Raw genomic sequence first — 72089 nt, forward strand, 5'->3', positions numbered from 1 at the left:
TTTGTCAAGAACAGCTTTTGTCAAATTTAATTCCATTCCATGATAGGATAACGATACAGAGGCAGCAGAGAAGAAGCAGTAGTGTCATACACCCTGACTTTAATGGGTTTTTTGATACTTTCTCAGGTGTCATTCTCATAGATACACCAGGGAGCTGTGGTCTTGATGAAACTCCTGCTGGATACAGTCTTGCTGTATAAGTCTACCCAAAGAGTAGCTGGGAATGACTGGTTGCCAGGATGGAAGGATGAAACAGGTGGAGTTCACTAAGGTTTCGCTTGGGCCTCAGTCCAGGCCTGTTCAGTGTATGAAGTAATAGGTGATATAACATGGGCCAAGTCTATTAAATTTACAGAATGTGAAGCTGAAAGTGCGTTGTGAAACGTTAAGTATCACTGAACTGGCAACAGCACTCCGGAGAGAACTGTAGATCGCTCCAGTTAACCACCACAGTCTTTGAGTGCTTACTTAAATTGCATTGGTCTCCAAAAATGGTCTGTCCTACCTTCATGTTCTCTGGCAAAGAAGCAAAAAACAGAGCTGGAATGATCTGTATTCATGTCCATAGTGGATGGACCAGGAAACAATAATCTTGAACTGCAGATAGATCTTGAGAAAACCCTCAGGGATTAGGGACATTAAAGGTCTGGAGCAGACTGCCTAGAGCTTGCATCTTTGTCACTGGTTAGAGATGGCTGAACGTGGCAGGATGGAGGTCCCAGCTGATCCCTCCTGTCCTGGCCCTACAGAGGCAAGGATGCTACAGGCCCTGCTCCAGTTGCAGCTAGCGCACGCACACACCCACCCTGGTCACATAGCTCCACTGCAGTCAGAGAGCATTGCTGGTGCCAGTACCCATGCAGACAGCAACAACACTCACACAGATGTGAGGAGTGCAGATGGCCCTATCCTGCTCCTCCCCTCCTGCCAGGAAAGGGCTGAAACTCTCAGAAATGCACTATATACATAAAAAATATGCATTTCTTCAGCAGCTAGCCTTAGATGCTTAGTCTGTGTGGCTGCTGGCCTTCAGACCTTGGTGTCCTCCTGTTGCTGGCCAATGGACCTATGCACCCTTGAGGACCCACTCCAGCTGCTGGCACTCAGATCTTTTGCCCTACTCACTGTGTAGTTTGCTAGTATTCTCACATGCACAGAACAGAGAGTACACCCACATGAAAAACACTTAGGAAATAGGATTTAGTGAGTGAATGACAGACTGCAGTGACCACATGCAGTCTCAGTCAAAGAAGTGTACTGACCAGCAGCCCGTTTGCACTTCACTGATCCTGCTTAGCCCCTTCTCCTTCTATTGTCCCATACTTTCCCCACCTTGACCCACCCTTATGACTCTTTCCCCATCCCCCACCCTCACCCCCAAACATCCCATACCTCTCACATTTCCTCTACCCCCTTAAATCATTCTATAAGTTTTGTACAATTCCAAAATGTCACTCTCCTGGCATCCCACAATAATCCCCATCCTCCAGAGGAAATGACCCCATTTAGTCTGCATGTGAAGAATGGCATGATAATTGTCAATCTCTGTTCAGGAGGACTGGACTTTATCCTGGAGTCTGCTAAGGGTCTGTTTACAAGCAACATTATCAGACAACTTTACCAGGGAAGCTGATACAATTATATTTTACCTCTAAATGGTGTTTGTCATTTCAAACTTTATAAACAATACAATACATTACTAAAAGCCTAGTAATTTTTTGGGAGTTTATCTTTTTGTGTTTGTTTGTTTGTTTATTAGCTTTTTCCCAGAACAAAAAGAATTCTCTAAACTGAATGTAGAGATGATTGAGAGATCTGCATCACTAACTCCCTGATTCCCACATGCTGTATGGATAAATGGTAGACTTAGGATAAAAGGTTGAATGACTCCTGTCATCTTTGCAGAGGTTTTTGTCCTCTGCATCCAGATTCAAACAAAAATGGGAGCAGAATAAAAATTTACAGCAAGAGTCTGCAACTTTAATACTTCAACATTTTTTTAGTCCTTAAAAAGTCAGTGAATCTCTGCACTGAATTGAAACCTCAGAACCGATTTGGTTGAGTAAGAGGCAAGAAAAGCTAACCTAAGTTTCAGGCATTTACCCTAAGCCATAGCCATTCACAAGTTAAAGGAAAAACAATTATTTCAGTATTTTTTTCACATGGTTTGGAGCTTTACCTACACTGTTCAACCAGTGTCACACTCTTATTATTTTAGTGACTAGACATTTTGAAGAAATCCACAATAATCCATAAAATCTTTACAGGAAGAGAAATGGGCTTATGAAACTTTTTCAGCTGTAAGGTTTTCAACACTTCCTTTTAACAGACTATTCAAACAGGTTTTTTTTTTTCAAGAATTTTACAAAATATTCCCAGTACCTTTAAAAATAAAAGGCGTGATATTCTAACTACACTGTTAATGGTAAGTGCATTTAGAGTATGATGCCTGACATCACAATAGTTACAAAATAGCTTGAAGAGAAGACAAAGAGTAAGGGAGATCTAGAACACATGCTTCCCTAACTTTCTAGTCTTTCTAAACTAAAATTGCTGAGGAATATAGCAGCTTATTTAGATTGCTGCAGTATTTCAGTGAAAATAATGAATACTGCCTTAACAGAGAAAAAACCTCAGCTATACATTTCACTGGCATAGGAATTCCAAAATGTTTGGAAGTTTACAAGACTAGCAGGGAAAGCTAATGTTATGCTACAACTCATGGTTATTTTCAGAAGGAAAACTATACTTTGTGCTTTTGGTTTTAATTATTGCAATAACTAATAGAGATAAAGTTCAGATTTATCTGAAGGGAAGATTATTCCACTCTTCCTCTATAATAACTTAAAATGAAGTTTCAAAACCCCTTTCTCGCAAGCATCATGAAGCCACTATCCTCTGAGATAAAGTATCAGATTAGATGGACCTTGGGCACAGACAGTTTAGTAATTTCCAGATTTTGCAGATCTAAAAAAAATGCAGTCAAAATGTGTTGCGTATGGAATACTATCATTTGTGAGGCTCTCAGATATCTTTCTCTCAAAAAGTAGAAGATAAAAAAAATAAATTGCTGATACTTACCAAGCTAAAAAGAATATGCAAGCTTTATAAAGGAAGAAAAATGAAGCAAGGAAGACACATTTTAAAAGCTCCTTAATTTTTTTCCAAAAAAAGTTGGGCTTGAGTGCAGATAACAGTGTGTCTGCTTCCAAAGTTATGAATTGCTGCATTACTTGAATCCTTTCAGCAGTGTTTTATTCAGTTTAAGAAAGACATTGTTTTTGATTATATTAGGTGAATAAATTAGAAGGATATTGTTTTAATTTATCTATTTCTTGTACTCTAAGTATAAGAGGTAAGGAACTAAATAGGCAATGTTCTAATGACTTTCCCATAAATAAGAGAAGCCACTCATTCTACGATTCTGCCTTCACTATCTCATTATGTCAGGTCCTTCTGTGTTTGCTAGGGGTAAATTCTTTTCTGTCTTGTCTCTAACAAAGATGGGGGGAGTGAGGAGAGCTGATACTAAAGTATCTTCACCAATCTTATATCAGCAGACCATATCTCTTTGAGAATAACAGAGATAGACCATTAGGTTTATTACTTTTTTTTTCATCTTGGTAATTGCCATGATGTATTAGACGGTAAATTCTATGCTAGGCATTGAAAATGGAGAAAATGAGGAATATTGAGAAATATTCTGGCTTCTAGTTCTGAAGGATTTTTTTCCCCAGAATACTAATAGGATCCACTGAGAGATGACCCATTAATTTTTTTTCGCTGCTTCATGGATTTTGATTTATTCTTTAATTTGAATGAAAACATGTTTCTACTTTACTCTTTCAAAGTTCATAAAATCAGTATTTTTCCTTTTGAATATCATTCACCTCTGCTCAGTCATGTAAAGTACCTTGCAGGACCAGCAGTTATTCAACCAATCATGGTGACCTTGGCAAAGTTAAATTGTTCATATATTCCATGTGGGTGAATGTGTCTTTGAGAGCTGTCACACATATCCCCTCTGTCCACAGTTTTCTTTCTGTCCGTTATGACTTGCAAAAGATAACAGCTCCTAAAATCTGGTTTTCAAGCTATAAATCCATATATTGACATATACACACATACCAAAACCTACACACATACACCATTTTCTGAAGGGATCTTTCCTTGCTGGCATCCTACTTCAGAGAAACTAACAGTTTATTTCCTTTTTCCATTATATTTTCTAAGGATGTGTGATTACACACATTCCAAGTCCTACAACCAGAATATATTTGTTTATCTTGGATGTGAAGAATTTCAGGAAAGACATATTTTGGTGAAAAGACAGTGGAGAATGCCTGAATTAACGCTGCTATGGCCATATTCCACTCAGCAGTATTTTTGGGAGATGGACAGAATTCAGCCAGCTAGTCTGGTTGCTAGCGCAGCTGTGACAAACTCCACAAAGCTTGGTGGGATTAGGTCTTAAAAAGATCAGAGTTCAGCTGAAAGCTTCAACTGGAAGCTTTTTGCTCATTGTTTAAAAGTGGCCTTTAAAAAATAATTTCAAACCTGTCGGTTTAGTGCAGGTAATACTGCAACAGACACTGGACTTCATTTTCCTGCACCTCTGGAAATCCCAACCAACACTAGTGCTTAAATACCCTCTTTTAATCCCCACAGAAATAATTTCTATACTTCTAAGTTACCACCTGCTGCAACCAGTAATGATTTTCCGGTGAAACCTGGCAGGCTTTCAGAGGCTCCCTCAGCTCATGTCACCTTGCAGACACTGCTGTTTCAGAGCTCTTACAGACCCAGGCAGCGATAGCTCAGCCTGCCCAGCTTGGACGTGCTCAGACCACTTCTTACATTGATATGATCTCTAACTAGAATAGTTTTTTGGCAAAAGCAGCCACAGCAATTACCTGGTCAAAAGCCAAGCTGAGGCCCTACTAAGGAAAGTTAGGTACTTTAGAGAATAATATAATGTGCTGGTGAGGACACAGGTTGCCCCCCATCTACCTCAGCTCCATCTGGAACTTTTATGAACCTACTGGCGGTTCAATTTCTGATTCTTAAAGAAATATAAAAACCACCCTCCACGTGAATATCTTTTTATTTTTCACAGAGGAGAGTAGAAAATTGAAGTATAGTCTCATCTCCTGATCTGGTGGTTCAAGATCTCCTCTTTGATAATAAATACACAACACATGATTTTCACCTCTCTTCAAACAGTATCTCAGGGACCAACTACCATACACCCAACGCCTTGAATAAACGAGATTCCTTTGTCATTTCCTTTTGCAGTCTGAGCTCTACTGGGAAAGCAGCTGAAAGAGCTTCTTGCTTTCTTGCTCCCACCCCTCCTCCACATCTATCAACAGAGTCATATGGCTCCTGGTAGAAACCCAAAAGGAAATAAAGTCATATTTTTTGTCAGAGCCAAAACATTGTTTTAGAATAACAGCTGTCAAAACCTGGCCAAAAAGCTTCATTTTAACTGCGTATAAGGTTTCACTCTTCAGTGTGTACAGTGATTTGTGAAAGGGTCAGTGGCATTGTCTAAGACTATAAGGAAGCACTGCTGAAAGCATTTAAAAGATTGGGGGGCGGAGGGGGGGGAAATCCTTGTCAATCAGCTTTTCAATCATTCAACGATTTTTTTTTATTATTCTTTCAGTAGTAAAATGTGCTCAGCACAAAAGTCTTTGGGTGTACATGCAATTAAGGTCGGGGGAAGACTAGGGGAACATGCTGCGCATCAGGCCTGAACTGGAAAGAAAAAAGATTTCAAGCCATGAATTTTGCTAAGGTACACTTCAGGATTGTTTTTGTTAACAGACAAAAAGGGAATTGTCTCCTCCTCCTCCCCCTCCACAGGCACCCTATGCTATTCTCTTCTACTTTGTTAAAAAACATTACCAATCCACAGCATATTAAAAGAATCATTGTTAGGTTGTGTACTTTTAATTCTCTTTCCAGACCGATTTTCCTAGCCATCACATGTGGCTGGCATTTTTCTCCGTGATGTGGTCTATATACCTCCTTCCAAAGCTCCTCGCCAAAAGGCCAGCCTTCTTCGGGAAGCGACCACAGCTGCCTGGCCCTCGCTGCAGAGACGTGCACTGGAGCATGGCTGGCACAGCTGTGCTGAGTTTATTCACAGTCAGACTAGAGAAAAGGGCCTTTCTGGCTGCAAGAGGAGTGGGAAGTGTCTCTCAATGGACATAGGTTAACATCCAGAGGAAGATGGGACTACCTTCATATTTTGTTGGCTTGCCCGGAGTCTGATTTTTTGTTTACTTTTTGAAGATTGAAAGTGACTGGAAGAAGCCAGGGAATACTTGCACCCCAGATTTGACAAGACCAAGTTTAGAACCACTGTTTTCACAGTCTACACCTACTAGGTCTTAAGACTCGTAAGAATGTTTTCTGTTGACCAGCTTTGCTTGGATTGCATATCACACACCATCTAAGAATTCCCCACTGCCCAAAGAGAAGAGCAACCCTTTACAGTATCACAGTACCATAGGAAGAAGGAAGAAACTTGGGAAGTACTTGTGGTTCATCTATACCACTGCGACTTTTCTGCAAAGTTATGCCAGCAAAATCCTACAAAAAGTTTCTTTTTTACATGAGTGTTAAGACATTTTCCTAAGTATTCATTCATATTGTGGAATAAACTGCATTTCCAGTGCAAATTTGCTCTTAAAAAAAGAGTTTAGCAGTGACACTTGGTTCACAAATGCAAGAAAAAGATTTATACTGACAATATATTATAATGCAGACCTGCCTGTGGTTATTTTCCTTCAAATGGGGCCAGCTACAAGTTAATGTGGTATCTGCTAGTGCTGTAAACTCAGATCTCTGAATCTGAAAGTCAAGTTGAACTCCTGTTTTCTAATGCTTAATCATCCACTTACAGTTGAAAGAAAAAAAATAAAACCACAACCAAAACCCCTTCATCTTTCAACAGTAAAGTAAATGCAGTTGTCTTAAGTGGACATCCTCAGCACATAATTGCTCAAAATTTTGTAAACAAGCCAATCGTTGCCATACAAGATGGAAAAGACTACAGCTCTGTTATACTCTTTCTGCTGTGCTAAAAGGTTCTAACAAAGCAGTAAATTTGTTTCTGTCAGCTAATAATCCTAACCAGATACAATTCTAAATACACAGTTTCATTATAGAGAATGGATAAAGCTCTTAAATTAGAAGATGCCACTTCTACAGCCAATTTTTAAAGGCAGTGTGATGTCTTTATTTTTTTGGAAGAAGCGATTGGCTACAATGACTGATAAAAAATACATTTTTTATATTTTTCAATTTTTTTAGCTGTCAAGAAGGTAAAGTTTTCTCAGGCTGCTTCATGCAACAAAATGAAATATACTTAGGAAGTTATCACAGAAGATAGCTACTCAGAAAAACATTACCCTGGTAAAATATAAGGAAAAAAATTCTCAAGTTTTCTGCCCAAGTCTTCCATTAAAAATTACCTGTACTTTTTTCAAGAAAACAATATTTCAGAAACAATGAAATTTTACAGATGTATAAATATCTGGTGAAAAGAAGTATTTAAAAACTTTAGCCTAATTAAAAAAAAAAAATCACAGGTCACTTGTAATTAAATAACAGCTGTATTTGGCATTTGGTGGATGAATTCTTTTTCAACACATCTAACTCCAATTAAGAGTACGAGGCCTTAGTCCTTGTACATTTCATTCAAACTACCTTTTTTTTTTTTGCTTCATTTTGTTTTCACTTAAATGGACTTTGCTAAAACAACCATATTGAAAAAGCACGATAAACTTTTTGTCATAGCAAATAATTTCAACAGCCTGCTTGTAAATCGGCTCAGTGAACTGAATCCAAGTCAAGTTAAATTCAAAGCAAAAAAAAACCCAGTATGATAAAAGTTCACCAGTAACTTTATTGCCCAAAGGCTGGTTGTACAGTTGAAGTACACAGGCTGTTATTACAAATGCTCCTCTGAAAATTCAGGTGTGACTTCAACAGCTATAGCCAAACCCCTGTGAGGTAGACAAGACAGATTAGGAATCCAGCATATCAGATCAGGACAAGGATTAGATTTCTGTCTCTATTGTGGTCACTGATTCACTGGGTGACACCATCGGTGTCAAAGCCCAGAAACAGGAAGAGTGTTGTGAGAAGAAGACAGTGTTGTTGACTCTTACTACCTATATGGAGTGAAACACTCCTTACCTGTCCAATTACATGTTACTTTTCAGACTACTCCTCATCTAGTTTTCTACCTTCTTTGTTGTGTCAATGACATATTTCAAGAAAAGTGTCAAAAAAAAAAAAAAGGGAGAGGAGATTCCATCAGCATAACTTTAATTTGTGACAGAGGGTAGAAGTAGACAGCTAAGGTGATGGGGAAAATACCTTCTTGAGATTGCTTTTTTGCTGGATAAAATCTACATGGAACTACACTTCTGAGCTCTGACCCATGGTGTGAAGCATTTTAGTAGCAATGCTGCCTTAAGGGCTCTACTCCTCAGTTTCATTTCTGTCCCACAGTGCAATAACTATTAAGAATAAATTCAAGGAAAAAACCTTTTTTTAGCCCATATCATCTAACTGACTTTATGTCTATGCTACGGAGGAGGAAGCGAAGATGATGATGATGATAGAAATCAGTAAGTGCAGCAGAAGGGAAAAGGAATGGGTGGGCAGCTCTTACTCAGACACTTCACTTTCTACCATGGAGTAAAAACCTCTAAGGTTGCGTTTAACAGGAATGGCACATCTACCTGAAGTCAGGTAAAAGACTATGTTTTAAAAATACCTTAGCTAAATTGAATTTACTTCTATCTCTGAAATGGCAGTGTACATCTAACAGAAGCACAGCTTAAAATCTTTACAATAACATTACTTGAATATGTTGTAGACTCAATAAACAGCAAAAAAAGGTTTTCTTTCTCAACGTTAAGTGCTTCAATACAACAAATGTTTTAAACATCAGTTTAAAATCAGTAGTTCATCAGACACAACCTTGTGTAGCTTTCAGTGGTCTTTATTGCCAATTCTTTGGATTAAAGTCTACAAGGTAGACTGAGATACTGGGAAATACTTCTAGTATTCTACCTCTGTGGTAACACAGTTCAGTTGTTCATCTTCTGTGAACCAAAGGCAAATAAAAAAGTGTTTCTCTGTGGCAGCCCCTATGTTTGAGAGGCTTGAAACAATTAAACTGTGATCTCAGTAGGCACTATTACTCATACAATTGTCTCAATGCAGTTCTCAATTGTTCTCAATAAAGTTTATATTTGTAAATCTTAAATATAGCTCCATTAAATATACTTAAATTGACTTAATTCCATACAATCAGCAGAGATATGACTCATGTAGAAGAAGGTGCCTGTGTTGATGTGTATTGTTTTAGTGAATAGCATTTGTTTATTTCCAAACCCACATGTTTATGTAAAGGCTATGAACAGATGAACTCATTGCTCACAGAAAAAAAACAGATGATATCTGCTTTGCAAAACACACCAGCAAACATTAAAAAAATAGGATTCCTAAAGTTGCATTCCTAAATCCAAATAGGTGGCCTGGTTTCCAACAGAAGGCACATAGCGTTGAATAGTCTTTTCTAATCATGAGCTGAATTTCTTTATTTCTGAAGGTAAGTGTGAATTTTGTAGCTTCATTTTTAGCTTGTCTTTTTAAAGTTGATAACCAGGTTTTGCCATTTGTCTCAAAAGCCTCACAGAGAAGAAACTGGTCCATCCAATTGGTCTACCCTCACAATAAAATACTATCTAGATTAACATTAAAGGCCCTGAGCAATACAAGAAGTAGGATCTAAAACTTGTACCAAAAGAAAATTAAATAAAACCTCCACATTCTCTTCAATTGCTCTGGGTGATCATGTTCCCAGGAATTCAGATCAATTCAAGGGAAACAAACCCCACTGAAAAATAGGGATATGCAGAGGTAAAATATTAATGTAGTCTGGTTAGGAAAACAAAAACAAATCACACACTGTCTAAGAACATGTTAGCCTAAATCATGGACTGAACTTCACTGTCTGTGAAAAAAAAAAATCTGTGCATTGTACCAAGGGTGTGTTTGCTTTGTATGTGGTGAGATGGAGAGTTCAGAAGTCAGGGAGCTGGGAAGATGTGGGGAACTCTTTCCAGTAACAGCAGGCAGAGAACAAGGGGTGCCCAGACAGAGAAGCTTACTGATTGTTTCCTTGTTTGCTAAAAATAGACTTGTCAAACAAAACACAAGCTGTCTGAAGAGGTTATGTCAATGTATTCCAAGTAAAATTTCAAATTCAGGAGATGCAGGGGAAAAGTCTTATAAGCTTAGATACTTCAAGCGCTTGAAAGCTTTTCTTTTTGGATTGCCATTGTCAAAGGAAATTCCATAGACAACTGCAAACTAAAAGAAGTTTTTGGAATGTTTTGTATCTTCCTTTTCTTCATATAATAAACCACTGCCTGTGAGCTTCTGGTTTCCTAAGGAACTGGGGCAAATCTCACTTTAATGGAAATTTGTTTTCTAATTCCAAGAAAGAGAATCATTAAAAACATCACCTGGCTACTTAGGACCCCTAAGAATAGACCAGACAAACTGTTGACTTTACAGCTCAGGTTTCAGGTCAGATGTCTGGATTTGAATAGAATCATTAAGAATCCACACAGCCCCATTTGCAGGATCTAGGAGGAATGGCTCACAGAAGCAACACCTCAGGGGCTGGTTTAGGAGTCTGGTAGGTGCCTAGATTCCTGGTTCATACTCCATTCTGGCTGCATACTTCAGCATCTATTTCTTTGAGGCAACCCATCTAGGAAAATGTGCTGATACACAATGCCAGTACGATTCAGCATCAAGTACAACAGTTATGGTCTCTTTTAAGTGAAACCACAGCTGGCAGACTAAAGCCCACATTTTCATAGTCAATCAGTGTTCAGAATACTAATGCGACAAGTGGGGATTCAGCTTCCTCCGAAGCATACAGAGGTCCACATCCATATTTCTCAAGAGGGTACACCACAGCCCAGGCAATGGCAGAAGTGAGAAAGCCAGGGTCTCCACCCTTGCTGCAGAAGGTAGGACAATGTGCAGCCAGTCATAAATGAGTTGTGAGAGCCCAAGAGTGAATGCAGAACACTGCAGCCCCTGGTTAAGGAGGCACATCTGCAAATGGAGAGCTTGGTATTTAGACTCCGCTCCAAATGTTGCTTATGCATTTTATCTAAAGACTGCTTAATGAAAAATCCATGGGAACAGGGACCAGAACGCAGTCCCAGGAAAGTGCACTTTACACCAGGCAGTAGGAAACAGGGTCCTGCCCGCTTGCTAGCTCTCTCTGTATCCCCATGAATCTTACAATTCTGACTGCAGAGTGGTGCAGACGTTTCATGGGTAACATTCCCTGCAGGTTTCCAATGTGATCTTAAATGAGGTTGAAAGAAAGAAGCATGACTGCCTCTTAAATCATCCTGTGACCTTCTTGTCCTGTTATCTGGAGTCCAACTAAGCTAACTTATTTCTTCCCAAAGCTAAAGAATAAGCTGGGTTTTTTTCATCAGCTTTTTTCTTCCAGCTCCAATCATTGTATAGTACATACTCAGGAGAGCAGATTTAACTGATGCCCTGCATGTACATGGTATCTTTTTCTGAGATGTTGAAGTTGGGCTTTTATCTGTCAGTATTCATCTATTATTTGTTAGTTAGGAGAGACACATGCAAGATTTCTTGTATAAATTATTGATTTTGTATTGAGTGAGTCTCATAACTGCATGTCTGAGAGATTAAATAGGATGGAGCTATCACTGCTAGCTTTCTTCAGCAGATGTGCAGTCTCATTACAGGTATATTTAAATTTTGATGCATAGCTTCAGCCAAATTGGTTGCTTTTTTGTGGGGTTTTATGATTATTAATTTGTTTGTAAAGTGATGAAACACTATCATAATTTCTTGAAGTTGGGGGGCTTTCCCCCCGAAACTGAACAGCCAGATTTTTGGCCTGTAATTAATAGATATTTCATCAAGCCTATTTACAAGGAAGAACAGGAATAGAAATATGCTGGCTTTTATATTTCCACTTTCTATCCCAAACTCTCGTTACCTATAGAGCAGTACTGCTTAAACTTCTGAGCACAAATAGAGTGTGGTTTCCAGTCTGGTTTTGGCAGATCTGGCATAAAATGTACTGTGTGCTACTCACTGGCAGTGCTTGGAAAAAGCAGGTGAATACTTTGCTAAATCAAGGAGGCAGGAAGAGCTAGAAAGGGGCAGGAAGGCTGATATAAAAGTCCTTTTGTGATTTCCTGGCACTATGATTAAAACAAGTTTTACACCTGAGAGGTTCTTTAAAAGTGGCACCACGAACAAAACAAGCCCATTTTCATAGACTTTGTGGGGATGCTTGAACATCCACAGTGCCATATGAACATGGCTATGTGTTTTTTGGCAGAGAGCTGGCTTAAACCAAATTAATTCAGAAAGGGAGATGTGGCCTGACTGCTTTACTGTAGACATGCCCTAAAGGAGAATGTACTGAACTAGAAAGATTATATTCATAATATAAAACGAAGAAAAAGAAGAAATCTAGAATATTTGAGTTGAATGCTCTCTAGTCTGCCTTGACTAAACTATCAGTAGAGCTGATATAACTGTTCAAACGTCAGACATCTTGAAGTTACACCATATTCCTGCCCATTATTACCATTTCATTCCCTTGATGTGACTAACACAAATGTTTTCATGAGGTTTACTAGTTTTATCTATTCTTTTATGTTTTTTTGCAATGGGACAGTTCTGGTACTAGAGCTGTGCTGTGCCACAGGGCAACAAATAATAAATTATTCCTATAAAGGAAAAGAGTGTCAGTTAGTCAAGAAACAAATTAAGTAACTGACTATCTGATGGCTGAGACAATTGCTCCAGTCATAGAAGGATGAAGCATATGCTTTTATCAACCCTTCTTTGACTCTTCTTGCCCTTTCTCAATTTTTTTTTCTATGTAAATATGAACATGACTCATCATCCCATTGAGGAATGAAAATGAATTCTGAAACATTCAAAATTTCCAGGAAATAAACATCTTGTTTTCAGTCCCCTCCCTTGTTCCAATCCCAGCAGGAAAGCTATGCTTATCTTTTCCCATTAATGATGACACAAATACCTTAAAAAGTCTAGAAAACTGCATTCTAATTAAAGCTGAGATTTTTATATATTTTTGCTATTTTGCATATATTTTCTGCCTCTCTCAAGTCATATAGGCCTAAAGTTTCGTTCTGGAGAGAGGGCAATGAAAAACTAATAGACTCAGTGGGCAGTCCTTGAATTAAAGATGTCATGTGATATAGGAAACATGTATGTTTTAAATGTTTTGCTGGATATTTATACAACTACACATTACCTAAAGGGGAATTTTTTTGGTGCTAGGGGGATATATTTCTGTTCCAGTCCCAGTATAGATTAGAAAAGGCTAATACTGCTGTAAAGTATATTCTCTTAACATATGTACATATCAAGACAGCGAAGTTTCAATCCTTTTTGCTATTGTTCTGGTTAATTGCATGCCAGATTGTGAAGAACAAAGTGACTACTTGGATTACAAGGCCCTTCTTGGAAAATGCTCCCTTGGAAGACATCCTCAGACTAAGGGAGAAAAGTTCATGAAACTAAAACAAAAGGCCATCCATTCACCAGAAAGGGAGAACTTCTTCAGACCTGTCCTGTATTATGCATCATACTATGGGTTCTACTGCTACCAGGCTTTGCTCACATGCTCATGCAATGAATTGTCTTGCATTAAAATTTCAAATGATCCTTTGCTCTGCTGCAGCACCATGCAGTCAGTGTTCCTTTCCTATAGCCTAACCTCAGTCTGCCCCTCAAATAACAGTCTAGGTCTCCAATTTTTTTTTCACAACTGAAATTCATGGGGTGGAATTGTGAGAACCATAATGGACAGTGCAATAACTCTCTGCCCTGTTGCTTAGCAGGAATACCACATAACAATTTTTACAGCAAGACTGCAACCTGTAGTTATTTGAGAAGGGAAATCTGCTTTTATGAATCTCAGTTATTTTGAAAACCATGATCTTTATGAGATGTTTTTTATCTTTGTGTGTGTGACTGCTACAACTGCAGCATTTTATTCATGTTCAAAGAAACAAATCTGACCTATTTTTTTCTCAACCTGTGAAATTTTCCACAGAATATTTGGCTTGAAATAAAAGCTTTATGGTAGTTTAAGAACCAAGATTTTTTGAAACTGAAATAGAATTATGCCTGGGCGTCACCAGCTTTAACATGTAGGAAAAAAATGCAGTAAATGATCCAGCTGTCTAACCAATTTGGGGGAAAAAAAGTGATAATGGGAGCTAGTTTGGCATAGAAAGAAACTCTGGAGCACTGATATATCTTTCTATGAAGGACAAACATCAATCTAGCCAATAGGATACTCTTCTGAGCCATTTTGACACACAGTAACTAAGTAACACAAAGTAGTTGCAAATGCATTAATAAACAGTAAAAGTCTACCATACTCCCCAGGGGTTACTAATTACCAGTGCATGTACAATAATGATATCTCTACTTTTAACCTGTGGTTGTCCCATCATTATTATGGACTGATCTCCTGTTTTCTTGTATGTACTGTAATCAGACATAGGGGTAGCAATTATTCTTATCAGCTGTAAGACTTGTAAAAGAGGCAATCCTAGTACCTAGGTGAAGTTCACAGCAAAGCTGGGCTTGCACATATATTACCAGGGAAGACAGCATTCAGGGCTCTTCAAAGAAGAAAATAGGTTTTCTAAAGAAAAGGACAGGTGAATCAACAGGGTTATGATTGTAATTTTTACTTTAACTTTAAAAACAATTAAGAAAGAGAAAAGGAGCAACAAAATAAGCAGAATTCTGAAGCACCAGAGCTCTTGAATACAAGCATGTTGTGATTCAAAAGACCCTTTCTTTTGACTGTTTGGCAGAGACACTGAGGAAACATATGACCTTTTACATACTCATAGGGAGAAAGATGAGTTCCTGCAAACAAAACAAAGGCATTCTCAATGAAGTTAACAGGAGAGACTGTCAATGCTGAGAAATCCCAGTCTCGTGTTTTCTCATCTGGAAAAAATCTAGACATCAGATTTGTTTGATTAATAGTATTTTTTAATATACACTAGACAAATTAATATTTTTCATGTTATAGGAGAAGACAGTTGTTTCTTAAAACAAGATTTAGTTCTACTTTATTGCAGTAAGTAAAGCAGGCCAAATGGGACTGTGGGAATACTACACAACATTTTCCATGGAAGTTCATCTGATTTTTTAAAATGAAATCATGTTAGAGATCTGCTAGGCCTTTTGTTTTAGCTATCATTTGTGTGGCCAAATGCAACCTTGGCATACATCCAGTTAATTCAGAGGTGTTCCTCTAGGATGAACTGGAATACTTTGATTAATTTGGGGTTTATGAAAGAGGAACAAGGCAAAGGATTGACCACTCAATGTTAAATTTCCTAATTCAGCAGTTAGGTTCAGTATTTTTTTTGACAACAAATTATTCAGATATACTATTCCTTCTTCTTTCAGATTGAATCACTTGGCTGGTTTGGTGGATCTTAGAGATTGCAGAGTGAGCATTTTCTTCAGTGCCCTTCCATTGTTCACAAGGAATATATACCTAGACTTAAGTAATCTACAAAGGTGGGCTCCAAGAAGAGGTAATTACTGTGCACACTGCTCTGAATCTCTTATAGGACACTCAGTGTACACTTTTTCTGGGTGCCTCTATCGCTGAGCAGATCTACTAGACATGAGTTTTGTTTCATTCTGCTTGAGTAAATATTATGTCACTTCTATCTCATGCTCAGACACACTAACCTGTGGCCGAACACTTACAACTATTACATCGGCCTTGAAGGAAACCTCTGGTACAATGTCGTATTTCATTATATTACTGTATTGTGAGTTGTGGCCCCCATTACTGGAACTGTTAGTTCTGGAAAACTGGGTGGGGTTTTTTTCTTAAATTATGTTAAGTTCTTGATGATAGTTTGTCAGCTTCAGTGACTCCCAATAACCGCAGTTAGTTTTTCACATGTGCAGAAACATGGAAGAACTGTATGTGTACATTTGCTGCAGTGTCATCAGCATAGATCAATAAATGCATTTAAGGAAGCAAAGTTTGTATGTCTAAAGTTGTGAAACAAACACCCCAAAACCACAGGCATTGTAAGTGATCATACAAATGTGTTTCTTTCCTAGCTTTACATTTGGATTTGTTGTTCATTTAAACAAATTTCATTCTGCATGGGCTTTCAAAAAGTTATAAAAGAGTCAGATAGCAAGATCCACTAAAGTTCAGCATCAAGGAACTTCTTGTCAAAAAGGTGAACAAATCTTTGGTACCATGTTTTTTTAGTTGTCAGATGGAATTAACTATAAGGGTAAGTGATAATCTGACCGTCCATTCAATTTTTAAATTCCCAGGAATTCTATGGTTTATTTAACTTACCATAAAAGCATAGGAGCTATTAGACTACAAAAGACACAAACAAGACAACCTGTCTCTTACTTGCAGGGAAAGTGTGCTGGTTTTGGCTGGAATGGAGTTAATTTTCTTCATAATATCTAGTACTATGGGGGGAGTGAGCGAGTGGCTGTGTGGTGCTTGGTTGTCATCTGGGGTTAAACCATGACAGCAAGACACAGTGCCTCAAAGAAAATCATTGTAAAACTTTTATCCAAATGTATAATACAACGAAGTAAATCTGTTTCCTCCTCTCCCTTTCAAAAAGTTTAGGCCCTGGCATACACAGAATACCTTCACCTGTGTAATGCCCTTAAAAAAGTAATCTACCAGATCTAAAACTGTGATTCATGCTTAGAAAGGTTTTCCAGACTCTGTTTTAAAATTCCAGTTTTCCCTCTGTCCCAAATCTCTGGGAGAGGAAATCACATGCTCTGATTTTATTCTCCTTGCACAAAGGAGTGGAGAAGGGCCAAAACTGAGGTTCTTTCATAGACATTCTTGTTTGAACCAATTTGGATTTTCAATCTGAACACCGGAATTTTGTGGCTAGTTTTGAGGTTTATTCATTTTAGTTGTTCTCCCCTAGCTGTTACCTCCTCAATAGCTTGCTGAAGATCTGAAACCGTAGCCGAGATAAAACATCTTTGTCTCTTGCTCCTACACACGTGCACACATGCACACACACGAGCATGTCTTGGAAACCAAGTGTGTTATTTGCAGTGTGCCAAAAAGATTTGGGATTTGGCAAGTTCCAGCATCCTTTTTTTCATACCTGATCTTGGCATGCTTAAAACCCTGGAAAGTCACAATTTGCTTTCCACATAGCAGTCCTGGATGGCTGAGAAGCCGAGCGGTACAACAGGATATCCAGCTATTGAGCTCTGCTGTCACAGGTGGCCAGCAGTGCAGCTGCAAAGAGCTTCCTGCCAGGAGGGCAGAGTGGGTCCACAGGAAGAAATGTTCTTTTCCTCTTCCAATCTGTTTTCAACTATAAAGGAAGGCCCAGGCTCACAGTCCTACGGTGGATCTGCCTACGCAGCATTTTTCAGCTGGAGCAGAATCTCAGCTAACATTTCTAACAATAACTACCTGAAGTGGAACAGACCATACACGGGGCTTTCAGCAGCGGGGAGCCCTACCTTTAATGTAGAGCTGCCCTTGATAAATGTTTCAGATTGATTGTATTACTGTTGTGCATAACTGTATCATCATTTTACAGCTCACTTAAGAGCAATCAGTGATGTGCAGAAACAGGACAACAAAAGGAGCAGTTACCTTTCTTTCAAGATACCACAAGTAGGCAACTCATATGTTTCCTGTTTTGTCCTGCAATCAGCCATAAAAACACTTAGAAAAGCAAAATTGCATCCAATGAATTGTGGATTTTTACTGTAAAGAAGGAAGGAGGCAGATGACTCTGTGAATTTTACAAGCTGACACTTCAAATCATGAACACTAAAATCCTGGTTACGAAAAGCCAAATTAAAAGGAGGGTGTTTGTTCATAGCAGTGTAACAGAAAGCATGCACAAGTTCACTGTTTTATGGGGGACCCAAACTTATTTCCAAGAAGTTCTGGTGCTAAAGAAACACCAAGAAGAGAGACTGGGAACAGGGCAGGTGAGAGAGAACAGTTTTTGAATAGCGTTATAGTGGGTTAAAATTTCTATTGAGATTAAAGCAGAATACACAGTTGAACAAAGAACAGAAAAGAAGCTAAACATTTTTGATTAATATTTGCAGGGCTCATCAATCTAAAATGAAGAACAATTGTAAATATCTTCAGAATTGGGACCTTAATGCTGGTGTGAAAGGCCCATAAGATCACAAGAAAAATTTCAAACTGTGTCAGAATATTTCCTAGCTCTGAACCTACAAGCTCATGTACTGCTGAAGGCTGCCCCATGTATTTTTATCCCTAAGTAGTTCTGTAGTCTTCTGTAGTAGTAAGTGAAAACTCTGTTTCAGCCTAAAGCTAATTTTTCAGGCTATGGATTCTGAGGCTCTTAAACCTATACTGCAAAATTTTTTTTTCTTTGAGATCCAAAAGGTGAATGATCTACACCCCAAAATAGCTGATATTAATCTGCCAGGGTATTTGGAAAAGTAACACACAGCTATTCTTTCTAAAAAGGCTGTAATTAAGACCAGTTATTTCAAGACACCATCTGGGAATGCAAAAAATATCTTAACAGACTTACACAGCACAATCAATTTCTTTTGTGATTAAAGGCTTCCCTCTCTCAGCATTTGACACATTCATCATTAGAAAATCCAAAATATGCCTTATGGTGAGGACATATTCCTGAAACACTCAAGGAACTGAAAATGACACAAACATGTATGGTATTACCTTATTATCCTGGAAAACTCTGTGTGTTAAGAGGCTGATTTAAATAATAAATTGCCAAGCATTTGTTTCTGGTTGCTTGGAAAAAGGTATTTTTAAAAAGTGAATGCCACAAGCCTGAATGTAAGATTAATGACACCATGCAATTTACTGTGTAAACACTGTTGATACTGGAAGAATTACTTGTCATTTGATATTCCTGCACCTGAGAGAAAGATCTAAACCTTAGAAATCCAGCATAAGGTAAAAAAATCCATTTACACAATGAATTGGAACTATTACTACATTTGTCAGTGCTCTATCTAATGTAATTTTTGAGAAGAATGTTCCATAATGATGATTACTTGCTAACTTGAAACTACTTGAAAATATATTGAAAAGTTATCCCCCCACTTTCTCTGAGAAATAAAGCAAAATTATTGCCTTTCCCTTTGAGTCGACACTGACTAAGTACCTACCAGCTCATCTTATCCTGTCATACAAAAGTTAACACTGCAGATCTGAGGTTTATCTATTTACTTTCTCATCCTCACATCTTAGATGTCAGACAGGCAGATGCAGCAAAATATTCAGTACAATGAAATCTCATGTTTTAAAGGTAATTGGGTTCTAGTTTCTGCCTTGTAGTGTTGAAAACCTTTGCAAACTCCTTTAAAATATGCCAAAATTAATTTCTGAAACTTCTCATTGAACTTGTGAGACAGAGCCTACCTGCAAAGACACAAGCTGAAGGACAGGGTCTGAGCTCATCCATGGGCTTGCCTCAATTCCACATAACGCTAAAGCATGTGCCTCAATTCCTCTGACATCACAGGATATTACACTGGGTTTAAAGCACCCTTCCCAAGCAGAGAACTTCCTCTAAAAAGAACCATAATTATCCAGTTAGATGGTTATTAAACACTTTGACTTAGCTATAAAGTTGTTGAAATTGGTGGGTTCATAGTACCTACCTGTTTTTCATATTTGTAGCCTTGCTGTTCCCTTTGTGATAAGAAGTAACAATAAACATCCAACCAACACCTGACTGTCTGGTGTAACTAGTTCTGTCCTCATTGCCATTTCAATATTAACAAGAAGAAATTTTAACACCTCTCAGCTAGGCTTAATAGCATGCTTTAATAGACATAATATTATATTTTTATACTGAGAAAAGAAGAGATTTACTTCACAGGGTTTTTTAGTATTCTTTTATCTTCTTTTGCTAGAAACCTATAATATTTTAGTAGGAAAATAGATGTTCTTGCTCAATAAAGAAAGTAACAAAGACTGATAAAGATATTTTATTTTGTGGAAAAAATGGTAGAGGTCATTAGTTTAGTAAAACTGCACAAAGCACACTAGAGCATGACAAATGCAAACATATGCAACTTAGTTCACCAATCTGTGACTGATAGTCATCACATAAATTATCTAGAGAAATAAGTTTCATAGATATAAGATAAAATATATTTCATACTGAGTCAGTGGATCAGGAAACATATGACCAGTCTAACTCTAGCATCTGAAAGCTTCTCAAATTAAAAAAGCCCAATCCACTATATAAATATTATTAAATTATACTACTATATCATTAGGAAAAAACTCTTTATTACAATTCTTTTTAGAAGATCATTCTATTCATTTGGTGAAAATCAAGGAAAACAGACTAGTATGGTAATTATTCCTATTCTGTAAGATGCAATCATGAACCTCTTTTGCAGAATTAATTAACCTTCAGTTTCACTTTGGAAAGATAGTAGAATTTAATGACTCTCACAGATCATCTCGTCAGTAAGCCTACTGGGAATTAACAAAGCCTTCTCATCTGAAAATATTACAGTTGGCAGGCTATCGCCAATGCCAGATCTTAAGGTTGCCTAACACTTTGCATTACAAAGCCCTTTTTACATTTCAGGCCATAAAAAAATTACAGAAATTTGGCTGAAGACATTGCCCATCTACATAAAAGTTTTGCAGTTCAACATCTACACTGAATATAGTCAACTTTTTATACAGTTGACCCCTATGCCAGTTGACCCCTGAAACAAATACTGGACAAACTACTAAAGAAACACACTAATGACGCCCAACAAAGGTGTGAGGTCTGTTAGATTTTTCAGTTTATGATGATCCTCAAACTACACATAAATCAATCAAGCCTTTGAACATCTTTTTTGTCGCCATCGTCCCATCCCGCCCTGCCCCCACCCAGCCCTTTTTTTTTTTTTTTTTTTTTTTTTAGTTACTCTCACTTAAACTCTTAAAAATCTGGAGCAATGCACTGAAATTAATTTGCATTAGAATTGCACTCTTATCACTGGGAACATATTCTAGGCCAGCGGGAGTTGAGTTTTGCCAGCTGGGTCTGCTGTTAGGATGAATTCCTACTCTGAGCAACCTGGTGACTTTTGCATGTATTTCAAAAGGTCTGGGTAAAAAGCCTACTTAAACTGGGTACCTACCTAGGCTAACCAATTGCCCATGATTTGCAGGATATGACTCACCTATGGACCTTATGGTTTATTTTCTCTAAATATGGAAACTGTCATAAAAAGCAATAGGCAATGAAATGTGTCCTGCAGAAATAAAGTTTCTTCAAACATTTTTGTGCCCATACTTTCGAACAGTTTTTTACAGTGACCTTACATTGCTCAGCAGTCTTTGAAATGTAAGATGGAGATAATTTTCCTATGACAAACAGAGGGGATTTCAATTATTTTTATTTTTGAACATCACTTTGCCCTAAACACATTATCTTGAAAAGTGTCCAGATTTGTCTCTGTCGAATGCATACTTAACTATCTTTAACTTTCCAATTTGTCTGACATTTAACAAGGGTTACAGAAATCTGCACTCAGTATCTTTGTGTTACTTTTCATTAGTTTTATTCACCGAATTTTAGCAGGGAGTAAGAACAGAGACCTCGTATCATTTCCAGAAACTAAATGACAATCAAATGAATGATCAACTAAGTGTTAGAACACAATATGTCCATATCCAATTGAGTTTTTAAATTCCTGAGAACAGTGTAAGGCAATTCTCCCCAGACGGTCTAAGAAAATAATATGTGTGTGAGGAAATGCTATAATAAACTAGTAATATATTTCCATAGGGGATACATAGGAATTTTCCATACATCCTCCTAGGATGGCAGTAAACCAGACTTAGTAGCAGAATGCAGAGCCATTTCCATAGTGGAAAAAAAAAAAAAATTAGCTGCAAAACAGAGATGGAGGCCCAAGCTCTAGGCTTGATTTTGTCTTGAGAGATGCTACCAGCTGTGCCTGGGAAGCTGCCCAGGTTGAATGACTAATGTTGTCATAGAAGGGTGTTCAGAGCTGTATGGGTTGGTTGGTTGATTGACGGGCGTTTACTCATTGCACTCTTGAATGGCATAATACAAACTATGTCTAGATTAAATATCTGTTGGGTCAGTAAGTGACTCTGCTTATACAGAAGTTTCTGGTGGTCAGCAAAAATCTGGATAGTGACATAGGACTGGCTGTTTTCCTTTTTCTTTTTTGTTTTGTGTTGTTCTGTTTTGGTTTTTGTTCTTCCTTATCTCTAGTTTCCATCAAAATAAACTAATAACAGAAGAAGTATTTGGCTTTTTAACACAGGCCTAACACTGATGTAAACCTTCATGCTAAAGAAAGAAAGAAGCAGACCATTTTATCTCCATTTTGCCTTAAAAGCAGGGTTTTCAGTTTGCAGGAAATGCTCTTTCCTTTCCTTTCCTTTCCTTTCCTTTCCTTTCCTTTCCTTTCCTTTCCTTTCCTTTCCTTTCCTTTCCTTTCCTTTCCTTTCCTTTCCTTTCCTTTCCTTTCCTTTCCTTTCCTTTCCTTTCCTTTCCTTTCCTTTCCTTTCCTTTCCTTTCCTTTCCTTGTCTTGAACCAGATCACAACAATTTTCTTTGATGTTTCTGAACACTAATCTTAGTCTGGATAGCTACTCAACGGAACTGACTCTTAGCCTTCACTGTTAATATAAGCAGCTAATGACACCCCAGAGCCCCCTTACCATGCCGTGTTAGGGCTGGGGACATAAAGCTTAAAAAATTCCCAGAAAGTGCCTGACCTGCCTGGAGATCAGAAGGTTTTGCTCTTAAACTTGCCTGAGATAGCTTAGGTTGGCTGATCCCTTAACAGTCCAGTCCAGCCATTCTGGCTTGAATGAATTAACACTTTTTTATTCAAATCTCATTTTTTTCACAATGTTTCCATCCAACTCAAATTCTTTCTGTAGTGAGCTTACAAAGACACAAACCAGGAGTTGTCTTGCCTAGTTTGGTTTCTTTGCCTGGTCCAACTGGCAAACTTAAGGCACGCTTAACACCACAGCAATGGCTCCCTTTTTCCCCGTAGCCTCATGACTGGAGCATTTGGGAAATAGAAAACATCTGCTCAGATTCTCTCTTTCCTGGAGGTGATTTGGGCATTCACCCCGCACCACAGTCTCCAGAGTTGGTACACTCTGAAGAGGTGAGGGAAGGGAAAGATTCTCCGTGCTTTTATACTTTTGCACATTTTTTACTCTTAGTCTTCATTCATCTTTGTTTCTTGAGACAAGTGGTTCTCTTCACATACTGTATACAAACACTGCTATGCTGATCATGCAATCCTCAGCTGGATCTAATCCCAAGTAACAGCACACAGCACACAGAGAAAAATAAAACAAAGAAATTCTATTTCTTTCAGCATGTGTTCCTTCAGGAGCAAACGGCTTCCTTCAGATTTCCAAGCACTGAGATAAAAGAATTTATAAATATTTTAAAGATTTTTTGCGAACTTGGTTTGTGATGATAGCACACACTGAAAAGCAAGGCCAGCTATAAAATGGGCTATCTTAAGTAATCATTGCAAAAGTGTGTGGATGCTAGTAACAATGAAAGTTCAGTACTTTTTCAGACATGGTTCAAGGTTTTGCCAATTAAGCTGCTGTATCCTGAAAGTATACACATAACATGGGCTCCCTTTCTTCCCTACATGTCTGCATTGCAGTTTCAATAATATTATCAGCCAATTTGGAAACAGAAAAGAAACAACCCCAAGTTTATGTACAGGAGGCCAGAAAACCAAATTATGGATATCAACCCAGGGATTGACAGTAAGGTTATTCATACTGGAAGGCTCTTTTGGGAAAACACTGTACATCATGTAAAGGAGAAAAGGTCCATTGGCCTGGAGATGTTACTGTTTAAGGGGAAAGAGCACAGGAAAGTTTGATTTGTAATTTAACTTTTAAACTGTTGAAGAAAAAGCCCACAATACTTATTTTTTGACACCATAGCAATTACAATCTCCATAAGTAGAAATTACAGTCATACCATTTGCCACCAGTTGTGACCCTTTGAATTTAGTATTGCTAGATGGGACTGATAGTTATAATATCTATCAGCATATATAACTGGAAAAGCAAGTACAAATTAAAAGCTTTCTGACTGGTAAAGTGAAATATCACTGATATTTACTGATTAGAATCACAGCCTCATGTAACAATGCAAGTTGTTACATCCTTGTAGCTTTTGGTCCTTTTGTACTCTTTAATTACATCACAATATTGTGGGATTGAGTGCACCCTCAGCAAGTCTGCTGACGACACCAGGCTGTGTGGTGTGGTTGACAGGCTGGAGGGAAGGGATGCCACCCAGAGGAACCTTGACAGGATTGAGAGGTGGGCCCATGCAAACCTCATGAAGTCCAACAAGGCCAAGTGCAAGGTCCTGCACATGCGTTGGGGCAACTCCCAGTATCACTACCAGCTAGGTGGAGAATGGATTGAAAGCACCCATGTGGATAAGGACTTGAGGGTGCTGGTGGACAAGAAGCTCACCATGGCAATGTGCACTTGCAGCCCAAAAAGCCAACCATAACCTGGGCTGCATCCAAAGAAGCAGGACCAGCAGGTTGAGGGAAGTGATTCTGCCCCTCTACTCGGCTCTTGTGAGACCCCACCTGGAGTACTATGTCCAGCTTTGGGGCCCCCAGCAGGACTGTAGGAGCAAGTCCAGAGGAGGGCCACAAAGATGGTCAGAGGGCTGGAGCACCTCCTCTATGAAGACAGGCTGAGAGAGCTGGGGTTGTTCAGCCTGGAGAAGAGAAGGCTCTGGGGAGACCCTAGAGTGGCCTTTCAATACTTAAAGGGAGCTTATAAGAAAGACAGGGATGGACTTTTACTAAGGCCTGTAGCAATAGGGAAAAAGGTAACAGTCTTAAACTAAAAGAGGGTAGATTTAGATTAGCTATTAGGAAAGAATTCTTCACTGTGAGGATGGTGAGGCACTGGCACGGGTTGCCCAGAGCAGCTGTGGATGCCCCATCCCTGGAAGTGTTCCAGGCCAGGCTGGATGGGGCTGTGAGCAACCTGTTTTGGTGGAAGGTGTCCCTGTCCATGGCAGGGGGGCTTGAAACTAGATGATCTTTCCTTCCTATCCAGATCGTTCTATGATTCTATGATTAATATATTGAATAAGGAATTTATTTCCATGATAACACATTTTTAAAAGGGAGAGAAAAATGTCACCTCAGTCATGCTTAAACAAGGTGCACAGACAGTATTTTAATAGCACACTGAGTCAGAAGTTATTAGTATTGCCTTTCCTGTGGTTAAAAATTGGATGAAAGAATAAAAGAATGAAAGCAACAAAACACTTGGGAATAAGACTATATGTGCTTAACTATCAGTTGCTAGAATTCTACAGTATAAACATATTCAAGTCAGAATTTCCAAAGAGAAATCCCATTCCCCTTATCTCCTTCAAAAGCTGGAGGTCAATTGAATTAAACGATGTGAACAAACAGACAAAGTGAATCACCTGTTACATGATACTACTTTTAAACTATAAACAAGACATAATCTGGTACCTCAGCAGCAGCATTTAAGCTTACAGTGTCTTGCAAATGAACTTCCCCATTAAAAAGTTAAATGACTCCAGCTGAGACACTGAAACTGTGACACCACACAGATTAAATTCAGCTAGTGATATCTAAGTGTAGTAGTATCTTATTCCTTATGCATGACTTTCAAAGAGACAAATAACTAGTTTGCACTGATATTTTTTTTATTTATAGTATTATATTAAAATATCTAAAATTAACTATCTGTATATTTACATTTTAAAAACACCCACAGAATACCCTTAAGTGATTTTAATCAAGTGTTTGCTTTCAGGGAAACATACAGTTTTACCAGAGGACACCACAGTTCCAATATTTTCTTACTGCTTGTGTGAACACTGGGACACAGTATGGTTGTGATATCAGGATGGGTGGGAAATTACACAAGAGTTAAAGGAAGAGGTTTGTAACTCTCCTAACATAGCTGCCTTTGTAAAAAATTTGGATCACTTTTAATCAATTATGAATACTTCACTGTTTAATCAATTTCAATAGTCTTACCCTTGGTTTAGGTCAGTATAAAGAAATATTAAGTCCACACTGTTTAAAAGTTTTTGTTTGTTTGTTTGTCTCTGTGTTTCGCAGACTGTTATACAATGAAACAAAAGTCAACCTTAGGAAAATTTTATCATTCTTCTACCATTGGGCCTAAGGTTCTTCTTTTTTTTCTTTCTTTACTGACAAAGAAAACAATTTAAAATAAATGACCTTGTGACTTCCAGATCTATTTCTGTGGTTATTTCATATGGTAGCCTCAGTGGGCTAGTGGTGCGTTTGGCTTTGTCCAGCAGAAGGAAGAAAACCTTCAGAAACTTTGTTTTCCATCTCATCATCAAAAAACTTTATCGCTAACAGTGGGGAAATGATTTGCAGTGCATAACATATTAATTGGGGATTTTTTTTTCAGCTTGAAGAACATGTCATAATTTCACCAGATATTCTCATACGAATTTTTCATATGCCATTCCATTCTCCTAGTAGAAATCTAAAGAACAATTTTACATATATATAGAAATAGTTTGAAATAGAACTTCTGTTTCATAGGAAAATCTGAAAGTCAGAACCTGATTTTTATGTTCAGATTTGGACCAAAAGAATCCAAATGAGACTCTATAAAAACACATATAAAATAATTTGGCTTAGGAATTTGGTTCAATTAGTTTTTCATTTTGCTAGGCTTTTTTAGCTGCAGCTATTAAATTATTATTTGATTATATTACAAAAAAGTAAAATAACATTACAACCTCATTGAAAGAGACATGTTTTAACTTTATCAAACTATAGTTTTAATCAAATCAACATAAGATTTGTGAGAAAATTAGAAATGGTGACACATGCCACTAAGGCAAAGTGTGTTTTCTTAAAATGTTTCCCATATTTGAGATTCATGTTCTGATAAGGCTTTTAAAAGCAATTCTTGCTTTCTGGTCTTTCACGGTTTATGTCCTTCCCAAAAGACGACCACTGGCGACAGAATCCACCAGCACAATCATGAAGTGTATTAATATTTGCACATAAAGAAGTCTCCCAGAATGTTTCTATTTCTCCATTGCTGGTCTAAAGTGAAGTGGCCTGAATTTCACTGAGTAGAAAGATGTATCTTTTAGCTAGCAACTCCCACTGCATACATGAGTAGCTTTTTTCAGAATTTCCTCAAAAAAGTACGAAGCTCCAGTCTTCAAATCGTCAAGCAGAGTTCCATTTGTGCTCCAGCAATAGATCAAAGAAACACTAAGGCAGATGGACCTGGCTTCAGCAGCCTGAGAGTAAGGCATGCAAATGTTATAATCCCCTTGGGACTCACTTCGTATTAGCCATCAACATACACCAGCTCCTAAAATGGTTAAGTCAAAGAACATTGCACAATTTTTCAAAGCTTTGCTAGTTACATGTTGAACTACATGACCACACATCTTCAGATCATGCACAGACCTATGATAGCCATTTCTCATTAGAGAGCAATAACTCACTTTATCTTCAAGGCTTTTGGAAATTTGCAATGTCCTTAAATAACATACATTTAATCTCTGAGAGATGACAAAAAAAACCCCCAAAACCAAAACAACAACCAAAGGAAACAGGATCAGCATCTTCTGTGAGTTAAGATCTGGAGGAAAGGAGGTGTGTGGAAGTACAAATTGCTTGCATTTGTTTTTTCAGCTCACCGCCTTTCCCTCCATTTTCCTGTTGCTCTTAATTGCCTTTATTTGCTGAGTTTTACACATACCCTCAGAGGTATGAAAAGCAATTCTTAATAATACAATAGATAAAGAATATTTGACAAGATGCCTGTGGCTTCATTTGTATTCATATTTGATTATGGTAGATCATTTTAGTGGAAAGGAAATATCATTATGATTTCTTACCTCTGTTTACTTCTAATATGAAGAAAGTCTTCCTCCATTACTTTCTGAAATACTTTCATCAACTACCCTGTTAATTTTAGAAATAGTACACACAAATGTAAGGAAACTCTACAATATTTATCTAATAAATTGTCTTGACAAAAAGAAGCTGAAAAAAAGAATCCAGCCCACGTTCAATTAGCCTTTAAATACAAATCAACAATGAAGGACACTAATTTCTTTATATGACATCATGCAGAAAGATTAATTTTAGCTGGAATACAACCAAAAGCCCCAGGGGTGCTTATCAACAGTCTTCAGTGGAGGAAATGATATTTTTTTGATGCAAAACAAACAAACATCAGTTGTTTTCACAGCTCTGACCTAAGATTTCTCCTGCTGTATCTTACTGTGTTTTTAATCCATTTTACTAGACCCAACAGCAGGTGTGAGGCAATTGAAAACAATGTAAAACTGAATTGTTTCTTCCACTTCCCTGTGAACTTCTGCAGTTTGCATTCTTGGAGAGGAATTAATTTAATGTCAACATTATTGTCATGTTGACAGGCTGTTTGCCACAGATGAACATTTGCCAAGGTCATTCAAAGCCTAAACTGCCAAAGTATATGAACAATGTTTTCAAAGAAAAAACCCGAACCAGCAGACCTTAAAACAGCATTATAATCCAAAGCAGGTAATTTTAAAATCAAACTTCTACACCTTTAATGCTGAAAGGAGGGAAAGTGTGGTTGCTACAGTATTCAGGACAATCTTGCTTCTCTTGTAGATGCAATAAAATTGGTTCTACATTCACAACATTATAGGTGTACAGGTTGCAGGAGTGTGAAATGTTTTAAGCTGTGCAAGGAGGAATCAAGCTACACGCCATACTCCTTTTCTCTCAACTGTTTAAAAAACAGAGGATCTCTTGTGAGGAAAAGCGGGAATGTGACACTTGACTGCAGGGTCCACAGCTGGTTGACCTCTTTGGCCTTGTGTGTTGCACGTTCCACAGTCCATACCTAACTGCATAAGATCAGTGGGATGTATACAATTAGAGGTATTACACAGATGACTAGTAAGTTGCCTGGGTTACTCAGTACTGATGTGCTTGGGCTGGATCTCAGCTTATTCATATGTCTAAGAGCTGTGATCAGAAAGCTAGAATGGTGTTGAACCATGTGGAGAACTGCAGGTGAAATCAGCCTACCTAGGGAGGCTCCAGCTTAGAAAGAACGGCAAGAGCAAATGGTGACATGCTTGCAAATTGCAACACAGATATGATACACTAGCTGACCAAAGAAATCTCATGCTGAAGCTGTAAGATATGTTCAATACACTACAGATCTATTACTGCCTGAGTCCCAGCCCAAGTCCTCATCTTCTTCTATGCACCCTATGGCATTCCCATCCTGTTTCTTTGAGTACAATGAAGTTGCAGGCTGGGCAGCTTTTCTGAGCTCTTTCGAGACCTCTAGCAAAACATACGAGAGATTTTCCTGTGCTAGAGGAATTTGTCAAATACAGCTAGAACACATAGATGCTCACTGACCTCATGGATGAAGATGTCAGATAAAGATGTCAGATTGTTATCAAGCACAGAAAAGAAATACTGGAGCACAGAGGGTTGAGGTACCCATGTTTGAGGGGTAGGAAATGTATTTTCAGATTGTTTTGATTTTCAGGAATTCTTTTACTAATTTATAAAACAGTCAGTGGGTGCCGAGTACACTAACTGCTCTGTGCTCTGCTTTGTAACGTTCACTTTTTAGCCTGTGGGTTTTCATTAAGCTAGGTTCCATTCAGCTGTATTTCAAATGTAGTCCAGATGACTGTCCACTGCAGGCTGTTAACTAAAAAGCCAATAAAATACAGCATTTAGTCCAGTTGGGTCTTTCCCATTAATCAGACTGCATAATCTTCCAGTAACAAAGTAATGCTGATTTTATAGACTACTTACATGAAGCCTAATAATTCCCCATTCACCTTAAGCTAACATATACTTTAGTATGGATTATGATCCCATAGTTAGAAAGAGAAAATGGTAGTATTTTCAACATAATTGATACTGACAAGAATTAACAGTTCCCTTTCAATTTCCTTTTATTTCAAGGATTTCTGTATAAATGAATTGCTTTCACATGATATCGTTCAGTTGGCTCAAACATTCTGACTCAAGAAACACATTTGTGCTAGACTTGAATATGTTTCTCATAGACAGAAAGACATTGAAGTTGCTGTCTGTGCCTGGCTAAAGTAATTCAGTACTGTTCATCTGTCATATTTTTCACAAAATGTTGGCAAGTTCTTTGGTATTATCTGTTCTCTCTTGCATCTTTCTTTCATTATTTTTCAATAAACCATTTAAAGTATAAAGATACTATGCTTTCCTTCTCTCCAACACTTTTCCATTAGATGATATCAAAATATATTTGCAAACTGAATAAAAATATTTTTTTTACCTAGCATCCATATGTGTTACACTACAGACAGCAAAATAATCAGAAAATTCAGAATGATCCAGTAGATGCAAGTTGTACATCTTAGTAATAATAATAATTATTAAAACCCAAGAATCTGCAAAGTTAAAAACTCTGGATGACGGGATCTCTTACTTTTGCATTTCTATATATATCTATATAATATATATATATACATATATATAGATATATGCATATACACTTGTGTCTGAGATTCTTCTATAAGTGAGAAGTAGAATTTTTCAATTTAGTTTTCTCACCATTGTTTTTGTCAATACAGTTATAGCGAGCATACATTTTGTTTACATATAATTACAGCTATTTATTTTTAATTGCAGTGGTACTTGAAAATAATCATGGATCAACTGGCTGTTTTTCCAGATGTTGTATGAGGTCAGGATAAAATGATGGCACTTCTTTGCATTTACCGTCTAAATTGTTCATGTGTGTCTTTGAGCACATCAACCTATTCTGATGTTACTTTAGACAGCTTCTTGGGTTTGTGGATTGCTTCTCAGGGGTCTGTGAAAGGCTGCTAAAGAAAGTAGGTTTGTTATCAATACACTTCAACTCTGCAGGAACCCATAACTCCACTGGGAAACTAAAAAATGTTGAAATCACCAATAGTTACGCAGTGGCTGCAGATTAGCATTTACGGCATCATTGAACAACAAAATTATTATCTTCCTCAGACTTTAATCATCACTTTCATATACGCAGACTACTTTCTCGTGCACATTTGCCTGGGAAAGAGATGGAAGTTGTTTTCATACCATACACTGCTAAGATGATCTGTTTATAAATATAAGTTATTTATTTTCTATATAAATTGAAGCAACAGTGTTATCACTGCAATTTTTTCTTTTATTGTTACTGAGCCTGAGTGATTTAATCATTTTAACTAAAATTAAACTGATAAATGCTATTCAAGCTGTAGTCAGGGAAGGAGACAACCAACTCCTGAAACTATTTACTAACATATAACAGTAAATCTCATTGAAAACAAATAGAAAAACGAATTCCAACAAATAGATCTCAGCTGCCAAGACATCTCAGAGGTGCAGGGTTGAAATGCAGTTCATATTTTTGCAGTAGTGACAGAAATTTTCCAATATTTAATGGTGTCCCACAGGGTGTTATAAAGAAAGCTTTACCAAGCAATTTTCTGATTCTTCAGATAATATCACTGAGGACATAAGCTGTTAGAAAGGCATAATTCCATACTCAAAAACGCATGAGGGAAGATTATGTAATGTCATCAGTTGGTTACTGTCTCCAAAACAAGGGCTGAATTTCAATGCAAACACGTCTTTCGGCAATTAAAACATTCTGAAGACATTTTTTAGTATAAAGCTGTAAAAGAGAAGAATATGGTCTAATCTTCAAGAATTTGAAGCTCAGGGCTGGGATAGAGTTGATTGCTTCTGTCAAGAAGCAAACCTGGTTTTGAATTAGATATCCAAGGGTGTGGTGGAGTTGAGACTACCCAGAAGTATGCTTCATGGGACAGCTGGTACTGACAGTGTCTCACCTCTTACTGGCTGAAAGAAAGGTTGCTGTCTTACAAATTAACACTCAGGTTTTCAAAAGTGGTGGAAGGTGTAGTAAGAATGAACTACCTAACTATCATGAACCCTTCTGAAATTCTAGTCAGAAACACAGTTACATTAGACTGCTGCTTTCTGCATCATCCCAATATGTCAGCTTGTATCCTTTAGAACTGGGACATTTTTTGGTTATGCCAGATAAGGTTTTGACCCATTTAGAAGCATTTTTTACATGAGATTAAATAAAATTTTCATAGCTTAGCGTTTACTCAGTGATGACTTTCAGAAGAAAGGCTTAATCCATTACCCTAGGTTGATTGCTGTGTCCAGTAACATGCTGTTTTACTAGAGTGTGTTCAAACCTAATGCTTGCTCTATGCTGTTTTAATGAAAGCTTTAAGGTTCTTTGGATAAAGAATCTACAGTACTGTATATGAAGTAAATCTGTTCTTTACATATTTCAGAATTAAGCAAATACTTACTTGATTTCAGGAAAGTGAAAAAGTAAAGTTGAAAATTGCTCAGACAGTCAAATAGGAAGCATATCTCCAAGAAAGTCCCAGTGATGATTTGAAATATTGTCTTGTCACTATGAAATATGGCTTGTCACTAATATTCCTATCCTTTAAAACATTTTTCATCACTCCTGTTCATGCTTTTCTGAGACTTCGTAATTCAGATTTATTTCCCTTTCTTATTTTATTTGTTTTTCTTCAAGTTACTGGCATCTAGATAGTGGTTTGGAACTTACTGTTATGAAAAACAGGCATGATTTTTTTTTTTTTCTAAGAGAAATAAGAAGAGTAGGAGGACAGGTGTGTTGCCCCACCCCCTAACACCCCAACATAATTTTTTTTCCATAAGGAAGAGATCTTCTAGAAATCTTCTACTCCTTATTTCTGAAAAAGTTACACAAAAAAATATTCTTTTTCCACACATTTCTTGAAAGCAAAATGGAAACAGGACTGCTAGCTTTCTACAGTAATTGTAAATAGTGAATACATCTAAACTTCAAGCAACAGTTTCTTCTGGCTTTTATCCTTCACTGTTTTTAACAGAGTAGAGTCCCTCTACTGAAAAGGTGTACTATAATGGTGCTTTTTTGGTGATACATCATCCATAGATGAATAGCTATGACATGTACAAATATCTCGGTGGGGTAGAATAAGCTGAAGTTTGCCTTCAGCTGAGTAGGAAAGGAAGTATCTTCCAAATTAATTGCTTATTAGTAGTGAAAATGCAGTAAATCAGGAGTGAGAGTGTTTCCTGTGTTTCTTTGTTTGTATCTGGGTGGGGTTTTTATTGTTTGTTTGTTTGTGGTATTTTTCTTCTCTTCTAGTCCAAAGCTCAGACTTGTTTTCTACTGGTTTTTAATAGGGAAGAAATCCAGTTTGTGACCTCTTCCAAAATAGTGTGGGTAAGGTCCCTTGACACCTCTCAAAAAACATCTAGTTATGCTGGAAAGTGAAAACACTGTAAAGAGAATCCAGAAGAGAAAAAAAAAATCATTCAAGATAACAACCTTTTCAAAGTCCAATCCAGCATAAGAAAAACCATTGAATTAGCTTGGAAGAAGCTCTATAAAATCCTGGTATGAACTGCAAGTTCTTATTGAATGATAAATTGGTACAATAATGCTCAGAACTGAAAGAAAACAAGGGACTGTAACAATCTACTGCATCCATTTGTAAACTAATCTACCAATAGTGCTCCTGGCAATCTGTTGATATGAGAAAATGTAACAACAGAGTTCAGACAGAAAACTTGGAAACTGGTTACTAAATATGTCAAATTTCGGCTGCTATTGTTTTGAGCTAGAAAATACCATAGATGTGCTCTGCATTGCGCATGACCCAAAAGCCACACATAAAAGCTTGCCTCACACTGTTGTGTTTATTATTATTAGCATTATTATTGTTACTACTACTACGATTATTATTTTAACATGAAATGAAGATTGTAATAAGGTATTTATTTTCAGACTGCAGCTGCTCTCTGTTTTCAGGTTGTTTTGAATTATGTCCATTTTGCCCAAGAGAATTAATTACATACCAGTAATATCTAATATATCTACTCATCCTCACTGGACATTCAATTTGCTGCTGACAATAACAGAATCATAGGAGCATAGGGAGCTTCTGCCTGTGGCTTCACAGTTTCTGTTGTCGTTCCATGGCCAGAATGTATGAAATATCAGCTTATCCATCAAAGCTGCAGAAAACAAAGTATGATAATCCAGCCCTGACTGGATGTTTAATTCCAGGAGCTCCCTTTCTTCTGTCATGAGACATATTTAAAACCAATGGAATTAAAATACGATCATCTTCCAGATTGCACATTTCCCTTTGGAAATGACCATGACATGCTTACCTAGGAATTATTACTTAGGCATGATGTTTTTCGAATGATCATGCCTAAGATATACAGGGAACACCCTCACACATGAAATCTAATCTTCTCCTATCAATACTACCTAGCCAGGAACTGCCTTCTTCCCTGCAGCCAACTTAAACAGTCACCATAGAGCTGGTGGTTATATTTTCAGCCAAGATTATATTGGCCCAAGTTTTTAAAGAAAGCTGAGCCCATATGCAAAACCATTTGAACAGTGTTAGCAAAGTCAAATGCTGACACAAGCAGACATCTGGCTACCCAAAGGCTGGGTCTGGAGTTCAGTTCTATATTAATTTAAATGGATCCTATTATGAATTCGAAGCATTCACAGAATAGTACTTATTAGATATTTATTTCAATTGTTCTACACCACAAGGGAAATTCTTAGTCTACAAATGAAGAAAAGCTGTGTCCCATATTCTGACCTCCTACTTACCATGTAAATTGGAATTTTCATAGAATCATAGAATAGTTTGTGTTGGAAGGGACCTTAAGGATCTTCTAGTTCCAAGCCCCCTGCCATGGGCAGGGACACCTTCCACCAGAGGTTGCTCAAAACCCCATCCAACCTGGCCTTGGACACTTTCAAGGATGGGGCATCCACAAGCTTCTCTGGGCAACCTGTTCCAGTGCCTCACCACCCTCACAATGAAGAATTTCTTCCTTATATGTAACCTAAATCTATCCCCTTTCAGCTTAAAGCCATTCCCCCTTCTCCTACAGTTTCATGCCTTTGTAAAAAGTTCGTCTCCAGCTTTCTTGTACGTCCCCTTTAGGTGCTGGAAGGCTGCTGTAAGGTGTCCCTGGAGTCTTCTCTTCTCCAGGCTGAACAACCCCAACTCCTTCAGCCTGCCTTCATAGGAGGGATGCTCTAGCCCTCTGATCATCTTCACAGCCCTCCTCTAGACTTGTTCTAAGAGGTCTGTCTGTTGGGGGCTGCAGAGCTGGATGTGGTACTCCAGGTGGGGTCTCAAAAGAGCCAAGTGGAGGGGAAGAATCAGCTCCCTTAACATGCTTCTTTGGATGCAGCTCAGGATACATAAAAAAGATGTTAAACACACCGATTCCAATACCTGAGGAATGCCACTCATCACTGGTCTGCACATGGACATCAAACTGTTGACCACAGCTCTTTGAGTGAGACCATCCAGCTGATTCGTTATTTGCCAAGTGGTCCATCAATCAAATTAATGTCTCTCCAGTTTAGAGACAAGGATGTTGTGCAGGACAGTCTAGGTAGATGATGTCAGTTGCTTCACCAAGGCTGTAACCCCATTTTCTTTGGTGAAAGCCGTGACCAAAGTAACCATACCTACAATCATCATTAGTATCAGTTTTTTAGTCCTCAAATTTTGCTACTAAGCAAGTAACTAGAATAATACTTGTCACATTCCCTGCTCAGCTGTTTTTGTGTTTTATTCATAGGTTATTTTTAACACTATTTTTTTAGTAGATAAACAATAGCTGGATTCTACAGCAATTAAATTCTACAATTCAAATAAAACAAGTATTAATAATAGTTTTCTGCAAGCAATGATTCAGGCACTATGTGTTTCTGTGGAGTGTGAAGGAAGGGATAGGAGGCTAGTATGTGTTGAAAACAAGGACATGCAATCAGCTATCTAGTTTTAGCTAGCCTTTATCCTTAGATAAAGCCCAGAACTAACCTCACACCAAAAACCCAGAACTAACCTCACAGACTCCAAGGGAGACTTTACCAGTGGAGTTGTTATGTGTTTGGTGTGCAGGTATACAGGTCAGGCTATACAGGGGCTGGTAGCATGGGATCAGTGTAAAAAGTGAGAGAAGGGATGAAATATAGCCAAGTGACAGACAATGACAGGGTGGAACTGGGACAAACAAAGTCATCTGACAGGAACATTTGATGAGGAAACTCAACAGCTTTACAAGTATCCTAAGACTATATGGCTAATAGGCAGGCAGTTTGTCCAAAACTAAAAATCCCTGTGCTCTCAGGGGAATGGAGCTACACACATGGAGTCTGTACTTAAAACAATCATATTCAGCTGTAATCCTACAGCTTTAAATTCAGCTGCAGAGAGGCAGATCTCCCTATAGCCTTACCTTCCCTGTTACAGCATAAATAAGGCAATAAAGATATAAAGTGTTCCATAATTAACTCAGAGGCCAGTAGCAATCTGAAATGAGTGAACTGAGGTGGACACTAAATGATGGGGGTTTATAAATATTACTAACTTGATTTGTAAGAAATGACTAAACGATTCAGGACCATGAAAGTGATCTATAGCTTCATAAAGTATTGCATTGACACAAGGGAACGATAAAAGTCTTTCCACATGAAAGATGACACCAAATAAATAGTATGACTGGCATTTCTTCTGTAAGTCCTGCTGCTTCAGTATATATACTTTGCTTATAACACAGGTAAAGAAAGATGTATATTGGTAAAACTGTTAAATAAAAATGTATATTGTAAAATGCTGCAGTGATGCACTTGCAGATATGTCATTCTGCACAACTCCTGTATACTGCCAGGGACTGTAGAGATGCAAGATCCTTCCACATAGGGACCATGAACTTCTTTTTGGTAGCTTTTATGGTTTTAGTACTCAAACCAGAGAAATGATAGAGTGTGTTTTATATAAGAGGGTGCAGAGAGAACACAAAATAGCCACAGCAAATTATCACAGCACAAAATCTGTTATTTATTTAGAGGGACCAAGAAAGGTCATAGGTATTAACAGGCAACATTAAATGTACATATTTAAAGTTTCTAGATGTGAAACAGCATTGTATAATTCCACCAACATAGACATGATGGGGAAGAATAAGTGGGAAGGGAAAGAGCACATAAAATAGGTTTATATTGGGTGGTTCTCTTTCAATGGTTAACAGAGGCATTAAGGTGTTTCAGGGGGAAAAAAACCCCAAAACATTTTGCAGTACCTTAGTTATTGAAATGAATGTATGATCTCAAACTTTGAAATAAATTGTTTGGTTTTGCTAATATCTACTCTAACTGTAAGTATTAACATCAGCTCCAAGAGTTTGCTGGTGGGTGATATTTTAAGTATTCTACAATGAATAATTGCTTGAATTAGGTGATAGAAGATGGCTATACATTGAAGCCACATAATTTTCCCCCCTAACTATTAGAATATAACAATAGATTAAAAAAATCTACAAAATACTGAACATGCCTCTGGTGTGCTTAAACTCACAAACCAGAAAAGAGGTAACAGTCTGAACCATATGTTGCTTTTAATCACTTTGTCTCCAGGGACTGCAAATCTAGTACAGCCACTATTTCAGCACATCTTCTAGAGTTCTCCTTTTGCTGGTCTTCGGTACCTGCTTTTTGTAACATGTGATACCATCTCTGTAATATAAGGTGTAAAATTGGGTATGGGAGTCCCGCATTTTAGAAAATAATAATGCTGCATGTATGCATTTGGAATTATTTCCTCTGTCTTATTTTCTGGGTATATGTGTACACTTTCTGGCACTTTCCTATTTGACTGCAGAAATACATTTTGCTGACAGCTTTGTGGCTCTATTTACAGTGTTTACACTCACAGGTCCTTTCCCTGTCTTCTGCCAAATATGCCCATTTAATATACACTATCTCTGGCTGCTTTTAACGTCAACATTCTTAACCTTGCACCTACATATTCTTATAAAGAAGTGGAGCTCCTTCCTTCTGAAGAGCTTAATACACAGTGTGGGTTTTCATATGATAGTAGTAATAGTAATCATATTTAGCAGCCTCCATCGTTAAAGTATGCTGCAAATCTGATCAAACCAGTTTTCTGTGTATAACTACAGACAGCAGAGACTTCTGTTGGGGTACAGAACCAAGGCATTATAACCATTTCTATAGAAAACACACAGCACAGCGGTACACATATAGCTGTTAAATGGGTGAGATGACATTAAGCATACACAGAACTGAGGAGTGCCTTTGGATCCTGAGCGGATTACTTTGTAGGCAGGACTCCATCGGGCCAAAACTGCACATCTTTTTGGATCAGCTCTCTAAGCTTTTACATTATTTACTAGCCTGTCCAGAGTGTATTTTGTAATCTCCAGAATCAGATATCCTGTTGCTTGCACTTTCCTTCTTTCTCCTTGCTCGTAAACGTGGTGACTATGTCACATGGTTTCCCAAGCAAAGCAAAGGAGGAAGGGATGCAATCCCAGTGCTTGCATCAGGGCTGTGCAGCTGAGGAAGCAACGTATTTGAGGACATGCTTTTGTATTTTTTGTATTTTTAAAATAAATCTGGTATTTCAACAAAGATGGCTGATATGTAAGAAAAGGATTTGGGATGACACCATGACTCCACATCCTCCTTTGCAGAATCTCCTGGCTAAAGACTGTAAGCTTTCTCTAGATAAATTAATCTAACTCTTGTCAATGCTTTAGTTTAGCTGTCTAACTGTAGAGCAATGGTTGCAATAGAAATACAACTAATTACTCTGTGGCAGCTCCCCAGCCACAGTCCTAAAGACCTCCCATGTCTCAACTTACAAGACTAATAGAGCCTTCTGTATTTCACATTGACTGATTTTTCAGCCTCCCTTTTCCTGATGTGAAAATGCTGAGTAGAAAGTTTGATAAAATTTATTAATCCCAAAGTTAGATGCATTTTTCTTATTTTTCTTTCATTAATTTAATTTTTTCTAATTTAAATTTTCATTTTTCCTCTATCTTCTTTTTTCCTGTTGCTGTTTCTAAGTTTCTTAACACATTTTGCTCTTTAGACTGCTCTCTCTCTCTCCCCCACAGCCCACCACAATCCTTCAGCTTTTCATTTTTCCTGTACTTTTCTGCTTTAGTATAGCCTTGTGGTATTTTTCCTCTTTGTCATTTTGCCATCTTTACCTCACAGTTCTTCTGCAAAACACTGACCATCCTCCTTCGCTTCCCTTGAACTTCAGCCCCGCAAACTATTGGCTGGGTTACCAGCAAGCACTGCCCATTTTACAAGATTATATAGCTGTGATCCATACCATGTAGTACTGCTCATTGGATAGGTCACTCTTCCTACAGACACTTTAAGGTAGATCTAAGTCTCTGTTGTGAAAGCTAAATGCTACCTGTGAGCTTTGGGGCCAGGTGTGGCTATGTTCCAAACTGTAAAGCTCACAGGGAATCATATGGGGTGACAGCAAAGCAGTCATGGCACCGACCTCATGCAGTCTTAGGATAGGTAGGTCCCCAGTGAGGAGAAGGAAACGAGAGAGACGCTGGAGACCTGTTGGATGGCAGGAAGAAGCACAGAGGTGGAGGACACCATGGCTTGTAAATCTGCACAATCACAGCCTTTTCAAGTAATCTGAGTAGCTGGTATTTACAGCACAGGGTGCCTCAGGAGACACTGAATGTCTGAAAGACTACAAAACAACCCAAACACATGTATAATACATTATAAGCGAAATAATCCAGTCTCAGTCAAACAGCATTTTGAGATAATTTTACAACCATTAATGCGCTGGGGGCGTGGGGGGTGCGGCTGCATAATTGCTATTAATTATTGGGAAAATGGAAGGACGTTCTGCTTAATTTCACCTCTCCAAACACACTGTTGATTGGAATAAATTATTGCTGTTGCTGCTTTTGTCTACAGCTTGTTTTTAAAAATCACTGCCAAGTGACACTAGCAAGAAAACTTGCGATGTTTTTGTTAACATGGAAGCAAAGGAACTTTGCTCAGGCACAAAGGCTACTTGCCTGAGGGCAATTTCTGGGGTGGAAAGAAGTCATAAAAAGGGGTGTAGACCTGATCAAAATTCTTAGCTTCTAAAATGTGTCTCTAGCACTCCTTTTTTTACCCTGTACAAGTCATATTTGCTAGGCCAAGCCATGGGCAGCTTTGATCCCTCCTCATGTATCTGTATAGGTACAACAGATAGTTGGCCAATGTCTGATTCAGGCCACTTAAAATCCAAGCTGCACTGGTGACTGTTCAGGTCAAATCAAGACATTGGGGGAGTTTAGCCAGCTCAGGTCCTAAGTTGTGTATCTGCTTTAGACAGGGACTTAATAAATTTAGCAGGAGTTTCAGGCAAAATGATGCAGCATGTCTATATTGCTTTAGGAGAGACAGTGAGTGCTAGGACAGAAGATCTAGTGTACAGTGACCTGTCCATAAAGCAGATGCAACTCAGAGGGGCCACACTGCAACAGTAGGTTTGGTCAGCTGGGAAAAGGACAGGTGAGCCTGGGATGTGGGCTTACCTATGCAGGAACCCTTCACAGACCAAGCCAGCAACACCTGTGAGACAGGAGGAGTCCCAGGCAGGTCATCTGTCCCCTATCCCTCTGACCCTGTGTGGGCTTAAAGGGGGCACAAGAACCCACTCAGCTGGCATAAACATTTTGCGCTGTACTGAGCCTTTTATTTCTAGATCAGGAAATAACCCTGAGGCTGACTTCACTTCTGCTTTCTTATTTAGAAAATGGGACTGTGCAACACTGGCAGCATTCACTTTAGGATCCAGCCTTGAACAGCTGTTATCACATCAGTTATCCCATCAGTTTAATAATAATAAGAGTCAGGACATATTTTGTTCCTGTTTGCTGTAGGAATTTTGTTCTGAATTTTGGAGGCAATCAGAAAATGGAAAATTCATTTTAGAACCATGTTTAGTCAAAGGTGGTTTCTTCATTTTTTAATTCAAATTTCATCTTGATCAACATTTTCCAAGTAAACACAAGAAATTATTGGGACAAATTAATCCTGAGTGTATCAGCCTCTTGCACTGAAAGATTGAGTACATAGCCAAGGAGTTCAGGATGTTGGAAGAAAGTGGTTTTGGAGTTACTAAATCATAATCTCCGTAGTGATTTTTTTGCCATATATTAAACAAACAAGAAGATAAAACACACTGGGGAAGATTCTCCGCTAGCGCAAGTAAGCATAACTGTAATGGAACAACTTTCACTCACATGTGTGGAGACATTCTTTCAGCAAAGAATAGATTATACCAGGGGTCCTCAAACTACAGCCCGTGGGCTGGATACGGCCCCCCAGGGTTCTCAATCCGGCCCCCGGTATTTACAGACCCCCCCCCCGCCGGGGGTTGGGGGGAAACCAAGCAGCCGCAGATGACTGCCTGCCACTGCATCCGCGCCAGCCCCCTGGTTAAAAGGTTTGAGGACCCCTAGATTATACCCTAAGAGAACAGATGCAGGTTTCTGAAGCAGGAGAATAGGTGAGGGAAAGTCATGGCAAGTGTTATAGAAAAAATGTTCAGGCTTTGGTGGTGGGTTTTTGTTGGGTTTTTTTGCTATGGGACATAAAGTGGTTTAAAGCTGGAGTTCAAAAGTGCATAAGGTTTCAAATAAGTCTTGCTGCTGACATGTTAAAGGTCTTGGCTTAAATTATGACAACTATAAGCACCACCTGCCACCTTACATACCTGACATAGATACTAACACATAACTTATTGGAAAATTTTGAAGGTCAATTGCTTGCCATCAGCATAGAATTTTAAATGTCCAAGAAATAATGCAGTTAGTTGTGCTTATATTTATTTTACAACTCAATAATAACATTTTATGTGGCCTACTATTATAGTCCAAAACCTTCACAGATCTTTTTAATACTAGTTATACTTTTAAACACTGATTTTATGTTGAATAAAGTAGGATTAGGATGCTTTTAAAAGTTCTTCCTTAGAGATCTGCATTTGGTTAGGAAATAGGTGATATTTTCACACTTGTACTTTATTTCATGGGGTGTATTTTGTTTTAACTTGTATGCACTTTAACTTGTATTGCATTCATGTCAGTGGACTCCAGGGCATCACACAACACTTTGGGAATTCCTAGAGAAAGCTTGAAATAACTTTTAATCTTCTAGCCAATGTATTTCAAGTTATATTGAATTCCTAAACTATTAAGGCTCTAGAAAACAGACATTTATTTTCAGAAAAGCCTGGCAGGAAGCTGGTGTTCTTTCTTATTTTCTGTTTTGTATTGTCACAATATGTTGAATGAATAGTGTTGGTAAATGATGTAGTTGTATAAAACCATTAGTTTGCCTGGATAGTAAAGAATGAGTAAAGAACTACAACTTACCCAAAAACTGTATATTGTTTTCCTACTTTTTAACCTCATTTTTTTAAATTAAGAAAAACAGAAAGCTCTAGACAAGGATAAAGAGGAACACTGACGAGTAAATTCCTAAAAAAAAAGAATAATGGATAATTAATTTTCTGGGAGCATACATTTAGGTGTTTGACCACAACACCTGCAGGAGGGAAATAGCTATGTTTGTGTACATTCAGAGCATTGCTTTAAACACTACTACGCCCCTCAAATGTTAATCATAATTTGTCTTTTGCTATTTATTTCTAAGATAGTGAAGGGTTTTTTTTTCCCACTTCCCCTTAGAGTGGAAGGGAACAACAAAAATTAGAGTCTCATTAGGTTTTTGTTTTGGTGCAGGAAACTTTCTGGCCAGAATTGACTGCATTATAGCTGAGGCAAGGACACATGTGTACTCAGACAGCAGATGTAAGAAAAGTGTTGTAGGTTTAAGCCAGCAACTAAGTGTCACACAGCCACTCACTTTCTTCTCCCCCCCCCCCCCCCCCTCCCCCAGTGGGATGGGGAGGACAATCACGACGCACACCCCCTGGAAGGAAGAAAGGAAGGAAGGAAGGGAGGGGGAACAGGAGAGAGGTTTTGCATTATTTTCCATGTACACTCATGCAAAGAAGGAACTTCTGAGCAGTCATTACAGCTATACTTACAAGAGTTTTTGAGGTGATGATCAGTGTCAGAAAATACCTGGCTTGAAGAACGCACAAACTGTGTTGGGGTGGATTGGGAAAATTAGAGTCTCATTAGGGTTTTGTTTTGGTGCAGGAAACTTTCTGGCCAGAATTGACTGCATTATAGCTGAGGCAAGGACACGTGTGTACTCAGACAGCAGATGTAAGAAAAGTGTTGTGGTTTAACCCCAGCCAGCAACTAAGTGTCACACAGCCACTCACTTTCTCCCCACCCCCTGCCCCAGTGGAATGGGGAGGACAATCAGGAAAAAGGTCAACTCATGGGTTGAGATAAAAACAATTTAATAACTGAAATATTAATATAATCTAATATAATACAATACAATATAATGTAAGGTGTATGGTATAATATAAGATGATATAAAATAGTAATAATAATAATAACTATAATAATAACAATAAGAACAACAACTATTGTAATGGGAAGGGAAGAGGAAGAGAGAGGAATACAAGCCAGGGGAAAAAACCCCAAGTGATGCACAATACAGTTGCTCACCACCCACTGACCAACGTCCAGACAGTCCCCAAGCAGTGATCCACGGTTCCTGGTCAGCTCCCCCAGTTTATACAGTGAGCATGACTTTCAGTGGTATGGAATATCCTTTTTGGCTCATTCAGGTCAGCTGCACTGGCTCTGTTCCCCCATCTTCTTGTGCACCTGCTCCCTGGTGGAGCATGGGAAACTTGAAAAGTCCTTGATTTCTAAATCTAAATAAAGTAAGCACTATTTAACAACTGAAACATCAGTGTGTTATCAATATTATTTTCATACAAAATCTGAAACAATAGAAAATTAACTCTATCCCAGCTGAAACCAGGAGAGACAATCATCTCAGATAGCCTCTGAAGCAGCCTGTTCCCTGGACATTGAACAGTTCTGCCATTCTGGAGTAGACGTGTTGTCTTCAACCACGACTGTAATTTAAACTATCAGTACTGCAAACTAAACGTTTTATTTTGGCTGTTCAGTTTTGCACTAAATAGAACAGTGGATGCTGTGCACACAGGTAGAGTGAGAACCAAGCTTCAGGCTGCAGTAAGCTCCCAAAACTATATTTATTAGTATATAGAAACATTTTGAAAAACAGTTGTGAAGCCACAGGCTTGCGTCTTAGGATACAGAACACTCTTCAAATGACTTGGTTTAAAATTTTATGAGAAAATTCTTTGGAGATTTTCAGCTTGTGGAAATACTGAAAATGCTCATGGATAGCTTTGCTTACAGTATGTCATGACTTCATTGTCTCTCCAAATTGGAGATGTGAAGTCACAAAAGAGTAATAATAAAAGAAATAATATTGGTACAGTATTTAAAGTTTCATCTATGTACAGTTAGCAGAAATAAGAAATTTTTTTTTATTTTCTTTAATACAAGGTGATATTTGAGCCCAGTAACCAGGGTCCAGTCTCCAACAGCTCTAGGAATGCTGTAAAAGTAGTTAGAGTCCTTGTCCAAAATTATTACAGTATGATGTTAATGGAGAGCATATCAGATCTTGGGAGTAAATAGGAGAAACAAGAACAACAGTAATGAAAGAATCCTATGTTTAGCCTAAATAGTTGTTACATAGCCATAAAGTTCTGGAAGATACTATCCCATTTACATGTTTTGATAGCTAAATATAAACAGCTATTGCTGACAAACACAGTATTCATCAGATACATTATTGTGTCTTTTTTTCTTATTTTTTAATCAAATAATATACATCCTGATAAAATTATTTTGCAAAGTCTGATTTATGGTGGCATAGGTATGTGGATAAAAAGCGCTCATGTCATGATATAGTGCATATATTTATTTAGAGTGAGTTTGACCACTGAAAGCATGACCTATTTGGAGCAGAGGACTGCAGGAGTAACAATTACTACAGCCATTATGTTGCTTCTGCCTATATTGGAAAAGGCAGAGTCCAGCTGTTCAAATACTGCATACTACCACAGTAATCACTCTCTGCCTTCTCCATTTTTCTTGCCATGATGACATGAATGGAACTCCAGCTCCCAGTGCAGGAGGAGATGAGTGGAAGCTTGTGGAGCTCACCCATTGGACTCTAGACATGAGTCTCTTGCAACATTGCAACCAGTACGTGTGAAGGGGATTGCTGGTTGCAAAGAATATGTATTAGGAGGAAAGTTTCTGCCCTTCTTCCCTCCACAAGATCCTGAAGTCACATTCAGCCCTTACAACCCCTCTGAGCGGGCTGCTTGGGTTAGATAGAATGCCCTGTTGTTTTGGAGAGCAAATATTATCTATATTATTTGCTAAGTCTGTGCTTATTTTTACTTTCAATGCTGTCACTAATTTTTTGTTTGCAATGACCAATAAATGTGTATGGTATAACCATATCCAGATTCCTGTTGGCTGGGTCCAGAAAAGTGAATATTGTTCAAAAATGTTGAAAATTTAGGTTAAGTATTATCACCAATAACCTTGTTCTCTTTGGGTTTACTAGTTTGCAAAGTGGTGACCATGTTTCAGAGCAATCACAAGCTAAAAAATAATAGAGCTAAGCTCACCAAAACTGTCAAGGTAAACACAAAGAAGACTTAAATTATTGGAGTCATAAATCTTTAACAAGCATATTAATTCAGGCATTTGAATCAGGTATGTTAGTAATATTCTATGTGTTCCTAGAATTAGAATACCTTATGCCAGAAAACATCCGACTGAAAAGCAGTAATGGGTTTTGCAGCCTTTAAAACTATTACATTTTTTTAAAACGCTGGCAATCCCCAATTTAATAGTTGCAATGCTACTAAAATTAATTACTGTGTAAACATCCCAAGAGACATCCACAGGAAACCCACTCCTTGCAATGTGAATTTATTCACATATCTGAAATAGAGTAACTGAACTGCAGATTGAGGTTGCTCAACTCCAAATGGATCAGACTATGTGGTTTTACAAGTGTTTTGAAAATTGTCACCTGATTTTGGCCTAATTCTCCATCTGACATTGTTACATATCCCTTTAATTACTAACTGGAAGCTTCAGGTCCAAAACTGACTGTGCCATTTTTATACCTGTAGCATTTTTCTAGCAGAGGTCACCTAGGGTTTGGATGAAATCAGACAGTTGCAGACTTCCTACAGAGACTGTGAGATGGCTAGATAAGAGCTAGTTCATAAATCAGAGTGCATGAGCAAACAGAGCTTGCAAAAAGATCCAGGAAGACCTTCACTCATCATTGTGTTGCTCCCTGGTAAACAATGCATCTATGCAAACATTTTAACTTGTTCAGGCAATCACCAATTTAAAACAATTGTGCATAATGCTGATAACCTTCCATGTGAGTGCAAGGTAACATAAAAGGGGCTTAAAATAAGCTGTGGCCTTCCCCACTCCTTCTTCCCACTTAAAAAATATCTGTTCAGGGATCAGAGTAGTCTCCCACACAATTTCTCCCTTCTCAATATTCTGTTCACAGTTCACACAACTGCTTCCAGGATCCCAGCAAATGTATAGCTGAGCCAGTTCGGACACAATCGCCCCTTGAAAACTGGAATCGTTCTCACGAGCTTTGGATAGTTGACTAATTCCTGCTGAGAATAACACTGCTTACCCTTTCTTTACAGCCTATTTATACTCCCACTTTTTTTAAGTTTAAGTCTTCCACTCCCTAGCATTCCCAAAGATGAATGCCTTGCAATATTCAGTACAATATGTTTCTGATTTAACTTTCCCTTCCTTTATTTTCAAAATGAATAGTTTAATCTGCTTTTTGCCCATGAGAACATCTCTGTAGTCATTCCTCACTTAATTTTGTTCAGTTAAGGGGCTCAGTGACGTCAGGTTAAAGTGAAAGGTGAAAGGGGCCAGTTGAAAGATTGTTTAAATGCTTCCTTCCTGCATCCCACACTCTGAAGTGACTCCCTGCATCATTTGCAAAGACAAGTATGTGAAAGAAGGTAGAAGCGGCATTTTAAGAAACACACTGTGGTAGGATAACTTCAGCTCATTTCTGTGGTTTATCTATTATGATTTTCCCATTCAGTGCCTCTTTACCACTTGGGCTAAAACATAACAGAAAAAAAAGTATTTGCTGCTTTGCACTGATGGAATGATATGGTGATATCTGTATACAGAGATTAACTGTTAACCCCTGTTGCATCTTACATCTGCCATGTAAGGCGAGGGTATCTGTTTCCATGTTTTGCTCTGGACTCAGATGTAAGAAGCATTTATCAGAAACGAAACAACTAGATTATCACCAGGACTTTCTTTCCCCATTGAGCACATATTTGTGTAGAACTATTTTTAGAGAGTTACATTACTGTATTTCTTATTACACTGGGCATCCAAAAGCAAGAACACATTAGTCTGATGAGCTTGGGTATAGTTTCCTGAATCAATACTACTTCAGCAGAGACGTAGTAGCAGACAATTGCATAATGAAGTTGTCTGTCTTTATTTACACAATGTATTTCTGTATTCAGCAGGCCAGAAAGAATAGTTCTGTGTAGCAGCTGTCATTGTGGTTTTTGCTTATCTCTGTCCTGTCTGCCAATGCTATAATTCACCAGCTGACACTCGCCTTGGCAGGGACCAAGCACAGTGACTCGGTGCCAGAGCAACAACAGTGCTCTGAACTATGACACGATTCATCTCTGTCCCAGTCAGCAACAGGGCACTCTTTTGGACTTTTCACTAGGATTTTTGATACACTTTGCGGCCGTGGAGCTGCAGTGAAAGCAAGCTCTGCAAACAGTCCTGGCTCTGTTACACACCATGGCAGGCGCCTTCGGGGAGGAAGGCAGGGTAGGTTGTGAAGCGTGATGGTGAGGGGCTGGCCAGCCAGAGTGAGACACTCTGGGTAGTCTGATTTTGAGCATGAGATCGGGCTGGAAAAGCAGTATTCCAGTCACTGTCACAAGACTTGAGGTATAATGTTTGGTATTTCTGACCCTGCCTCTGCTTAGAGTTGCAGAAGCTTGTTGAGTCTAGTGGAAGTGTTGGCTGCACTGCTAGTGAAGAAGGGGAAAAAGACACCAAGTAAAGATTCATGCATGCTTTTGAAAATGAAACATGCAGATCTAATGCTTTTTTCCCTCTTTTTGCGTTAACATTTCCATGAACATTTTTCCATAAAATGCTAGTTTTGTTCCTTGAATATTCATAGAAAATAAAAATAGAAGATAACATACTGACGAAAGAAATGTTTTTTCGCCCTTGGTTTGGGTATTTTATGCCAAAATCTTTTTTCTGTGTCTGTTTCCCAGAGGATATAAAGCTACAACAACTGTCAATTATATATTCATGGACGTGTCTGAGTGAGAAAGTTGCACTTCAACCAGTATATAACCCACATGGACTGTTATGTCAGTTTAAGATTTGCATTTGTTAATCAACTGAAGTAAATGTGAAATATAAGAGCTTGAAACTGAAATTGCAGCTCCAGACAAATCTGTGATTCATAATTTAAGATATTCTCTTTCATGCAGCACCCTTGTTTACTGAGGGAATATGAAGCAGATCATGCTTTCATTGCTAGGAATCCTGTATTGAGTCGTAATAATGACCAAAGTAACTGTGACATTTTTTTCCTGGCCATTCTGTCCTATTTGTGAAGTAGGAGCAGGAAAACAAAGGAGAGGGAAAAAGAAAAAACAAAACAAAACAAAACAAAAGCATAGGATAAAGGGAAGAAGAAGGGGGAAAGGGAAAGGTGAAAGGAGGGGAAAAGGAAGGAGAAAAAGAAAAAGAAAACAAAATGGAAAAAAGGAAAAAGGAAAACAGACAATGAGAGAAAAAATAAAAGAAGGGAAGAAGGAAGAGGGAAGAGGGAAGAGGGAAGAGGGAAGAGGGAAGAGGGAAGAGGGAAGGTAAGAGGTAAGGTAAGGTAAGGTAAGGTAAGGTAAGGTAAGGTAAGGGAAGGGAAGGGAAGGGAAGGGAAGGGAAGGGAAGGGAAGGGAAGGGAAGGGAAGGGAAGGGAAGGGAAGGGAAGGGAAGGGAAGGGAAGGGAAGGGAAGGGAAGGGAAGGGAAGGGAAGGGAAGGGAAGGGAAGGGAAGGGAAAAGACCAAGATTATTAAATTAAAGTGAGCAGGAAAGTCGGAGGAGTAGCCCTAGAGGTACTTTTTGCACAAGGACAGGCCTAATCAGAAGGAACTGTGCTGGGAATGTGTTAATAGGAGGGAAGTGAATGGAGCAGGATGTGATCACCTTGGAAAGCCTCCATTGTGCTGCATCCTGATGGGCTGCCACTGTCAACTGAAGAGCAGTGTCCAGGTACTCAAGTAAGCACATCACTTGGAAAGAGAAAGATCAGAAATGTCAAAGAAGAAAGGGCACGGCGCCACAGGGACAGGAAGAAGTGGTTGTGAAGGATCTGTCTTCTGCTTTTATATACATCTCCTGTACTAACCCTTGGGAAAATGAAGGGTCCTTAAATACATGACAGCATACCTGTAACTGAGAGGAGTTTCCTTGCTTTTAAATGTGAGTTGGCTATGTACACAGACATGTTTGTGGAAGGGCGAGGAAAAGGAAGACCATAGCAGACCAACCCATCATTGACACTCTCACTGGCGGAGGAATTCAGATGTCAGAATTAAGCTAAACCTCTGAAGTGAGCTGTAGCTAATAAGTGGTCAGAATTTTTTTGTAATGTACTAAAGATTAAAATTTAAGTTCTCCAAACTGGTACTAATTATTTAAATGCTGCAAGCAACCATCAGTCTCACTGCTCCTTTCTGAGGACATCAGTTGAACTATTTAGCCTGGACACTAGTGCTGAATGAAACCAAAACTGTTCCATCACCTGATGGCAGCATGGGGAACTATAAGATCATTGCATATGGGATTTAGTTGGTTGAGGAAAATCAATTATATCCCTAAATCTGGTGTATGTTCTGGTCCCCCTGGCTACCTCAGGATGTGAATTACCGTAAGCATTTGGTATTGATTTCTCTTGCCCAGAACAACTTCTGACACTTCAGTGAAGTGGAAAAAGTGGGTTACATTTCCTATTCCTTGTGAGAACATTTATTGTCAGAGCCTGATGGAAGGTGATATTGCTGATATGCTGGTATATGCAACACAGTTTCCACCAAGACCTATGATCTTATGAGCAGGACAATTATACAAGACAGGACACCTGCAGTGAAAAACAACACAAGGAGAAAAATATAAGCCTCAAAACATAACGAATGAAACAATAAAGTGACTGCATTGAAAATTATCATATAGTCTTGCTTGTCATTTTAGTAGTCCTTATTCACGCTACTCTAATGGACTTAATAATGGAAGAGCAAACTGGAGAAAAGCAACAAAGGAATCACGTAATTGCACCAATTGCCAATGTATGATCAAAATTGTTATTTTGATAATGAATTCATGATTTTAAAAGAAATAAAGAACCACATAACTTTTATTTTCAGCATTAGAGGAATTTAATGTTAACCTCACTACAGTCTAGATATAATTAAACTGCACTTACACATTTATTAAATGCTTTTGCTACTGAACACCACTCATAAAATCTAGTTGAACTGAACTAAAAAGACTGGAAGATTCTTTTGCTTCTCCATTTTGATGATGCTTCCTAGTAGCAACAGCAAATAAAACAGTCTAATCCCAGAAGAGAGACCTGGAAACCATCAAAAGAACCAAGAGGGGAAAAAATAATAGTGGAACAGGAACATTTGAAATAGAGGGTTTCCCTGGCACACACAGCTTCCCAGTGACTCCCAACATTGTTTCACTCTCCCAAAGGCACAGAGCCCAATGTCTGTGGCAGTCTTTTTTAGAAATACTGACTCCCACCATGCCAAGGAGAAAGAAAGAGGGAGGAAGAAAAAAGACTGCCACTGGTTTCTGCACTATAGGCCAACTTGAAAACTTTAATTATTGAAATAAAATATTCAAAGACATATGGAAAGGCTTGGGAAAATGGAAATGAAGATGAGAGGAAACAGTCATGAAGAATTAATAAATCTGGCAACTTATATACACATACATTTTTTTTATTGTTGCCAACATAAAGTGACCAGAGTGTCAGCAACTCAAGCAGAGGATGAGGAACGGAAAGAGCGAAGAAAGGAAAACATACAATTGGAATGAATGCAAATAGGTGGTTTAAAAGCTGGTTTGGGAGAGGAATCAAAAGGCTCAACGTAGGATGCTCACTGTGTGAAGTAAAGGGCAGTTCCATTCTGGATCCGAGCAATGATAAATCTTGCAGGAAGTAAAACAAGTTCAGATGCCAGACTCTTTCTTTCTTCCATTCCTATTCCTAAGGTAAGAGGAAATAGCTAATAATTAGCATGCAAGAGCCATGGCTTACTATGCTCAGGGAACTGTACAAAACTGAGGCATATGTATGGTGAGAGATGGCATAACAGAATGCAAAACAAAGAACACAATGAAAACCAAAAGACACAGTAAAAGGGCTCAGTGAATAAACCTGTAGCTCTATCTGAATTTCTTTAAACTCATAAGAACAGATTTAGGGACTAAGCAGAGACCTGAACAAGGGCTGATATATGAGCTACACAACCGCACATCCAGAGATACTGTGACTCAGAGACACCACTGAGCCATACTCCAGCCAAGCTGAACAAGCCCTTGCTTGTGTGAGTACTAATTTACTGCTAGTCTATAATAACAGAAAAAATTCTGTTTTGCTCTGCAGTAGTCCAGTTGTTCAGTCAAGCAACTGCATTGTCAAGCAACTGAATTGGAGAAAACCAAAGTACCAGACATTTCCTTTTGACCTGCTCTGAAGAGCAAGTATACAGGGAATTAACTTTCCTTATCTTCAGGGCTAAAAGCTGAATAACCTGATTGTGTATTTTCTCTCATGTTTCCCTGCATTAAACAAGTGAAAATTTTACCTATAAAGACTGATTTTTACTTGATGAATAGTGAGTTCAAATCATTCACTACCCAAAGATTATCTGCAGCTACACTCCTACATCTGGTGAGATAAAAAACCTCATATGGACTTTTTCTAATGCATTATGGTTTGTCTGATGAGTTCTTAGAGATCTGAATATGGAAATGCCATTAATGTTAGTGTAACTTCTCTCCTCATTAACTATAATTTTACAACCCCATGTTGCTATTGATGATAGGGACGTGGCTGTTGAAAATTGCTTCCTAGAATTTACTGAGAGATGATATACAAAAAGAAATGAGTCAGATTCTCAGTAGATGAAAAACAGTGTAATCGACCTAATTCAGTTAAGTATCTGGCTTAGGTAATGTAAAAACCAAACAGCACCACACACCTCACTGACAGTGGTGTTGAGGTCTGAGGCTCAGGCTCGGATGTCCATCTGTATTTAGGTGATCCATTGGCCAACATAGTTATATGGTTTCCCCAGGCAAGCTGTCTAGGCAGTTGGCCGATATAGTTAACTACCTCCAGCTCTAGACCACTATCCATTTACAGCTAGCTTGATTGAGAGTGATCTTTGACTCGAGTAGAGAATGAAGTTTAATTTCAAGCATTCAGAGCTGTAGCAAGATATCTGACTGTTCTTTTCCCATACCTTGTAGATGAGCCAGAAATATAGCATTCCCAGCTGATGGGGTTGCTATGCTATTTTATTCTGTTCATCTCCACCCTGTTCCATGTTTATTACCTTAATACTGGGACTGAATCCAGATGCTCTGGATATGTCAGCCATATCTGTAGTTTCTTTTGTCTTTCCAAGGGAAGAAGATAAAGGGTCATTTTGGTTTTGGAATGCATGTTTATACTAAACACAGAGGATAAAGGGAGAAGGGAGCTATTAAAAGCAGTTTTAAGAGCCGTATTTTCCCCAGGGAGCATGTTTTAGTCTGATAAAACTTTTTTGTCTTGCAAGGGTGTATTTCACCATCACTTTTGAGCTTTCAAAAAAGTGAAAATTTGTATCTTATAATTTCAGTTAATTTTGATATGCCTTGGACTCTTTGAATGCTTAGAAGATAATGTGCACTTTGAACTTGATTCAGCACCTTCTTTGAAGCTAGTGTAAACAACAGAGGATGCAACTGATACTGCTCCTGATTCTTGAGAGATGCACGATGCGTTATGTACTACTTAGCATTTTTGATAGTGAGACAGTTTTGTTCTCAAATCTGCTCTGCTTTTGCTAAGATGAGAAAAGATAAAGACAGCTGGAAATGAGGTCATCATTTGTCACGCTGCAGATGATACAAAGTATTACTTGTGAATCTTCAGCATATGCAAAGTTTTGCTGAACATAAAAAGCACTTCAAGATACACTTGAGCATGCATTTTTCACCAAATGAGGCTATAGCATGGCTACATGCTCCTTCTCAGGACTCCACATACTTTCCATCCCTCTGAAGACCTGAGAGGAGGCAGATTGTGACTGTTGAGAACAAGTTTCTGGAATCCAGCTTCCTTCACCTGCTCACTGTCTCCCTCTGAATCCCACTCCTTAAATGGGACTGGCTGCAATTTGTCCTGTGCCAGTGACAAAGACGATAAAACCAGCAAATACAGTTCAGTTGCTCTCTAAAGACTCTACAGGACTGCTGTAAGGTCAGCCTATGAACAGTGTCTGCTCCCTGCATCATGCTGGGAATACAGTATTCACCATGCTCATGTGAGCAGTTGTTACAGACAAACGAGGTTTAAAGTATTACAGGAAAAGAGATGATGTCTATAAACAACGTAGCTCCAGAAAACCTTCAAAAAGCCCTCAAAGAAAGAGTTTCTTGCAGGACCCTCCTTCCAAGGCTTCTATTGAAACCTTCCAAAAATTAAAGATAGCAAGCATATAAACAAAAAAATCCAGAAATTTAGTTAATGCTAATTAATGCATTTTACTCTTCTTTCTTTCTTCCACCTCCTAATGTGTTAAATGCTTTCTCCTATGCAAGTAGCTGACTTTGAAGTATTTGCAAATAGAAAACTGCTAAATCAGATGGACTTAAAAAAAAGTAAACTGGAAGTTCTTTATAAATTTCACCTATCGTAGACCCTAGTATTTGTTGTTTTACTGAAATATTTGCACCATAAATTAAAGCTCAAAAGTTGGAACATCTGCAAAAACAAACTGAACATTGTTTTTAGCTTTTCTTCTGAATCATTCTTTGATTAGCTTTCCAGTGAAGAACCTCACTGGGAGTCTAAGAAGGTATCCTTCTCTTTCCATCAAGCACTTTATGTTTGGTTATTTACTACCAGATGTTCATGTTAAGAATTACAAAGATTCACAGGGATCTGTGAGTGTGTGGTAGGTAATAAATCTGCCAAAGATTATCGAGGTTTGTGTATTTTAACATACTGTGATGTGACCTTAATCTCTCTAAGTCTAAAGAAAAAGAAATTCTGTCTCTTTATAAAAGATCCATTATGTACATGAAGATAATGCTGTTTGTGTTTTAATTCTGTTGTCAAACCTTATTTTTGCTTATGGATTCTTGGCATGTACTACAGAAAGGTCAAACAGGAGATAGGTCTTTGTATTGTACAATCAGAAAAAAACATATTTTCAGTATGATAGAACTACTTCGCAGCATCAGGAGATTCTTTTTTAAGCTGAATTTTAAAATTATAAGTAGTAAATGTAAATGGAAAGTTTAATTTGCAAAATTACCAACACTTGCCACAAGCAAAAATATTAGTGTTTGTTTGCATTACTATCAAGGGTATTCAGATACGTGTTATTCTGCTTATGCTGATCCTAGGCTTAGTATAATAGAGGAGGCTTTACTGCATTCATGTTTTACAAAATAAGAGGGATGCTAAATCTTAAATCCCTGAATAAACTGAAGAACAAAGAAAAGCCTTCAGGAAGTGAAAAAGAAAAGAGAAATTCTTCATGGCCTCATGTAGTGTCTTTAAAAGTTTAAAGACTTTTAAAAGTCTAAGTTTAAAATTTAGAATGTGACTTCACATTCTTTAACCTTCACTGTAAATGCTGCCTATACCATATGGCTTTTGTCATGGCAGTTAATCTGCAGAAGACTGGTTAGAAATTTACATTATTTGTACTAGAAATACGTTCTGTTATTCCATATTATTAGATACCAACTATTCTCTTCCCATGAGCTAACCCTGTTCCAAGTAAATGTTCAAATGCAGTCTGTGGCATATTACCTGACAGAAACACCACAGAAATCCACACTGGACAGGACAAAATGACTGTGTCAAATCCTGCCCCCCACCCCCCACGAACCCTGCTACCCCAGCCCACCTCTGTGGAGGAAATAAAAAATGGAACATGCATCGCTGCATCTCCTGTTTTCCCCTCTTTATTTAGATCTCCTGATCTTAAGTCAATAAAGATCACTTTCATTTTAAGCCCTTGCAAATGTGCATTTATTTTACTAGATCCTTTTGTGCCATATTGCACATTATTGCACAAATTCTTGTAAATACACTAAAAACTTATTTAAAAAATCACTCCTATCTGTATTATTTTTTAATAATGTATATCCAATATATCCTGTCCTTGAAATCTACTGAATTTGTTATAGAATGTCCTTCATTAAGTTGTAAAATTCAAATGCAAGCAGATATCTCCCCTTTATTTACAGATTGGTTTTGGGGAAAAAAAAAAATCTCATCAAGGTGTAGGAAAAAAATGCAAGATTCTTATTTCTGCCATAGCTTGTCTTTTGCTTGTACTCAGCCACTGTCATTACACAATCACTATGACAGTTTGATATCAGATTGCCACTTTATTTTTCCATATAATATTTCAAGCATGAACTGCACTCATTTCATGGATAAAGGGCTTCTGTTTGAAATTCACGATTGCAATATGACAAAACCTTTCATTTCAGTCATGGATCTCATTAGACAAATGGGTTTCAGATCCAGGTCTGCATGCTTCCAAAGACTGAGTTCAACCATGTTGTACCCTTTCGTTTTTTTTTCCTGCAGGCTTCCCCATTGCTCAAACCCTTCCAGATTCTTGCCATTGATTTCCACCGAGGATGAGTCCTTGGTCAAAATCAACAGTATTGAGCTCTGTTGTTGTGGTAGGACAACTGAGATTGAAACACCTGTTTTCCATTTCAGCAAGTAGTTTGAAGTTATAAGGAAGAAAATGTTATAAAGAAAGCCAAAAATTTTCATAATTCACCCAATTCTTGCTGAATTAGGTAAACCCATTTTATATCTCATGATGTACAACTTAAACCTAGAAGCTGGTAGGTAGATTGGATCTTACTCTTTTTCAAGCCTGTTCCTTAGGTGAATACTTTGACATAAATTACCGCTATAGACTATTCAAGTATTATTTGTTCTAAGCTATCCCCAAAGGATAGATACAATAAAGATAAAAGAGAAATAGTCTCATACCACTGTTTAGACCCCACAAAACCCTACTCTCAAAGTAGAAGTTGTAGGTGAACGTGCCTGTTGGTATTCTACCTCTGGCTGTGCATCTTTGTAGTCTGTATTTCTTATTCCTGAAATTCAAAAGAATACTATACCCTTTATCACTAAGTATTTCTTGTGTTGTACATCTGGTTGAGCTTTGTCTGTTGAACTCACAGTGAACTACTTCACTGAAGCTGCCTAAAGCTGAGCAGAATTCAGAACTGAGTGCACCTTTAGAGTGCAGATCTTCTGCCTAATAGGATGGAAATATAAATTGAAGACTATTCCACTGTTTGTAAATAACTAAATGTTCATCTGGAGAGAGAAAAATTGTGACTATGTTTGTTGGAAGCATGGAAGCATAACAGAAGCCCAGTTCATTTATGTCTGTTGAATATAAAGAGATTTGAAAAAGACCTAGAGGAATAGTCAATGTGCAGAGTCAAAGGACTTAGGTGATGCCCTGCTTCATACAGAAATATAGACAGTAAAATGAACATGGTCCTCAAGTGAGTTTCAGAGTCCTAAATCAGGTGCATATACTCCTGTTACTGAATGAAAAAAAAATAAGGCATTCACTAACATTCAGCATAGTCAGCACACAGGGAAGCTCGAGGAAGCCATAGAAAAGATTGAGGAACAAGTTCTTCAGGCATCTGTCTCAGGACTGCTCTGACATACTGCTATGAAACCAAAATTCATAAGTCGCTAATTTCAAGCATCTACAAGGTATTGTTTCCTACTAAAATGGCAATAGCCATCTTCTTCACAACAGCAGTGAAAGTCGTTATCCAGGGATTGGGAGACCACGTTTCCACAACTCCTATGTCCACCAAAAGACTAAAAAGTCTTAAGTGTTCCCATCTTGAAGCTGTACTTTACATGCTTACAGGCAATTAAGAACTGCTTGTTGTAGATCTTTAAGAGCAGTAAACTTTGATTAATTTTTATAGCTTTCCAGATGATTTTACTGTTTGTGAAAAGTGTGGTTAGATTGTTTCCATTGAGTAATGATAAGCAATTATGCACTTGCTTAGTCTGTAATGAAGTGTGTTAGTTCAGTAACGTGTAGACTTCTGAACAACATTGAGCCTCTAATGGTGCTGCAACATTTGTTAACCTTAGTGCCTTAGCAGTTTCTTCAGGGAAGTAAAAAAAGCATTAGGGAATAGAGAAGAGTGATGCAATTCAAGATGTCTGTAAAGTAATTGTTCTTTGCTCAGTGGCAGCCAATATTTCTACTTTGTTCATTGGCAAAAAGTTCCTGTGACATATAACACTTCTTTCATGCTAGCTTTAGCACCAGAAGCATCAGCAGCTTGCCCCTGTAATTCATGTTTGCAAGAATATCCAGAAGAAATTGCAGACATCCTCTTGGACAGCCTGCAGCCAGTTGTGGTCCTGTTTCATAACAATTGAATTTGTAACAGATATCTATTACAGATCAGGAGCTTAATTTTAATTCAGTAATGACCTCTTGTAAATCAGAAGGATAGCCATTGTGACATTCAATGCATCTAGCTACTACGTTATTGTTGTATTATGACTTAACATTTGTTTTCCAGTAGTCCTAGAGGCACAGTGGAGATCTGACTTCCACTAAACTAAGCACTTTGCAAACAGAATCATGGTTCCTGCTGAAAGAGTATGTAGTAAGGACTTGTCTTCCAAGGGAGACTGGAAAGTTAAGGTGAGTTAACTCAATGTGTGAAATTAAATTCTGTTTGTTAACATATACCAAGCCCTGCAGGCTCCCCCTTAGAAGTTATGCACTTCTGCTCACTAACATTTAAATCTTGGAGGAGTTAATTACAACTTTCTTGTGCATTCCTTTTCCAAATTTCAGCATCCAGCTGAATGCAGGTGACTATATTCAGCCAGAATCCCCCAAAAGTAAAATCAAGTCTCTGTCTGTTCAGGTCATGAGACTGCAAAATCTGAACTTGGAAAGATATGCAGGAAGACTAAGACAAGAGGCAAATAATTAAAAAAAAAATAAAGAGAGCTTACTGTCTTTAGTATGTTTATTTTCTGGATGTGGGCATAACATCTTCTTTAGGGTAATTGGGTATGGCTTTACTGAAGGATCCAAGGTGTGTGTGAGCCCCTCATTAACACCCCGCAGCAGGACAATCTGCTCAGAGCTGCAGCAGCTGAGTGCAACTGCTGATCCTCTGTGCGCCCCAGCCAAACAGCCACACTGCACGCTCCAAGCATATGCACAGTCCCAGTATTGCTACGGTACACCAGGCTTATACAAAGTGCACTCTATATGCTATTCTGGCTATTCTGGCTTGCTATGCAGTTCACGTAAAATAAGGCCAGTGCATCCCAAAAATGTCTTACAGATTATCAGTTGCACAGTCTGAGTTTCTTCCCAGCTATCCTGAATGAAGTATGGGTACCCTAAGAACATCTAATGTGAATGTGGTCACCTCTTAGCATAGATGAGTTCCCCATTGGTTGCATTGTGTCTATTCCTGTTAAATTTCTTTGCAAGGTGATTGTCCTGGTTTTGAGCTATCAAAACAGTCCTGAAAGGATCTTAATATCCTTACAGAGTCCTCTCTACAGTTTCAAATATTCGGTTGTTCTCACAGCTGACAGTAGGACTACCAGCTGCCTAGGATTGTATGACAGTTTGTGAGTACAGTTGCCATGGGTGCATGGGTGTGATAAATGTTTAGAACAGTAATGATATTCAGGTAAGCAGAGTACTCAAAAATATGACTTTTCTCAGAAACGGTGATAAGCATGCATTAAAAACTAGTCTAGAACAACATAAAATAGGAAGGCATTAACAGATATGATATAATGAAGAGAAACAGAGCCTAATGCAGGACTCTCAGAAATCAGTGAGAGTCTTTTGGCTCATTTCAGTGGGATTTGGAACAATTCCAAAATACACATCAACACAGATAATTATTCCTATATTTATTTCTTGGGGGGGGGAGGAAAGGAGAAAAAAAGAATGACAGGATGAGTCAAAGTCACAGGAAATTTCATACAGATGCTAGAACCATGTTTGGAGAGAGTCTTATCACTAATTTACTATGTAACACTGCATAAATACATATCTTGGTATTTATTGGGTCTGGGGATGTATGTTGGTTTGCATATGTACTGCAGAGTCTTTTCTGCAATAGCCAAATTGTTTCCCATCTGTAATCTATGAACTTTTCCTGGCTTTATGACTTTTCATACCTCAGTTCATAGAAGATCAAACCAGTAATAGATATTTTTTTAAAAATCCATATTATGTATACATATTATATATTATGAATACATATGTATGTGCATAGGATATGTATGCATTTTCACATATACAAGGGCTTATTCACACTTAATTGATATTCCTAATATGAGTTGCTCTCGAGGTGGTGTATTTTGTGTTTAATAACCCTTGTTCCTCATCCTATGGCTTTTTCCACAGTTCCAAATTACCAAAGGGAAATATTGATGCAGATTTCTGAATACCGAGAAAGGTAAGAATAACATGAAGAAGGACAATTTGAAGAACATGAGAGTCATGTTCTAAATGGAGATAATTTTCAAAAGGAAAGATGTCAGTAGCTTTAACATCAACTACAGGAAAGAAATCAAATCCTTGTCAGTGTGTTATGAAATCACATGCATGTTTCTGTTTCAGTGACTGAGATTTTTTAAATCTTATGTTTGGAAGAAGAGAAGGCAGCGAGGAAGACTACATATTTCCGTGAAACAAAGGTAATATCTAGCCTTTATGTAAACAATCAACATAAATAATTCCATTTGTTTATTTGTCTGAGTTGTCTCTGACTTTAGCCTGGGACCTAAATGATTTCTTACAATCTCAAAGCATCAGACTATTATGTAGGTCAAAGATTAAAAGTACTCTTACATCAATTTCAGCACTCTGTAATTTTACATCTTATATTACATGCATTGCAGAAACAGAATTTCAAAATAAAGACCAACACTTTACAACTGGTAGTGGGTAATTACAGGAAAACATATGTGCAGTGCAGCATAATGAGTCTGCCAAAGCAAAATTGAAAATTCATAGTCCATGATAACCAAGAAAAATGTTAGGTTTTCCACCAAGTCCCCAGTCATGTATTCAAACAGTTCACAGCTTCAACCCAACACACTAAAAACTCTGAGTACAATGAACTCATAGGCTAGAGGAAAAAGTGTTAAATTAAAAAAAGAAAAAGATGCAGTTTGTAGAAAGAGCCAAAGTGCTTCTCTTCTATAACTAGGGAGTAACACAGGAATAGGACCAGACCCATGGAAATTATTAAATATTAAGCAAAGAGTTTCAAATGACTGATTCACTGTTTAATGGCTTACATAATGAACACTATGCTGCAAAAGGATGTAACTCTTTTTTTGTATGATCAACTGTGCATTGTTAGATGCATGAATACAGCTTTCTGTGTGATGTAACTTTTTCATATGCTTAGAGAAATTAAACAGTTCACTAAAATATCAGTCATTGGAGTGACTCCTAACCCACTGTTGTACCACTCTGGAAAATAACTTAGTACATATCTACCATCACAGAAAAACTATAAGGGCTTTGCAGTGTGAGAAGAGACGTTGTAGCAGCCGACTTCCCCCGTCTTTGTACTTTTGGGTGGCTGAAGTGTATAGTATATATATATATATCTCACTGAAGCTGCATCCATAAACTGCATGTTTGCATGGCCAGTCATACACCATCAGAGATTAGATAGATTTAAAATTAAAATAATGATTTGTATATATACATGTTTAGTGGATAAAGAAGACAAGAAAATCAATCAGGGACCAGTTTTTAAATGAAACCTTTGAGATATCTGGTAAAATTATTGAAAAAAAAGCCATAAACCTTTGTGGGTTTTTAAAACAATTGTGTTTCTACATGGTTTGCACACCATGTGTGCCTTTCTGTTTCAGCCTAAGCTGATCTTCCCAGTGAAGAGAAAAGCAATCAAAATGTTCAGGCATTGCCTGGTTAAGGATCAAAACTGCTGGGAATCAGTTGCCTTTTGAGACCATTCAGCCCTTAGAGCTTCCAGTCTGAATGCTAGAAAACTCATGCTTCAGTTCAGATGAGTTGATATGTCATGAACTCTGCTGAACAGACTTTCAGTTTTGAACTGTAATAAAAATGAGTACAAGGGAAATTTTACCCCAGAGCTGTGGAGCTTTTCACATTTTCCTCATGTTCTGTCATTTGAGTCATTCTAAGGACTATCTGTTGATTGATGTACGCAGATATCCTCCTCTGCTTCATGTATTAACTTGTTTTATTCCAAACTGAGATAATCATCCATTTTGTCCTGTAAAATTTGGCTTCCACTTCATGCTACAATAAAAGTAAAACACTGAAAGAGAGTTTTCTGGCTTCTTTATCTACTATAGACTTGAAAGAATGACACTTAAAAGTAGCATGGTGTACATCAAGCACAGATCAACAAAAATTTCCTGCTATTAGTCATTTCACTTCTTCAAACTCTGCATCACTCCAGTAGGATGGGTTCTCACCTTAGCCTTTGATTTATGTAATGAACTTTTCTAACTTATCTCATTTTCCTTTACAGCTGGTGCCTGTGCCTGTGTCACCATTCAAAATATGCATCTTATTAGTGATTTAAGCATCAGATTTATAACTGGCTTGTCATCTTTGGGGAAAAACGGTTGCTACATACTATTGCAGACTTCATGATGTGATGAGCTTTTTCTTTTTATCCTCTTGTAGCTGCTGTAATCACAGTGCCCTTCCAGCATTTCTATGAGAATTCCTACTTAACTGAATCTTTTTAAGAAGACAGACATGTAGACCTAGTAGACAGTAAAGCATCCTTTGTCTTTCCTTGTTCATTAACATGAAATGGAAATTATCTGTTTCTAAATGATAATGGTTGGTGTTTGTTACAATTTCCTCAAGCACAGCCAAGATGTTTATGGTGGTTTTGCAATTTTCAAGTAAGTCTTGACTAAGATGTGTTTTGTGTTTTAAAAGTCTTTAAAAGCTGCAATGTTTCATTATTTAACATTTTTTTCATGTTACGTAGAGCTACCAGGAAAAATTTTCCATGTTGTAAGCAGGGATTTGGCCACGTGGTTCTCATTATCTTCAATGAGATTCACATGGCCAGCTCACTGCCTTGACTTTGAATATTTATATGTGTGTACACATACTGCTGTGTTTCACTGGAGCTGTTACTCTCTGAGGAACAAGAATGGTTATTTCTACCTGGAAATCCGTTAGCACTTGCTGAATTTTTCTGAAGAGCATTTCAGGCAAATTTTGATCCACCAGTGATTTCACTGGACATGTACCGTTGTTATTTATTCTTCACAAATATTTCTCTAAGGAAGTTTAGTTTGAGCATTTGGGGAATGAATGCCCGTTTTTCAAGCAAATAACTTGCTGAAACAATAAGTCATCCACATGTGTTAATAGTTATGGTCTTTTCAAAAAAGATACACAAACACCACCATGTCAGCTAGAAGGTTAACCAAGCACCATGAACAAAGAATGGTGGATTTTCACACAAGGTTACCATCAAAGATCTTCTGCAGAAGTTTCTCTGCTGTTTGTGGAACTGTGTGCCACAATAATTATGAATGCTAATTCTGCATTGAAAGCAGAGCTATTTGCAGCATAACAAGCTCCACTCCTAAACAGTTCTTGCCCGCTTTACTGTAGGCCAGTACAAGATCCAGTTAAGAGCTCTTTAGACTGCTCTTCTACAACTCAAAGGAATCAGCCTCAGCCTGGAACAGAAGGTCTCAGACAAAGTTCACTGTAGTGGTCATAGATGTTAATGCACCCAACTCTTGGTGCCACCAGAGCTTGCAGTTTCTCTTAGTAGGGAAGGCAAAAACCCCTATGTTCTTTTATTTCAGCTGCTCCATTTCACAGACTGATGTGTTTACTGCTGAATGATTCATATGCTGCCTTCTGCTGACTCTGCCAAGAAAGCTGTGACTGACAGGTGAAGTGCAAAACATCTGCTGGGAAATAATAGTTTTAAACCTTTGCTACATTTGCTCAATGAGCGTTAGTCAGAGTTCTTCATTGAAGTGACTTCATACTATTCAATGACTGGCAAGGTGATTCAAGAGCAAAAACCATTGCATTTTATTATAATTTGTAGTCAATAAAAATTGACCACTCCAATGTACATAACTGGAGATGGTCTCCAAAATCTACCTTGACTCTTAATGAAAATACACCTGCAGTTTTTGAGTTGCTTATGTCTCACAAATTCCAGCAAGGTCAACATGAATCATAAATGCTTGGGACATGTAAATAAACAAGAAACTTTTGCTGAGATGTGATAGGATCTTAAAGCAACCAGTGCGAAACTGCATCCTCCCTGCTTTCTTTCTGAAATGATTGCACCAGATGAGACTGATGTTGTTTAATCTCTAAAAATACAGATTAAATTAAAAAACCCAAAACCAAATAAATAAATAAAACCCAAACAACCCCTAAACTCAACTAGAGAAACTTTCTCTTCAAATACTGAAAGCTCAGTGCTTCAGGCATAGTAAATGAAAGTTTTGAAAAGAACTCTGTCCCTTCCTCTCTAACAGTATGTTTGTAAGATAGGTCCTGCCCTTCCCTCTTGCTTTCCAGGTGGCCAACTTTCTCATTATGGGTTAGGCTAGATGCCTGTTTGTTGCTGCAGACAAGACAGCTAACTCCCCTCAGGAGTAGCTCAGCTGCCCTTTTCCTCCCTCCACCTGCCTCTTGAGGCAATACTGAAGTTTCTCCCTGCCATGCCAAAGCTGTCCCCGAAGCACCTCCCACCCCTTGGGAGGGCTCGCTCTGACCCCCTGGCAGCAGCCAGGCCAAGGCCCACCAGCAGCTCCCCTCAGCTGCCCGCTTTTGTGCCCCTTCAGCAGTGTGTCCCATATCCATTTTTTACACACCAAACTGAAAACCACCACGTTAAACAGTTTTTTCCTCTACTGTAAGGTGCCTAAATATTTATTTAGGAACCAAACATCCTAAAATAACTGCCTTTAAGGATTAAAAATCCAAACAAATTGATAAAAAAGACATGTGCCTGTAACTGCTCTTGTTCACGTAGTGACCTGACACACTTTAACACTGTCTGTGCCTTCACCAACAACATACGAAGTAGCTGGGTAGTGATGAATTACATTTTTTTGCACAGGGCCCTTAGAAACTGATGCCCTCCCTTCCCCCTCAGGTGCAACTAAGTCCCCTTCCTGTTTATTCCAGGAATTTGCCCTCACTGGTTCAATTTCCCTCCCTCCTGCTCTCAGATATACAACCTACCATGTGTAGCTATAACATAATCCAGACATGGTATTTGGGTTTTATTTTTTTTGGGGGGGGGGTCATCCAGTGAGCACTGTTTTCTGCAGTAGAACCATCCCTGGCCATATCAATTACACAATCTTGCATCAATTACACGAGCATGAAGATTATTTGCCACACACTGAATGTTACTCACCAAGTGTTTTCACCCTGTAGTACTGACAGCAGACACTACGTTCTTGAGAATGCCCATGTTCTTAAAGGCATTTAGCTTCACACAAACCCAGACATCTATAATGAAAAAGACCTATTTGCTTTTTCTCTATCCAGTGCAAAATCTTTCCTTTGCCACGAAGACACCAGTGTTGCAGGCAGTTTATTTTTAAGTGTTCCAGGGGGAATCTCCTTGAAATCCATTACTATTATTACTATATCCACATTTTCCTGTAAAGTGTGCTAGGTTTTATCCATATGCACAAGATCAGAGTCCTTACACTTGAAGATGCTATTTAACCACCAAATGATTGCTTCTTCCAACAATTTTTCCCTAAAGTTCTAACCTGCTTTCCCTGTCTTCATACCTTTCCCTGGTACCCCAGTTCTAAGCCTCTAGAATAATCAGCATCACACACCACATTTTTGGATGTTGAAGCACCCTTAGTACTTAGAGTATGTCATCATGCCTATTCCCTTCAGAACAACAACACTGTCTGGGTTATTGACTCAATAAAGTAAGCTTACGGGAGTCTCTCAGGGTTTTCTGCTGTAAGGTACTAAAAGAAATATGTGAATTGTTTTTTTAGTTCACTAAACAAACAGGCACAGAGGAAAAATAGATGACAACCAAAACTGCTACTTGTCTTGTTTTCATGCTGTCCTTCTCTCACTACAAACACATGAAGTTAAAAGTTTCATTTTTCATATATTTGTCAAAAATAGATTCATTTCCTGTAAAAAAAAAATGTTCCTAGAAAATAAAACCTCAATGACATAATTTCCTCCACCTCTAGAAATGAGTATCAGAACTTTAAAAATCTATAAGCTCAGGGTAAGATAAACAGGTATTATTATACTACTCCTCCATTGCATAATTTCTCCATGGAGGCATTTTAAAATTACATTCATGATTTTCTTCCATATCATAATGCAAACTCTTACCATATCATTTGCTGTCTAATATAATCCCAAAGCTACTTTTGGCATTCTTTTTTTCCAGTTTCTCTTCTGCAATTTTGCAGGGCTTTATATCTATCAATTTATACTTTACGAATGTTGTTCTCTGTGCAATTGTCTAACAGTCCTGGGATTTCTTTCTAATTTTCTCAGTTCTCTTTTTTTTTTTACAAATTCGTATTGTATGGAAACTCACTAACAAATTTGCACTCTTTCTTCTAGATCATTAATGAATTTGAAAAACAGAACTAGAACACAATGACGGAATTTCTCATTATGTAACAAATCCCAGTGTAGGTCATTTTTTGCCGATCATCACTACTTCTTCTGATCACCATGTCTATCCTCAGGTTATTTCTCACCTTAGTGTTTTGGGGCTTTTTCTTTAAATCAGTTCTGTGAGATACCCAGTGCTCACAAAATTACAATTGTATGCTAGGAAAATATGAGAACTGTAGTTCACTGGGTTGCAATTTGTGTTTTCTTTACAACTTTCAAGTATCAAATGTATAACATAGAATTCCAAAGTGCTGAAGATGTAGACAGTTAAAGAATGTCAGGGAAACAGCATTAAAAGATAGAAAACAATAAAACTCCAGATGGCTTTATAACGGTGAGAAAGAGACTGTGTGAAAGACGGAACATCAGTTTCTGGTGGATATGAAAGATTTTTTGGGTTTCTGTGGAGAATGGATTTTGATTGATTTTGTTAACTCACCTCAAAGTTACATTTGTACTTTGTAAGTCTGAATTTCACTCCTGATCTTTGATTATCTCTTTAACTGTTTTGTATTCCTTGACTATGAATTGCTTTCTGTAAAAGGTGATACTTTTCTGGAGCTAGACTGCAATTAATCTTTTACAAAATCCATGTCAGACACTTTTTGATGTAGTCAAGGTAGCAACATAATTAATCAATAAAGCAGTGTGCTATCATTTAATCAACCAGTTCTAGCCAGTAGAATGATGCTTGATTACAGTGGGAAGACTGCCCTTTAAATAGACTGAGGAAAATATTTTACACACACACACACACACATTTTTTTTTTTTTTCATCTGTTTCATATGTTTTTAATCTATGCTGCTCTTTTTTATTTTACAAAACAATTAATAAATATTCAGCCATGGGCTTATAGTAACATTATATACTTCTGTATTCACAACTTGCAGTCTTACTGGAAAATATTTTACAGGTTTTGATAATAAATTCTTTCTACAAATTTTCTATAGGATTCTTAATGCAACCACCATGTTTATATATTGTATATCAAAATTAAATAAGACAGTTTGACTACTTTTGGCTCTACGACACAGATACCACAATAAAAATTAACCATTAAGGATTAAGTCTTGGATCCATCAAAGCAGTTAACCACATAAATAATCTTATGGAATTTATCAATTCAACACATATTTAAGTCCTTTACTGGACCAGATCTCCAGATTGTAATAACAAAAAGATGGAGAAATTTAAACAGGTTCCACTGGGCTTTTTTTGTTTTGTTTTTAATTTAGGAGATATGATTCACTTATTTGCACTGTATTTAAACACTTTTCTGTCCTAGATATTGTACTTTTTGTACACAAAGGTCCACCTCAAAAACTGGAACATATCTTGAACATCCTACATGAATAAGTGGGCTGATCAGAAAGACCATGAACCAGGGGGTAGTAGAGACAGCTCAGACTGATTTGTCTACCACTTCGACGTCGTAAGTGGCATGTGCTGCAGATCCCATTGAACGGCTGACAGACCTGTCACTTCCTCAGTTAAAAAAGTATTCCCTGAGATATGTAGAGAGTGGAAAATTTGAAAAGCCAAAGGCATAACATTTCAGAAAAAGTAGTTTTAAGTTTTCTACCGTGAATAACTTCCACATAAAGCTACCTAATTTTTTGAAAATTACCTTCCTCAGTCTGGCCCTCGCATATGTATTAAATTGGTTACTCAAACACTGAGGCTGCAAAGTCACAAACCACCTATGAACAAATAGTTTGTTTTACACTTCCTTCACACCAGTAAAATTTGTTCTAATTGTTTTATGTTAACCACTGTTTGAAATCAACTTAGGACTTCAATCTAAAATATTATAACCAAACTATCTATCTTATATTAAATGAATATATTTAAGATATCCAAACATTTTTGACCAAAAAAAAAATTACAAAAAGTTTAAAAATTCAGTAAGGAGAAAGGCTTCTCCAGAGTTTTCACTTTCTAGAAATTTAGGGTTATATAAAGCATATTTCCATGCCCACGAATGTCACCACAGCCAAGATTTCAGTGCATTCTCTGTAACAGAAGCCAATCTGAACCATTTGAGCTTTTATTAGTGGAAAAATTATAGTTGAGCTCAGATGATTGAATGCAAACCCAGATTGCAGAGGCATTCCAACTGCATGTAACTTCCCTCCACATGTTTAAAAAATGCAGTGACAGTTATCTCTGCTTATTTTGGTGGCTGTAATATCATAAGGAGTAAAATTGCCATTGCAGCTTTGTCCTTTTTCACTGCAGAATTATTACATTACATCTCTATTAAAACTGTTTCAGAAGACTTCCCATTACCTTTCTACAAACAAACAAATAAAAAGCATGGAGTCAAGCACTTTTTGTTATTATTCCTATTCCAGCTCAGGATTTTTGTTGCACTGCACAAATAGGAGGAAGCATCTGTCCTAGTATACTGTAAATTCAATCAGGAATTAACTTGTACAAATTCAAGCATGCTATTTCTGATCTACTACGGAAATGCATTTTGTAATTAAGTTGCCAACAGTCAAGTCCACAGATTGGTTTTGGATGACATTCAAATCTTCCCAATACAAGAGTCCTTTCCTAATTGGCCAATGTATCATTATTTAATATGATATACAGCTATTTCTTTTTATACATAACTCATTCAATAGCAATGGAGATTTTTTGAGATAATTTTACCTAGATTTCATCTTCTGAAACCTTTATTACACAGCTGCTTTCACAAGATGCTACCAATTAGGCACAAGGTAACAAAGTCAGTAGAAACCCTTCTCTTACAGGAGACCAGTTGTGCAGAAGAATATCCTTCCTAATGGAGAAACCCTGTTTTGTAGAAGTTTTATTGATTTCCCCAAGCTTCAGAATTAGACCCATATAACTGAACAAACACCCTGTGGCCGTTCCTAATATCTTTTGCAACAAGGGGCAATTTTTTGCCATTCTGTACCAACAGAGTTCTTTGCATTCTGTTTCTGCCTTTGCTTAAATGAGTGAGGGCAGACACTTGTATTTAGAGATTATACCATACAGCAAACAACATGTCAAACAGATATTTAGGACTGTCCTTCACGAGTGTAGAATTGATTCTGGCATTGAAGCAGTGTAAAAAAGAGAGAGAATCAAGGATGATAAATATGCAATGTCCTTGTTCCTCAGTGAATACCAATAAGCAAAAGAAGCATAGCTATTATCCAAAATAGTGTGGCCAGAAGGACAAGGAAAGTGATTGTCCCCCATAGTCGGCCCTGGTGAGACCTCACCTTGAATATGTTCAGGTTTGGGCCCCTCAGTACAAGAAGGACACTGAGGTGCTGGAGTGTGCAAAGCAGGGCAACAAAGCGCATGAAGGGTCTGCATAACAAGTCTTACGAGGAGCAGCTGAGGGAACTGAAACCATTTAGTCTGAAGAAAAGGAGGCTGAAGGCCAGAAAGGAGGGTGTACACAGGTGGTTGTTGGTCTCTTCTCTCAAGTAACAAGTGATAGGATGAAAGGAAATGGACTCAAATTGTGCCAGGGGAGGTTTAGACTGGGTATTAAGAAAACTTTCTTCACTGTCAAGCATTGAAATCAGCTTCCCAGGGACATGGTGGAATCTCCATCCCTGGAGGTATTTAGAAGACATGTAGCTGTGGTGCTTAAGGACATGGTTTAGTGGTGGACTGGGCAGTGCCAGGTTAACAGTTGGACTTGATGATCTTAAAGGTCTTTTCCAATCAAAATGATTCTGTACTTCTATGATTCTATTACTGTGACTGCGATACAGGAATATTAGTATGGGTAAACATATGAATTGGTTTACAGGATGGAGATTGCTTATTTGGAGGTTAGATGTTATACTTAGTTGTTCAGTAAACAGGATGTAGTAACTCCTGCTGTATTTAAAAGATATTATAGATAGTAAAACAAAGGTGTCTTTTTCAATTGATGCGATATAACTGTTACAAGATGTATGAAGTCAAAAATCAATATGCAGGCAGACATGTCTGCCTGTAGGTAAGCAAAGATGGGGCTCAGCTGACCAAATGGATGCATCTGCCATGTAAAATTGTACAGCAGATCTGGTCATACCTTTGTAGTCAAAAGAAAGAAAGAAACACACCTAGGACCTGACTCATTCTATGTAAAAATAGATGTCAGAAATAGTCCACATGTTCTGAAAATGCCTTATAAGCTTTGAACAGAAATATTTTCTACAGAAAACCAAATGTAAAGTAATGAAATGGTCATTTGTGCTGAATTTCAGATTCCCTTACTCTGCAGCAATTAGGTTGTGTTGTGCTTTTCCTTGTTCCTGCTGAGATCAGAATTTAAAAGTGCCCAAATAGTGGGAGAAATGTCATGTTTACAATTCTTTTCAGTGTGGTGAGAAACAGGAAGTGACAGAAATAGTAATCTTGGCTGATATTCTAGCAAGAGGCACTCAGACATTATTCTTGGGGATTTGTCATAAATGCCTTACATTACGGTTTTGAAAGTTTTCAGACTGGTAGAAATGAAAATCTGGGGAATCCATCCATTTTGTTTTTCCATTAAAACAAAAAAGGTTTCCTATGACAGGAACAAGCTCCAAAAAGGAAGAAACACACTTGGCAAACAAACTTATGTTAAGAATGCTTTGCTGGAAATATTTATACTTTACTCCTGGAAATTATACAAAATGGAGTTTCACAGTGGTATCACTTGAATCAAAGGGTCTCTGCATGTTAAGATATTGAATGGAGGTCAAAGGTTATCCTTTCTGATGAATTTTGTTTAAAAGTACTTGACACATGTTGAAATCTGTTTCTTCCAAAAGTCAAACAAAAAAATGGCCTTTCTAAAAATTGCACAAAGTTCAGAAAAACAATATCTTTTCTAAGGTTAAAGTTATGAACAAAGTACACAAGGAGGATCCTCTTTCTAACTCTCTAGCAGTTTTCTTATCTTTCCATCATGTAGCTTAGTGCTATTCTATATCACTTCAATGATGGTGTGTGAACCATGCTTCCAGTCACTCTGGTTAAGGACAGTGAAATCCTTACGGCACAGCAGGAGTACCAGTCAGCCAGCCATAGCCTGGGTTCTCTTAAACGAGACTTTGAGATGCAGGATGAGAGTGCTGAGATCACTTATCTCAAATGTGGGATATCTGTATTGCTTTCTCTCGTGAATGATTTGGTTTGATTCTGATGTAGTAAACAAAAATATGCCTTAAACTGTTATGTTATGTTGGACTACAGAAAGCTCATCTACAGCTTCTCTTTTGCCACATGCTGACAAAATTGTCTCTTTTCCACAATGTTTACTGAACTTTTTCTGGGAAATTGCCTTAACATGCTTTAGTCTTCATGGGCCAAATTAGTAATTAGTTACTACTTAAAATTTTGAAGTTAGCCTCGTTGTTTTTTTTCTTCAGAGTGAGTTGAAGAGCACTAATGTAGTCAGTCAGCCAGCGTAGGGCATAAGTAGCCTCGGGAGAGGCATGGTGATGAGTAGTGGAGTGGAAAACTCTGCGCAGCTGAGCTTGGAAGAGGACAGCTGTCCTCAGCCTCCTCTATGCTGAGAGCCTGCTAATGGCAGACAGATGGGCTGAACCTGGGTGAGATGTTTGTCTCTTCAACACCCACTCTGACCCGTGAACTACTGAGTAAACCGGAACGCTACAAGGCAATCTCCATACAGAAAAGCCTTCCTTCTTTTGCATACAAGTGCAAGGTCCCCTCCCTGTTCCCTTTTGCCTTCTCTCACCCATAAAAAGAAAAGTCCAATTTATATTTTGTGCAAATATAAAGTATTTGGGGAACAGGAATGCTGATTTTATGG

The sequence above is a fragment of the Falco peregrinus genome, chromosome 7 (assembly GCF_023634155.1).
Source record: "Falco peregrinus isolate bFalPer1 chromosome 7, bFalPer1.pri, whole genome shotgun sequence".
Lineage (NCBI taxonomy): Eukaryota > Metazoa > Chordata > Aves > Falconiformes > Falconidae > Falco > Falco peregrinus.